Source organism: Perna viridis, chromosome 9 (assembly GCF_037379345.1).
Source record: "Perna viridis isolate PV_CMFRI_1.1 ecotype Kerala chromosome 9, ASM3737934v1, whole genome shotgun sequence".
Classification (NCBI taxonomy): domain Eukaryota; kingdom Metazoa; phylum Mollusca; class Bivalvia; order Mytilida; family Mytilidae; genus Perna; species Perna viridis.
In genome coordinates, this window is record NC_142453.1 from 18210395 (window position 1) to 18282483 (window position 72089).

Here is a 72089-nt window from a genome sequence, read left to right on the forward strand (position 1 = left end):
TGAGGAAATGAGATCTTTAAAATCACATCATTATGGATGTACATGTATTTGTGTTAAACTGGATTAAAATGCAGGGTAATTGTTGCAGACTGTATCTACAAAATGTTTATGAACATGTATTTCCCTTTAAAATGCATGTATCTAGTTAGGTAGACCAGATCTATGATAATGTCTAGAAAACCACAACCTAACATATAGCCTTTGCATACAAATACATGTCTATAGATGGAATTTTCTAGCTGAGAAGGCACTTTTCTTGTGAAAGCTTGTATTTTTAATGGCTGTAATAGATGAAAGTCAGAAGTAAATTTGGCCAATTGTTATGAGTACAAGGGTTTACCATTGTCATTAAAACTTAACAGTAGCCATATTAGTACATTTTTGTGTTTAATTCTTGCTATTCACATGTATATTGTCAAGTTCGTGTTAGACAGCTAAGGACTAAATTGCTTCTTTGTGTATTGAGTTATTGAAGCATCTGTGAAGCATATCAGAATACCAAATATACTGGTACTTCATGAAAATAGCTTGAGTTAATAGCGTGATTTGCTAAGATTGCCTTTAGGTTTTAAGTACTAGGCCATGTATAAAAGTTTAGAAATGCATTATTTTTGGTCCTTTTTATTTTATATATTTTTTGTATTTTGCTTTGTTTTGACCCCTGCCTTTAGAAATCAGGGCATGAAGTTTTGCCGCTAGCATACTGTTTATGAGAAAGATTTCAAGTTTTGTATGACTTTCATACATTCATTTCCTGTTTACCTTTTGGTTGGAGTGGCAGAGCATCTGTGTCCATCATCTGTTTATATAATTATCTTCATTTTGTCTTCATTTAAGGAGGTAGGCCTTAAGTAAGGGACACAACTCTTTAAAATCACAGGAATGTTTGTAATCAGGCTCTTTGTACCTATTCATGTAAGCATCAAAGTAACTTGGATTGATTTCATTCTGTTTCAAATGAAAGCTTGAAAGGCTTAGGTGAAATGGAATATGATACAAACATATCACTGATTTCAAGAGTTATGTCCCTTGCCCTTGGTCTACCTCCTTAAGGGTTGTTCTAACCTTTTTCTAGCTTTTCTTTCAGTGCCAGAACTTTCTATCATGTTGTACTTTATTTTTAACTTAAAATTTTTATAGACTTATGTTTATGTTTGGTTAGAGTTATGAAAAAATACCGCCTTCAAAGAGTACTTTGTTGCTTTTCATTTACATGTAAGTCTTCTCATTTTGAGTGAAAAAAAATCCTACTAAAAGTCCCAGGTACCCTTTCAATGTATCCTATCACAGATTTATGATGTATGGCTGTTTATATTAAATATTTTTCCCTTCTCAATTACCATATGATTTTTTAATAGAATAACTGGTCATTGTAAAGAAATTTTTCATTTAACTGTAAATTTTCTTATACAAGATTTGGCTACGGAACATTAATTTTTATAGTAATTTGTTTTGAACTAGGAAGGTGTATAATTATATGATAAGTGGTACATGCCCGGGGGACTACATAATAACATCAGTACTGTTCTAGTCTAATTAGTTATTAGTGGTCTTTAATTCCATAAAACCATTCACCCCTTACACTGCGTTTATGGTGCAGTAATATATTAAGAATTTTAACATTAGGAAAGAATTTTCTATCTGAGGAGTTCAAAGATACATGTTTAGTTAATCACCTTAAGTAAACACTTGTGATGCAATATATTTAGACTTTAATAGAACTATATCATTAGTATTCATGTGTTTAAATTTGATGATAATTTGGGTCGCATTTAAAAATGATAGGCGAAGACGTTGATTTAAACATTTTGTTGATCTATGTGATGATGTTCCTATTTCTTTGTAAAAGTTTATGATAGATGAGCTGGAGACAATTTTTGGACTAAAAAGGTTTTTCTGGTCGGCTGAGCTTTATGAACACTTGATATAAATTGATGAATTTTTTTGGACTTAGTGTGAAGTAACTTGTAAGTGGTTTGGAGTTGCAGTTTATCTTGTATCTTAGTGTTAGATACATCTTATTCTCACGTACAACTGTTTCAGTTTTCCAAATTTCAATCTTCAAGTAATTTGCATTTTAACAAATAGTGGAGATCATCATCATAAACATTTGAAAAGCAAAGATTCCGAACCTGTATTAGTATAGACTACAATGGTTAAAATTGGCTTAAGTTTCAGCCAAATACAGATTGGAGTACTAGATACTGGTTTATTTTAACTTCCGTGTGACATTGACAAGCAAGTTTTTGTTGGCTATCAGCTGGATTAATGGTTCAAGTGTAGTTTCTAAACTGGATATTTTACTGTATAATTAAATATTTCTCCCCAGGAAAGTTATGAAAACAAGTGTCTAGGACTGTTTTGGAGAATTTATGCCCTACTAGGAGTGTTCCCATCTCGGTTTCAGCTAAGTCATAAATGTTTTGTTCTGAAAGGAAAATAAGCACTTGAAATTTTTATGTCTCTGTCATTTTAAAAACACAATCCTCCATCAACAACTTTAATGTTTTATGATAGTTAAAAAAAATTTACAGTACTTTTTATTAGATCTTAAAATTCATATTGAAGAAGTTAGGGCTATTAATAGTTTGATATTGGACTGAAAAGGACGTACATTTCAGTATTAGATTATTGACAGAGAGTGTACATTTCGAAAGGTTTGAAGGGGGTGTGACTGATCAGATTTCAATTAAACTTGTGTACCCGATATTTAATTTGGATTTGTGAAATTTATCTCCACCTGATTTAAAGTGATATGAGGTCTGTTGGATTTTATTTTACATTATTTATATTTTAATTTATTTATGACTACCACAACAGTTTTGAGTGGAAATTTGAAGTTTCAGACCATTTTCCTGCTGTTTTAGATAAGAGTACTTTTTCAGTAGGTATTTAAGCTTATGAATTTAGGATTTTGAGAAAGATTGTTAAGCACAGGTTGAAATTCAAGATTCTGAATCTTACTGAGTGGGAACACAGTTACATGAGCTTGGTGGTCCCGGCTTAACATAATAGACGTGGAGTTTCATTTTGGTGTTGTTGATAATATCTTCAGGATTAAATATTTTTCTATTCTCTGATCTGTTTTTGCAATTATTCATGTCTTGGGAGAACAATATAAAGAAATCGAAAAGTGTAGATGATCTGTGAAATCCATTTATTCCAACTGGAGGAAAAACTTTGTTCATCAATTTCATATATAAATTGTAACTTAATTGGAAAATAGGAAGTTTGTAAACTATCTATCAGAGTCAGTTTCTGGTTATGACAAGGTGGTTAGTTACCAGCATTTATTGACCGAGTACTATAATTAAAAGTATCGATACATTAACTTAATAATATAAAACTGGATGAGAGGAAACGATCAAGGATTAGTTTATTACAGTATCAGGAAGTTGAAGACATTTTAAAAACATGGGGGACACAACGATTGAGAATGACAGTTTAAGACTAAGTTTGAAAAAGTTGAGGAAAGTGTCACTGAACGGTACAGGGGATTTACATGATTCGTCGAGTAGTGCGAGAAAAAAGGCAGAATCTGAGGAGTTAAGTCGGAAGTTATCTAATAATTGTAAAACTCATGTTTCACAAGTGGAGGTGAAAAATATTCTATCGATGAACAACAACGATGTCAAGCCATTGTCACAGTGTTCAAAAGTGCCTGCAATACTAAATAATTCTGTGGACTCTGATGAAGAGCATACAGGGTCTGAAGTTTCAGAGGTCTCGCTTCTCATTGAGGAGCCAGATGATCTCACGAATTCTCAAAGTAACAGTGTCTCTCATGATCTCAGTGATGTAAATGAACAACATTCAAAGAGTGATAGTGAGAGTCCTAAACCAAAAGCTAAGAAAAATTGTAAACTTCATAAATCGGAATCATTTGGACCTATCAGGCTTCGAAAAACCGGCGGAGAAATTCTCTTATCCAGATATCACAAGGTAGGGTTTGATTTGGGTGTCCTTTTGAAATATTGTATTGTCATAAAGATTTGTAAGTTCTAGCCTCCCTGTAACATAATATCTCGGTGACCAATTTCAGTGAAGAGTTATATTTCTAACTATAAACAAAACTATTTGATAAGGAAATTGTTCAGATGCAATATGGAAAATTATTTTATTAATGATTGATTTCTATCTTCATTGCAAAACAGACACCCAATTGTCCTTCGGGAATTAAGAAAGAAGATTATCAGGATTTGTTGAGATAACTTTTTGCAACTTCCATGTCTGATTATACAGGTGCATACTGATATGTGTTTAACACATTTATGCATCAAAGCTGTCAAGCGTTTTTAATGCCATTTTAGAATGCCATTTAGTTTGATGGAGATACGAAGAAATTTCAACACTTGTGATAAGAATGTGATTAAATTGTTTTGAATACCAGTAACTGCAAGTGTGCTGTTCCAGGCCATGTAAAGCTCATAAGGCCAAATAAAAATATGTGGTTCTTGATACCTCATAGAACTAAACATGGGTTGTTAGGTAGGGATATATATATATATTTTTAAATTTGTTTTAAGTTAACTCCACTTGTTAGGGTTTACCACAGTAGCTCCAAAAGGGCGGCCTGTCCTTCTAAAAATAATCTGAGGGAATCCTACATGTTGAAGTTGTCATTTTCTTTATAATTAATACCTCCTTTCATTTCATTAACTCTTTTAGAGTCATTTTCTAATGGACGTTTTCTCAATAGATATGTTTGTATAATTAGGTCTTACATACAGAATGTAGTTATCTGTTATGTTTCTGTAGAGTTTGAACACCTCAGTTTAAAAGTTTCACCTTAGCTTTCAAGAGCAATACTGAGATAGTACTTTAATTTGTGGATACCAGTTTTTGTAGATTAGGGAAGAAATGCAAGTTCATGGATTCTTGAAGTCGTGGTTTTGAGGTTTTCAGTATACACATCAATGAGATTCTCCTTTTCGTTTGGAACCTAATTTTGTGGAATGACCTACCCACGAAATCAAGGAAAATTGGTAGCCCATGAACAATTGTACTTTCACAGTAGGTTCAAAACTCCTTCAAATTTCAAATAAAAACCCTTTTGAAAGATCCTAAATAGTATCATTGTGGAAGAATTGAGGTCCAGGATTAAAATTGAAAATAATGTAAAGGTCCAGTTTCAGAAATTCAGGATCACTTTGCTTTTGTTTACCCATTTTTGCGGATAGTAAGGCTACTGGTTTTTAAGCGGCAGTGTTGATTTCGAGGGTAATTTTTGCTTTATATTATTATTTTACATACATGTACATATACTTAAGTCGTACAGTCGTATTAAGGATTTTTTTTTTAATTCACCTTGAACTTAAAAAATTACCTCATGCATACAATGTAGGTGAAGTTGGTACAGTATTTAGCTCTTAAGTTCATGTAACAAAGTTCTATGTTCAGTACTCTTTGAATAAGTAGTTTCCAAGCAGAACTCTTGAATTGAATTATATTGAAGGTGTCATTATCAAAGATATGAGCTTTGTGAAGTTTAACCCTTGACCTTGAATAAAGGTCACATCAGGGGACTTGTAATCTCTACTTTGTTGTACAGGATACTAGTACTTGACTGGGTGATCCATTTTCTGTTTCACAATAGAAACTCATAGTTATTTTTGTGTGTAAAAGCTGTTTTATAGATTTGTTTAATGCATTTGATCTTTTTTCTATTGATCAATATTTTAGATCAAGATTACAATGTGTATCACTGAGTTTCAACATTGAGCAATTCGTAAAATTTCTGCCTATTCACAGGAAAGTACAAATGTATGGCATGAAAATTAAAATTTTTAATTTTCCCTGAACTACTTTCAGTAGCCAGATGAATATGACTAGGACCAGCTTAAAACAAACCCACATATAATTACATCTTGATACTAAATCTGGAAATGGGTCAAATTAGTCATGTACTAACTGCAAGTGTGCTATACTGTGGCCAGTATTAGTAGACTTATACTCAACATTGTATATTCCTGGAAGGGACAGATGGTCCAATATGTTATATATAAACCTCTGGCTGGTTTTCTTCAGTTACATGTGTAAATATAAAAATAGAAGAAGTGGTATGATTGCAAATAAGACAGTCATCCACCAAAAGCCAAGCAACGACAAATTGAACTTCTACAGGTCACCACAAGGTCTTTAATGATGGGCAAAACCCATACCAAGTCCTTTGAAAGTGTTGGTTGGACCAAGAAACTTTTACTGTAAATATGTTGGTCTGTAAGGAATTCATTGCGTATTTAACTTATTCTTTTACAAAAATCAATAGTGTTCTTAAGAAGATATTGTTCCTGGGGTCCATTTCTGTTTGCCCTGGCTTGCACCTGGCTAAATAGCAAGAAAGTGTATGAACTTAAGCCATTAGACATTTCTAAGGGATATTACAAAAACTGTAACTGTTTGTTAAAAAAATCATTTTATTTGCATAGTCCCTTACCTATATAATACTTGTCTATTGTCTTGCACTTTCAATGGCTATTTTGTAATGTTAAAGCCAACGGTAGTAGTTGTTCCAATAGACCAGAGAAAGCAAACATATCGGTCAGTTTATAAATGTAAATTTTTAAACAACTAGTTCATAAATGGCTACTTGACATTTCATATGAAATCCTGAACAAATTGAAGCTATTTATCTGGCCTACAAAAGCTAATGTGTGAACATATAGATTAAAATTTTAACTGTTCCATGAAGCCAAATATCCTTGTCAGGCCAATCTTGGTCTGTAAACAAAGCCTATAAATCTCAGAAAGGGAAACTTTACGATGTGTTTGTCTTCATCTCTCAGTGTATGATAAATACAAACATTGATAGGCAACCAAGAATTGAAAAGGAATGAATTTGCTCTATCTTGTGTTAATTCGCTGGACAAATTTGATTTAAACTTGTTGGAATGACTTGGAAAATTAGATTTAATCAGAATATCAACATAGATTCTAAAGATTTACTGACTGTCCTTTCTCATAGGCTAATTGAATCTTACACATTGACTTGAAAGGTTGATTTGTACCAATTTTTCATGTTTTTACCAAATGGCATACCGAGAATTAAAAGAGTAAATAAGAGTAAATAAAAGCAAGCTTAATTTTATCTCAGATTTTTCTTTATTAAAAGTTTAAGGAATGTGTGGCCTTTGTATGTAAGTTCAAAGAGATTCATTATTGTACTTTGTTACATGGCCAAGGGTCAGTTTAACAGGGGTATATTCAGTTCTGATGTTGTCAAAACCTACGTAAATACAGGTTGGAGATCTAATGACTGATATTGTATAATGTTGACCTCACATCAATCTTTGTTGATGGGATTCTATTGAATTTTTTTAATTGAAAGTCGAATTCTTTTAAGTATTTTTATAAACCGTTTATTTTTCTTTGATGGGAATGAATCTTACAATATGATTTTGCCAGATATGAAAAGCTTTGATGTATGTGCCTGTCTGAAGGCTATGTTTTGTTGTACATGTAGGTGTGTCTGTGGATCATGTTTTGTCTGTAAGTGTGAACCTTCAGTTCATCTGTATAGCAGGATGATAGCAGTATGAACTTGATTGTTTTTTTTTTATAGAAATTTACTATTTTGAATGTTGAGCTCGTAAGTATGGTACATCATATACCATACGAAAGTATCTTTTCTGCATAAGCAGTCAGACAAAAGATTATTGGACCAATTGTATTCTCATAGGTTTTGTGGATTAATCCTGCAGAAATACCTGTTGATTGTTGACTGAACAGAAAGGAATTCAATGATTACCCTTACAGAGCACTTGGTCATCTAAAAATTTTAGTGTGATTTGTGCTGTTCATTACTCTGTTTATACTTTTTAGTTATGTTGTATTGTGTTCATTGTTTTTTTTGTTGATCCTGGCATTGTTTTGTTCACAGATTTCCCAATGTTTGTACCTTTTGATGTTGTTTCTTAAAGTTGGCATTGCAATTTCTTTACAATATGGTATAATGCTCAGGATAAACTCAAATAGATTCTCCCATGTAGCAAGATTTTCTGAAATATCTTCACAGACATTATCTAGTACTCTATAGTCAATAATACAGAGAATATGATAGAGTTGAAGGCAAATAATAGATTGGATGATTCAGTCCCCTGCAGGATTCTTCCCAAACACCTGATATTGTTGTAACTTATTTCTATAAGTTTGACTCTGACTTCTTCAAATTTCTTGCAGTTGTTCTTTATGATGACTTACACAATATTCATTGTCACATGTACATGTACCTCGTTAAAAGAAATGAAGAATTATACAAGACTACACTTTGACACTCTCGTATCATCTGTCTGTTTACTAAGGAATAAACCTTCATGTATGTTGGGTGTTTAATTTCACCCTTAGTTTGAAATTTCACCATTACACATTAATGAAATAATAAAGTTTGTTTTTGCATGTCAAAATGAAATGAGTTTTCGCAGCAGGCAGGTTACATTGTCCCTATTACGTTAAATCACTCATGTCGGGTCATTCATTCATATATTTTGTTACTGGTATGTGTACAAAGTTTACCAAACACTGGGTTTGAATTTCAAATAAATATAGCCTTTAATGGCAGTTATGTGTTGCTAACATGCCTGTTTGGCTTTATAACAGGCTAATTTGTTTCTTGAACAAGAATTTTGCTTGTAATAGTGTTGATTTTATACTTGTAATGGGAAAAATCAACTCTTTTTTTTCTTTCAAGTGCATGTACTTTAACCAAGAAGTGAGATCTAAATAGGTGTTAAAAGTGGCCCTGTACTTAGAGATATTAGTCTGCTGTTAATGTGGTCTTCATTTCTTGTCTATAATAAATTATCTTGATGGTCCATACCAGGAAATAATTAAGCTTTTTTGAAGCTTCTGCATAAATGCAAATTTGATAGGAAACTAAGAGTAAATTGCATGAATTTTCATTGGACCTTATTATGATGAAAAATGTTTATGGTAGGCAAGGAACAATGGGGTAGATTTGTTTGCAGGAAACAGACATAATATTTTTTTTTGGCCTGAGAATGTTCCATGATTACTGAATATTGTCAAATGAGAATAAACTTTCCAATGCAACCTGTGCAACTGCTTATTTAGTTTTTTTTTTTTCATCAACAAAGTTAGAATTAGTGTTTTCATCTCCATGACATTTGGATTTGGTTACTTATAAATAAATGGAAAAAAATGACCATCTGAAATTTCAGACATGTATATTCTAGAAATAACTTACAAGAATTTATGCATTATATTGCTCAAATTGCAATTCAGATATGCAGTAAAATACATTCTTTTCCTTAATTTATGAGTGTCATATTATATTCAGCCATGATAAAATATCCCCATACAACCCCAAACAATTGCAGTTGTTCAATGGTATGGCGCTGTGTGCTTTGTTGTTCCTGTCAATGTCACTTTGTTTCCATAGTAATATATGTTTTTATTATTTTGATCTATGTGTTTGGTTCATACTTGTTGTGCATGTGCATTGTGATCTTTCAAATTAGATACTTTTACAATGTGTGAATTTAGGTTACACACCACCAATTATGGAACATATGCAAAAATAGTCCTTCACAGAAATTACCTACTGTTCCTCATAGTGCTGTGAAATAAGTTCTCATTAATAGTGTTTTGCACATTTTATAAATGCATTTGTCTTCTTGTTCTGTATAGAATTATATCCATAATGATTTCTTAATATACCCCTATCTTGTGAAAACACTTGGATTGTCCTGTGCTTTTTATAGACCCTTCACTTCTGGTGACCAGTACTGCACTGCAAGTCTGCTAACCCCACATGCCATTCTGAGGACAGTGAGCTGACACATGTAGAAATATGCTGATGTAGTCTTCTGTAGGCTGAAGTTAAGGTACATGCCAATAAGGCTTTTATCCACAAAATACCAAGTAAGGAACAATTGAAGTACTACAGGTCACCATACGGTCTTCAATGATGGGCAAAACCCATACCATTAAATGAGCTATAAAATGCCTCAGAACAAAGTGAAACTATTCATGAAAGATGGAAATTGACCAAATCTGTAGAAAAACCGCTTGCTTTCAAGTCCATTTCTGTACATTGCCTTTACCCAATAAGACACCCTTCTGTTGATTGAGCATTATAAGCAAAATTAAGATAATTTCATTATAACATTGTATGTATACATGTAAATGTGTATGTATTTTTTTTTGTTTAAAAGCAGCCATGTCTTTGATGAAAATGTTTATTGGTGGAATCTATATCTGTTGAACTGCTTGATGAATTGCTTTTACATGTTTTTAGGATTGAGCCCATGTTTTGGCTTGAATTTTTCTTAAAACAAATTTTGATGCCTAATTGGTAAACAAAGATTTGTATTAGTAATAAACCAATTATGCAATTATACATGTATCTAATTGTATCAGGAAGTCTAGGTTTTGGTGACCTTTTATAAAGTTATTTTATTACGATTTAATTTGATTTGTAACAGTCTTTCTGATTGGTTGATTCTTTTTGAGTAAACCAGGTTATTTTGTTTAATCTGGCTTGGTATCATAAAAGTTGAATGGTCTGCACTTTGCGATTCAAATAATCTCAATTGATATAATGTTTTGATTATGAATCAGTGCTTAATATTTAGAAATTAAATTATACCGAATGTTTCTAATTTTTTATTAGGTTATACTCAATAACCTGGTTTGGACCTTTACACTTTTTTAAAACTGCAAAGCAGTTTATTAATGTAAACTGCCGCAAAACAGGTTATTTCATATAGCCTGTTAAAAAATAACACATTCTAGATTTATACTTTTTAAATAAAAGGATAGAAAATGAAAATTGAAATGATTTTTTTGGGACTCAAATTTTTTTGTCATTCAGAATAGAATCATTTGCATGAGGAGATAGTACTATGAGCCATCTTTTAGGGTGTCATGGTACATAAATTTTGTTAGAATATTATACATGCTGAAATTTTCTTTTTAACTACTTGATATTTATATTTTTTAATTATTCGTAAGTTTCAGCATAAAATGTGATATTGATCTAAATGTACTTCTAGGCCACTATTTACATGTTAAGCTAATGAGGAAATTATTGCTAGAGTTATTCTAGCATCTTGGGTATCACTCCCTCAAGATCAAAGTGATGAATTATTCAATTGATAAGAAAAGAATGTCTCTGTTCCTTGAAAGCAATTTGAAAAGGTTAAGATAATTCCTTGTAACAGCAGGAGTTCAAATTAGTGATGGTCTTTAGTATTATGAATATGAATATCCAACCTAAGACCTTTGAAAGTTTTATTAATTGACATACATCATTTTTGTACCAGTTTAGACTTTAGATTTTAAGTGAACCATTGATTTGAAACTTGGAACAGTCCAGTACCTTCCACACTTGAAGGCTATCGTAATTGGAACTCTTTGTAAATGTACAAAAGTACATGGACAAATTAATACTGCATGTACATTGTACATACTGTAAAAGTATTATTGTTTGTGGGGTACCAGCGTTTGTGGTTTTTGTGGGTTTGATGAACCATGAAAGTTGATTCCCAATAAAAAAGAAACATCCTGTTCATTTTTGTGATAGAATTGTCAAATTCACAAATTCAAGAATCTACATCTCATAAACCACAAAAATTGGAACCTACAAATAAAAGTTATTATACATTATTGATATCTACATATATATGTCCTATCATCTAGAATAATTTTTAGTTTCTGGGTGATATTGAAAAAGGTAGACTTCGCTTATCCTACCGGTGCACCTGGTCCATGCTCCCAGTTTTTAGTGGAGTACGAGTTGCTCATTTGCTTTTGTTACTTTGTATGTATGATTTTAGTTACTTTATGTTCTTTGTTGTGTATGTCTATTTTCCATGTCTGGTCTTTGTCCCTGGATTACATTCTTTTGATTACCGCTATAACCTAAGTTCCCTTGATTACTCTTCCAAGTCTAATCAAAGTTAAAACAATGTTGAAGATGACAGTCTAAATATGGTAAATATCAGAATTCTTTTTCAGGTAATCAGGAGCTACATGTGTATAATCCTTTCTCATTTTGAAAATTAGGAAGTGGAATTGTTTGAAATTATTTAATAACTCTGCAGTTCTGGCTGAGAAAGTTGATGAATATTGTGGTCATTGCATCCTATAAATATACATGTATGTTCCTGACTACTACATGTATTTCCTTTAATCCCTAAGACATTACTCATGTCATACATGAACATGTACCCACTTTTTACTGTACTTGGTCTTCCCTTTTAGGATATGACAACTCCATCTACATGTATTTTAACCAATTTTCAAACAGAAATATTGATAAAAAATATAGTTTGTCTCAGCAAGGAAAATCTTATCTTAGGGCTGTGAGTTTGTCTGACTGTGACTCACTGTCAGTGCGGATTTTATGGTTTGGCCAAAAGCTTAAATAATCTGTTCTTTAAATTCAGTACATGCAAACATTGTGGTAGACAACATACATGTAGCATTGAAACTCGACTCAGAGGACAGTGGTTATGGTTGTTAGTGACTCACTCTGTGTCTTTTTATTCAGTACAGCCACAATTGCTTGGTCAGTGTAATCTAGGAGGTAAAAATTCTTCCAAACTTTAGTAATAATTTAACCTTTTGTTCAATTCAACAAATACCATTGAAATATGATCTGGACAGTTTGGTCACAGGGTAGAATTCTACCAATACTTGTGGTCAGGCTTCTTTTTTGATATGCATATGACTCAAGGCTTTAAGTCCTACATGTACTATTAATGAAGCTCATGGAATTGGATCAGCATTTGACAAACAGCCTTGTGGTGAGGTTAGTCTATGGATATGTATATGACTCAGGGCTGAGTCCTACATGTGCCTGTTTATGAAGTATATGGAATTGGATCAGCATTGGGCATAAAGCCTTGTGGTCAGAGTTGTCTATGGATATGTATATGACTCAGGACTGAGTCCTACATGTACTTGTAATATAATAAAGTATATGGAATGTGATATGCATTGGACAAGGAAATTTGTGGTCAGAGTAGTCCATTGATAAGTTTATGACTCAGGGCTAAGCCCTACAAATGTACATTTATCTGTATTATGATGAGGTTTCAGGAATCTGATCTGTGTTAGAAAATGAGCTTTGTAATCATATACATGTATGGTTATCTATGGATTGGATATGCATATGACTCAGTGCTAAGTAATACACATTTATCTGTTATATACATGTAATGTGTATAGCATCTGATCAGAATTGGACAAAAATTATTGTGGTTAGAGTTTGAAGCCTATTCAGTTGTAAAGATATTTTGGAAGATTTATTGCCAGTTGGTCCAGCAAGGAGGCATTTTATTGGGGGTTGTGGTTAGCTTTGAATGTCTTACTCAGTCCTAAAGATGATCGGCTGGTTCATTGTCAACTTGTCAAGCAGATTAGCATTTACCCCAGGGTTGTGGTTAGCAGTTAAAGGCTTACTCTGTCTTTAAATATTGTGGCAGATTTATTGCAAAATTTGCCAACCAGAGAAACATCTAGTGAATGTTCTGGTCAGGACTGAACAGCTTACTTAGTCCTAATGATATGTTCAAGATTGATTGTAAGTTGGTCCAGCAGGCATTTACTGGAGGTTTTGGTTAGAATTAGGATTGTATAAATAGCATTTTCTGTTCTACAGGTATTGTTGCAGATTCAATGTAAACATATCCTGGCAGGAACATTTTCCTGGAGCTGTCGATAGCATTGGATGGCTTACTCAGTCCAAGTGACATTGCAGCAGATTTGTTGAATTCGCCATTGGTACAGTTAGTGGAGTTTTTATTGAGGGTATTTAAGTTGATCAAGCATGGGATATTTTTTCAGGGTTATTGAGGGTTGTCCAACTCAATTAATTCATTCTTAATTAGCAGTCTGTCTAAAAATCAGACAGAAGGTGATTGATGGATGTCTAAAACTCACCAAATTCAATTTTATTTCTTGTTCAGAAACTGTTATAGATCACATAACCAGTCTTTTTTTTTCATTTGGGGCTTGCACTTTTGAGATAAAATTTATGTAGATTGGACATGTATGAAATTAGCAAGAGTTATGGTTCTTGATTTGTTTTTTTTTGGTTGAAATTAGTGGGAGGTTTAAATGTAATTATCTCAGAAGTACAGATCTAAATACAGAAAGGACTATTGTCACAGAAAACAATACCATATGTAGACTAGAAAAGAATAGTCTGATCCATGGGTTTTTCTACACCCTGGATCACCTAACCATAGGTAGTGTCTGAACTTTATATGGACTGATACTTAAGTAGATATTTTAGAAAACTTACTGTAGTTTGGTTCAGTTTGGGAGGTTTCACTGTAGTTTTTGTGGTTTTAGTTATGTAAAAGTAAGTCAAGTCCTGGTGCATGCATTAAATTGTTTACCAGTTTATATTTACACATGAATGATGAAAAGATAATTACTTAAGATTACTGGTAAAGCTTACATGTAATTAAGTACATGTATTTGAAAGACATATTGTTGTTTTTATTTTAATAACTAAATTACACTACAGCCATGGTGAAAATTACCAATATATTAACATTAATCTGTAGTTTGAAATCTTATTATTTCAGTTTTCTCCTTAAGTCACCTTCTTGGGACTGCTTTTCTAACTTTTGCTATGCCAGGTCAAGTGAAATACTAAATCTCTTGTAATCGATGGTTATCAGGCAAATGTACCATTATCCACCATGGAGAGTGGAGAAGAGAAAATCTACCAGAGCTGTACTGTACATGTACATGTCCAATACTCTTTAAAGAGTGGGACTTGAGATTGTAATTGATGTTAAGATCAAAGAAGTAATTTTCTGGACTAGGTTACACAATTATATTCAATTATGCCATTTAAGACGCATTTTTTTTAATTTTCTACTAGCTCTTATACATGTACCTGGTATTCTTATACCAATTTGAATGGAATATTAAAGTTTCTTTTTAAGCCTATCCTTTCTTTGAGTCTGGTTACATGTAATATTTCAAAAGATCCTTAATGAGATATAGAAAAAAAAAATCAGATCAAGCTTTTAGTTTTTTTAATTGAAATAGGCCTATGATTTCGTACATTCATTTTCTGGAAACTCATTTGACTTTCTACTGTTAACCCAGTTATTTTAGAAGTAATGTATTTTAAAAGTTTTGTAGAGTTGCAAAAGTTAGATGATCAGGAGGAAGTAAGCTTGAAGTTCCATAGTGCAAAATTGTTGAAACCATGTGCTTTGATATGTGGAGAACCGTGGCAATTTTATTTTATTTGTTTGGATTGAACCCTCAGAGGCCTCAGATTTTGAAATTCTAGTACTGGACTATCTTATAACATGCTCCTATATTGTATTTATATTGTAACTACGAGGTATTTAGGCAGCTGAAAAATCTTATATATAAGCAAGTGTCATTTTGTTGTGCCATTACAAATGGTATGTTGTTTTGAATTTGCCAGAATATCATCCTTTTTGATTTTGAATCATTGGTTTTTTTTTCAATAACTTAGATGTACATGTAGGAAAGAGTAATCAAGGGAACCAAGGTTATAGCGGTAATCAAAAGAATGTAATCCAGGGATAAAGATCCGACATGGAAAACAGACATACACAACAAAGAACATACAGTAACTAAAATCATACATACAAAGTAACAAAAGCAAATTAGTAACTCGGACTCCACTAAAAACTGGGAGCATGGAATTGGTGCACCGGTGGGGTAAGCATCCTCTTCTTTTCTAGAAACACCCACCGAGTTGCTCATAAAAAGTCAAGTCCGGGGTAGACAAACGAGGAACGGAAAACTGTGACCCGTTGAATAAATCAGTTTTCATGGTGCAGATGGATACACCATAACGATCCACGAGTTCATGATGACGACCATAGAACTTCTGTAGTGATGAGTTCAATCTTGTAACTACATAACCCTGTTCCAGAAGCCTATTTGTTAGAGTTCTAGTGCGATACAAAAAGTCTGCATAGTTTCGGCAAGCTCTGGCATAACGAATGAGTTGTGATATTAACACTCCATACGCAGGTGCTGAAGGGCTGTTGCCACAGATGAAAGGAAAGTTGACAATTCTGAATGAAAAGTCATCACGTTTGTCATAAAGTTTGGTCAGTAGTTTTCCTTTACCATCGATTTCTAAGTGTAGGTCAAGATAAGAGGCTGACTTCAAAGTGTCTGTAGTATCCTTTATCTCAAGTTCTTTTGGGTAGATGCGATGTATCAAACCCCCGAAATTAGGATTGTTTAAAGATAATATGTCATCTATATAGTGGAAACTGAGCCAAACAATATTCTTTCTTTCTGATCAGATCAGCTATAAAGTCAGCCTCATAAGAGTGAAGGAATGGGTCAGCAAGTAAAGGAGCACAATTTGTTCCCATTGGAATGCCGACTGTTTGTTGAAAAACAAGTCCACCACACTGGACAAATATGTTGTCGATTAAAAATTCCACCATTTTGTAAACATCTTCCTGTGTATATTTAGAAGATGATTTTGAATTATTTCTTACCAAGTATGAGGAAGATAGCTTAAACTAGTAAAACTGTATGGCACAGCCTTGTATTTTCCCATGGCACTAAGCCTTACCTCAAGCTACTAACTTGCCCAGAACTTAGATGTTGGAAGTTAGCTTTAACTAGTAGAACTGTTCGTCACAGCCTTGTATTCCCCATGAAACTAAGCCTTATTTGTAGATGTATATTAGTTATACATGTATGTCTAGTCAGTGCACTTTTATTGTCAATTTTCTAAGTGGATATATCATGAAATTATTTGTTTTTGTACATATAAATACATATAGGATTATTTCCTGTTTTCTGATCTTAGTGGACTTTACTTTCATTTACATGTATAATGATTTGGTTGTATTCACTAACTATATGTACATGTATGGAAACTTCAAATTATATGTTAATGCGTTTTTTTGTCTGCATAGTGGTGCATGTGTTTATAACAATTTTTTTTTTTTGGATGGGGGTGGGGGTTCTGTTATAGACCTTACTATACAGACTAGTGACAGAAGACAAGACTTTTGTAGAGACAAATTTAAAAAAAATAAAGTCCTGGCTTTGATCTTTAGTTCACATAATGGCCAATAAAAGTCATTAAGTCCTGTCTCCTATAGACTGCCACTTAATCAGACTTGATGGCACTGTCATTGTGTTGTGGTCAAAGGTAGGTTTGTTTATTTGTGGTTAAGACTCTCCCCTATACTTAGTGGTATATACATTGTTACTAAGTTGAGTGTTTAGACATGCAGTATAAACTGTTTATCATATTTGAGGAAGTACAAATGTTGTAGATATCTTAGATTGGAGTGTAAGATATCTTGCTTACAACAGTTTTAGATTGTTTTTGTTCTAGGAGGGGGTTACTTGTACTAAGATTGGCCTTCTTGATTACGTAACAATGTGAAGTACATGTATATGTCAGCATGTTTAGATTAAAGGCGTAGAATGCATACATGAACTTCCCAGCACGTTTGGTGTGAAATTATTGAAAAAGGTACATTCATTGTGAAGTAAATGTATATGTATATTGAAAATTTTCTCATATAGTGTACATATATATATGTAAATTATGTATTATTTTTTTGATAATGTCACTTAACGTTTTTTCACTTGCATTTTTCTTTTGTCTTTAAAGCTCTATAGTTGGGGTATTGTCTCTTTTATGTATGCTCTTGGCACAAATTTGTTGGAAGTACTGCTTTCAAAAGTATGCATGAGTTGGCAATTTTCACCTGCTGCATCTTAATTTTGCCACCAACTTTTCCAGTTTTTGCATTGAGGTATATAGGGAGAGAACCAGCTACCTCAGGATTCTGGAAATTCTGAAAGCCCAAAATGGCCAAAAGGTGTAAGGAAACCCAGTCTGTATATCTGTGCAATGTTTAAGAACTTTCATTTCTGTCACCCTTAGAAATTACACTGATTTTGACCCAGGGAAAGATTAATTTCACTGGTTTTAGCATTCATTTGTATTGTGGGAATGTGATTTTTTTTTAATATGATTCAGGGAAAGTGAAAACTCACAGAAATCCTAGAAAAACTGATTGAGTCTTTTTGTCCAACGTTTTGCTTCAAGTTTAAATTTTTATATAGGGTGTAATAAAAATATCCTTTGTTTTATGGGTCAGCCCTTTTAGAGGATTTAGAATTGGCCAGGCATTTATTTATTGCTGTTAAATGTTGTTGTTCCTTTATGCTTTCTAGTGATTTCTGATTTTTATTAATAGGATTTCTCAATATTAGTATGTTTACATATTAATTGTCTGTAAATAAGGGTAAAGCAGTTTGCACACAACAGGTAATAAGAAAAAAATAAAGAAAAAAGAAAAAGAAATATTACTCCAGAAGTACTTAAACTATTAACATTTAATTTATGCCCTGTAATTGCAATTACTATGCAGTTAGATGAAATGAAAGAAGACAATTTCTCTCATGCATGCTGAACATTAGGTAATTATTTAGTTTCTCATGTTCTTAGGTGCATATCATTCAATGTGCTTCAAAGTGAACATGCTATTATTTAAACCTTGTCATCCAAGCAATGAGCTACTGTGATGGAAAAATTAAAAGTTATTTAACTTTCAAATTTTCTTCATGAAGAGTCAGAGAATTTTTGAGGTCCCATTATCCTGATCTTATGACAACATCTAATACTATGTTTGTTTGAAAGACATGTACCTTCTCTCCCTTTTCCGCTCCGCTTCATTTTATGTCATATAAGCTGCAATTTTATGCAGTCAGTGTTACCACACTTGAGTTAGCTTTAGGGCTGAAATAAGAATCTTTATACATTAATTATATACCCTTAAGCTCTTGCTGAAAAAGGCCAATGAAAAATGAAATGGGATTTTGTTATTTCTTTGTAACTTAATATACACTTTTATGCCATAAATTTGTAATTTTATGACACGGAACCTGCTTCTGCTTGAGTGTATTGTCATTCCTAAATATGACAGATAAAGATGGTTTCTTATTCATTAAAGGTTGTGTTAAATCTTCGCAAATGTTTGTTCTATATATTTTTTTTCTTTGGTAACATGAGAAGTGCATAGTGATTCAATTTGAAAAGAATATCAGATATGGCTTTCGGTGACTTAGGCAATATGATATCTGATAATATTAATAATAATGTCTTGCTGAAAATTTGCACCATCATACATGTATATATTAACGCAGCTTAAAACTTGACTAGATAAAGTAAGAAATGGCAACTTGATAAGTGATTACCTAGAGGTTATATCATATATAGAACGTAGTAAAAAAAAATAAAATACTTGGTGGTAGTTAGACTTTAATTTTCATTTGTAGAATTTCATTTTTAATGAACCCTCCCCCCCCATATTTCTTTTATCCCATGTTAGAATCTTATGTATTTCTATTTCTGCCCTCCCCACCATTAACTGCTACATCCACAATCAGTGTTGGACATCTTGAATAATAGGATAGTTAATTGGAGAGAGTGAATAACCAAAATGTGATTATGAGTGCCAAAGAAAGCCTAGATTTATCTAGTGGAGAGCATGGAACTATTTCAATGCTGGAGGAAACCTACATGTACAAGAGTTCTCTGCAGCAGTAATTGTTGTCTGTTCACAATAACCAATTGCTTATCCCATTTATTATATAGCTTCTCTCAATGATTTATTGCTGTTTTCAACATAGATTTAAAATTTTGTGATCAGCAGATTCATATTTGTGTTGTTATGTTTTTGGGAGGGAATGTCCGAGTATGAAATTTCAGGATTTATTTCACATTTCATACTTCTTACACAGGGAACATTTGATTAATCACTGTTATCCACAGCCATGCAATAATGTTCTGTCCTGACTTCCATGGTTTAGTGCCCATGTTCTATATCTTATCCAAAATGTGATAAAGGGGAAATTCTTATTTTATCAAACTAGTATTGTTAATGGTACATTATCTTTATGTCTTTCTTGATGTTACAAATGTATTTTCTATAAATGTCTGTTACATAAAGTCTCATGATGGTTAAAACAGTTTGTTTACCTTTTAAACAGGATAAGTAGTTTCATATCTTGGTTTTCAAGTGACAGAGCAAAAATTTTTGCACTTAGACTGAGAAGTGAGTTAGAGTTATTTCCCTTTGGTTGTAAAACTAAAATATGTTGCGTTCATGCTTTTGTATCAAGTTCAGTTTTTAGGATCCTTATCCTATAGGGCAAGTTAATGGAAAATGATCCTTGCTAAAATTGAAAATGAGGTTGCCCTTTTGTTAATATTTCATGATAAGAAATACATGAAATGAAGTTGTTCTATAAGCAAGGTATAATTTATCATTTACTTGTCCAAATGGTAATTTTACTTGTCCTAGGCAATAGGTCAACCTTAAACATAAAATCCTGAAGTTCTTTTGGAATAAGATGAAAAAAAAAAAATGTTTTGGCTGGCAGTGTCCATACATATACTTAGTAATGCTTTTTCAAACAGTAAATTTTCAACTTTTCCTCAACTTCATAGTTTTCACTGGCTAGACATCAGAGTGAACCGTTGTACATGTATATTCCAATATGTGGTTGGGGTAGAAACATTTGAGCTTGTGAAGTTATTTTAAGGGTCATCTTGCCTATCACTCCCACACTATCTTATGTTACATGTATGTCTTACATTGAAAAAAGTAGCAAGGCAATGGCCCTTTGTCCTCTTCTAAAATGTTCTCTTGTTTGGATGTGATTTTGTGTGTGCTAAAATAAGAACAAAAAACTGCTTCAATGTTTGGTGTTTGTAAACTTATTTGCAAAATTTGGCTCAGATAATTTGACATATTATTAGGGCATATATAGTACTAAAATGATATGGGAATCAATGAGGGCAAAAATACCCCCGTCTTGGCAAGTACATGTACATGTACTTGTACAGTACATACAAGTACATGTATGTATCATCTACATGTATAATTTTGAGAAACCTTTGACCTATAAGTCTGAAGGTAATTATCAAGTCATAATTTTGCCAACTTTCCTATTAATGTAAATGTATTAATTATAATGACTAGCATTGGTTTGAGTTGGGGTGACTGGGTATATTGTGTTCTGTAGTAAAAAAAAAATTGGCAGGAAATATTTTTCGATAGAATTCAAATTAAATGTTTTGAGTAATTTTATTACTTCACTAGTTTAGATAAGATGTTATCATTTTTAGATAAGACGTTATCATATATCATGTAAATATGTTATGAATTTAAGCATTTTTAAAAAGTTTTTTTTTTGATGCAACTTTTTCATTATATGCATGATTTTTTTTTAGGATGAACTTGTATTTAATTAAATTCATTTTTGTCAGTCAGGATCAAAGATTGGAATGGACACAGCAGTCACCAAGGCCGAGAGATTTATATAATCTGTTGGCATTTTCTACACAAAATTGCTCTTGTGACATTCACAATTTCTAGTTATTAAAGTCTACAGCATTTATGTCATTTTTGTTCAATCTTTCAAACCAGAAATGTATATAGGTAACTTCATGTTTTGAGACCTACATATGTTATTACATAAAATGTACCTATATGGACTTGAATATGTGCCTATTTGTTTTTCTGCCATTCTAAACAGGGTCCTGATTTTCTTTATACAGATCTGACTTCAACATACATAAATCACTGATAAAATTTCCCTATAAATTGCATAACCAGGGTGTGAAAAAATGAATGCTTTGGACAGTCTACGGCATATGACAAGTCCTATTTCTAACTGTCACCTTAGTAGCATTTTCATCATAGCTATTCCTTATTGAAATGTTATTGTGAGATTAAAACATAATTGTTATGTACTTCTCGAAATTATTTGACTAAGTACATGAGTACTTTGATTATCTTTTTCTGTTGCCATCTCCTATTAGTTGTGTTTTTACCAAAAGTTAGATGTTTTAATTTACATACCATATGTTAAATGCTGTATAATTTGGTATTTTGACATCTTGGTTTTATCAACATGTATATTATATGGTGTATGGCAGGACTGGAGTTTTGTGAATGAATGCAATTTAGTGCATTCCTTCATGCTTCAGTATTAACCTTATCAGTGTAATTGTACAAAGAATTTGACGTTAATCTGTGAAAAATAATGGGGAGAAGATGGAAATTAGAATGTCAATTTAATGTCAGGCCATAAATGGGAAAATTCGTTTTTTTTATTGAAATGTCAAAAATTAATAGATAGAGAAAAGGGTGACAGCTGAGAAGATAAAAAAAATCTCCTATTTGAAAGTGACTAAAGAATTTGTAAATCAACATGAGATAATTGAGGCCAGTTTAAGGGAAAAGTCCCTTAAATGGTAATTAATTTGAACTTGTATCTTATACATACTGATAAAATTTACGAGTTACTTAATACACCATTTTGAATTTTAAATGCTGGAAAAATGTACCTCTTTGTATGAACTGCATCAGTATATATTTTAAAAACCTATACTGACCTGGGGCAACTTTTAAACTTGACTTGAATTTCGAACTCAGGAAATTGTATAAAACTTGATACCTGTACATTGTAAAAGTGTAATCTCTAGTATCGAGCTTATAGCAGTATATGGATTAAATGATGTTAAGGTCAGTATTTGATGTTACAACAATATTAACTTTTATACCTCTCGTATCGACAACCAAAGTGGCGGCATCTTAAGGGAATTCTCTAAAGCAACACCTGTATCAAGTATCGGCAGTAACTGTGTGGCTTTACACATTCAGGTGTGTTATATTACTCATCAACGACAATTTAGACCTCGTCACAACTTTTTTGGACTGTAATTTATTGGAACATAAGGTTTGTCAACCTGCTACAAGTGGTATTTACAATTTGTCAAAGTCAGAATATCTAATGAATTATATCATGTTTACCTAATTTGGGAAATTTTGGAAATGTCTGAAGTGTTCTTGTTCATTACCTGATGTGGATAATTAAAAGGCTTTAATTTGTCATACTGTTGATATACATGTAGTGTGTAATATTTTTATTCCATCATGAATTCAAGATCATCTAGAACTAGTGGAAGTACTTTTAGGTCAGGATCTGGTATAACATCTCGAACACCAAAGTCTCCGACATCACCCTCTTCATCTCAGCCCTTTAGGGCTCCATTGACTAAAACTTCAGTGAGAGATACAGCTAAGACTAGGAAACTTTCAGATGACAAGTCCAGTTCTGGTGGATCTGTTCGTTCATCAACCAGTTCTATGGAAAACACAGATCTTTACATATCTGAGGACAAGACAAATGTTTTACGGAATAAGAGTAGTTTTCGTGAATTTGAACAAAAAGCAAAAGATCCTGAAGATAAATCTTCATCATTTTTAATTAAAAAGAGAAATAGCTTACGGAAAACTGATAGCTCTGAACGTTCTCACATTCCAAGGAAATCCAATAGTTTCCGAGCAGAAGAATTAGGTGGTGCTGCAGAAAAATTCAAAAGTGCTCCTCAAATAAGGAAAACAAGCACTGAAGGTAATGCAAAAGGTCAGTCAAATATTCAGACTACAGCGCATAAGGCTAACAGTGAAATGGCACCAAAAACACAACCAGATATTCTGGCCAATGTTCGGAAAACAGGCAATGAAACTGCACCAAAAATAAAGTCAGATATTCTAACCAATGTTTTAAAAACTGGCAATGAAACTGCACCAAAAGCACAGTCAGATATTGTAACCAATGTTCAGAAAACTGGTTATGAAACTGCACAAAAATTACAATCAGATATTCTAACCAATGTGCGGAAAACTGGTAATGATCAAACTGCAATAAAAGCACAACTAGATGTTCCAATGACCATTCTGAAAAACAGCAATGAAAATGTCACAGAAACCCAACCTGATACTGATGCTTCCAGCAGGAAAATTGTCAATGGAACTTCTGATGAGAGGAAATCAGCTAATTCACGTGTGAGTCATGCTTCTTCTAACGATATTAAGAGTGATGAAACTGCATCTGTTAATTCTTCTGAGTCACAAAGATCAGTCAATATGAATGGGAAAAATAGCATTGATCTATCTGGGAATACAGATTCTTCTAATAATTTGCCGTCACCTCTTGAGGCTACGGGAATACATTCATGTCTACATGATAGACCTAAGGTTTTTACACAGGTTTGTTTACATTCAGATTTTTTTGCTTGTTTGTTGATTTTTTCCACACTTTCTTGAGTTAGCATTGATTTTTGTCTGTATTTCTAGACAAAGGGAAGATTAAAATGTTATGTTTCTTCCTGTGTAGTTTCAAAGGTTAGGAATCCTAAATCAGCTCTTTATGTTAGATTAACTCTCTTATTTTGGTTTTCGAGTCTTAGAAATGTTCATGATTCCATAAACTGTTCCTGGTTGAGGACTGAATGACAAGTTGACAACATCGTGTTATTATTTAGTCATATGTGATTTTTATATGTATTCAAAAATGTTGCTGTTTTATCATGTTTTTGGACTGAGCTCCCATAATTCAAAATGATGAAAAATAATGAAGTGTTTATATGCCAGTATTGACATTTGTACTAATACTTCAGATTGTAGTTAAAATGAGTACAAGACAGGTGTTTTAAAATTTGTAACCTTGATCCCAAAATGAGATAAATGTTGTTGCATGAAAAGGGGGGGGGCACTCCTTGCAAGTAGTAGATCCAGAGGGAGGATTCTTGTTTTTTTGTGGGGGTTGTTAATTTTGTGTAAAATTTGGATGTTACTTAGTGACTTACAGTCTGGAACCCCTCTTTAAACATCTTGATTGGACCCCCCCTCCCCTTTTTTATAAATTTCTGTATCTGCCTCTAATGACGGTATGTTTACATTCTCAGGGTAGTAAATCAGTAACATTATACCGTTTCCCATTTAGTCACCACTGAAAGTATTAGTACATATTTCATCTAAACTTGTTTGGTTCTATTCAAATAAACTACTGTCTAATTGATGGCAGCATATCATGTTTCAATGAAATAAGTGGGTTGAGTAGATTACATTGTAAGATGGTACTGTTAGAACTCTCAAATAAGGAGAAGATTGCCTTTAAATTACCAACTGTAACATTCCTTTCCTGTTTTAATTGTCCTTAAACTCAATGCTTTAGTTCGAGGGCGACACCTGTTTGTTTACTGTGCTAATTGGGTCTTTAGTATGTATCAATTACTGGTGCACCTTGTCTCAATTCACTGATCTAATTTTGAGTCTACAGCATTTGTCAATTACATGTGCACCTTGCTCATGACCTGGGCTAATTGTGTCTTCAGCATGTTTCATTGGGCATGTGTGCCTTGTCCATGCACGGAGCTGATTGTGTCTTCTGTATGCGTTAAGGGACACCTTGACCATTCACTGATCTAATTTTGTGTCTTCAGCATTTGTTAATGTACAATGTACATGTGAGCCTTGTCTATGCTCTAGGCTTATTGTGTCTTCAGCATGTGTCAATTACAGGTGCACCTTGTTCATGCTTTAGGCTTATTGTGTCTTCAGCATGTGTCATTTTATTACTGGTGCATCTTGTCTATGCTTCAGGCTTTGGGTTGAGTCTTTGTTGCTGATTGTACAAGTATTTTGATATAAGTTTTATTTACTGCTTACTTTTAGTTATATTCGGGGTATGTATATCCCCTGTAAATAGTTTAGCAGTTATATAGGTTTCAGTCTGTCAGTCTGTCAGTCTGTTGGTTTCTCTTCCGTCCGAAGTAATGTTGTCCTTATCTCCTCCTATATTACTTGCTGGATTCATAGGAATCTTTTTAGGGTGTTACTACATCAATTTAAGACAGGCACTAAGGTGTGGACAAGTTACATTGAATTTGGATATGGTTCCCATCTTTTTCCAGCTTGCAGTCCACAATTTCATATACATGTACATTTGTATACCAGTGGCTTATTTTTTCTTGCAATTTTATCCACGTTAGTGTATGGAGATAACTACATGTTTTTGATAATTTAGGTTACTAAAAGTTTGGTCAGATATGGCTATGAACCTTGTCTTTTTTTAGCCTGCTATTTTACATGATGTTGTCCACAACACTGTCTAGAATATCAATTTTAGAACACTATTATATAAAGATGTGCGTATTGTTAAGTATTTCAGTTTTGACTAGTTTTTTTTATAAGAAACAGTTTTTATATGCCTGTCTGAGACGGGACGTATTATGGTAATGTTTGTCCGTGTTATGAATTTTTATACTTAAAAAAGGGGATTTTCAAGTTTTTGCACAATTAATCAAAAACACTTTCACTAACTTTTATGAAACTGTTGAATTTTTCATATCTATTGAAGTAAGCTCTCTTCCGATTTGTATAAATGTCAAATTTTACGTTTTCGTTTTATGATGTTTTACTCTTTTAAAAAAGGCGGAAACGGCCAAGGAAATTTTATTCATAGGAAATGGACCATTTGTTATGATGATTGACTAATGGAAATAAAAGGTACTTGGTAAAATTGTCAGAAAAGTGTGTTTTGAACAAGATAGAAATATATGGATGAAAAATCGAGACAATAAACTTAGTAAAACTTGAGGTAGCCTTGATAGTGCAAAATCTTTTTCATGCATTTTTTATTTACCCTTTTTTTGGGGGAGGGTATTTGACAGGTCTCACAGTATTGTTAGTTGATCATATAAATTTATTAAAAGCATAAGGACAAGTTAAAAGGGCAACGGGCATATCATGCACTTAAAGCGCAGCTCTTTAATAACTACTATTGCATCACTAATGCTGCAGGGGATGGAAAAAGGGGACTTAAGTGGGAAGGGCAGGCCTTTATGAGCAATGTTGCCTTTTATTTCAGGCTAAAAAAACATCAACAAAAGCCCTCTCTTAAATGTATTGTATGTTGAAGTCCAAATTTATATTATACCTTGTGTTCCATATATTAATCTCATGTATCCATTAGGTCATATTTACATTTTTAGGCCATTGAGGGGTGAGGTGTTTTTACCTTTAAAGATCTTTTCTAAATGTATTTTTCTGACCTTTTGACATTGCTAAATTAGTTACAAAAGATTATGATTTCTATGGTAAGGTTAAAGGCTTAAAATTCATTATCTCGGCCTTAACACCTTGGGCAGTTCATACAAAGCCCTAGATTCAGTATAAATTATCACATTAAAAGATGACTTTCATCTGGCAGTATATATACTTTGGTATTTTCCCTGATAGTTTCTCTTGTTTAGAATGTGTGATGACTAAACCTTCAGTTGACAAGTAACACGACCATATTCCTGTAAACTTGTCAGGTATTAGTGTAAACTTTCATGTGTAGAATATGTGGTGTAAATTGCACCTTTCAGTGCAGATCTAATTATATAATGATTTCACCTGAAATGCACCTGTAGCTTCCCACCTGGTGAAAGATACATGTATTTGTGTGGTCCTTTTGTCTCTGGTGCACATCTGATATGGCATTTCACAATGCAGGTCTTTTGTCTAATATGATACTTGTTATCAATGGAAGGTTAAGATGTTGCTGTAATAAGAGTATCTGAAGTTCATCATGCACAAATCAAATTATGTTAACATTTTATTAAGTTTACTTCCCATATTTCAGTTCTTTATTATTTTCATTTCATTTTCACAGTCTTGTCATGGTATTGTCAAGGTTTCCCATTGGTAAATTTATAGATGGGAAATTCAGTTATCAGACTCAACCTGGAAATCAGAGATGTACTTCTACAGTTTTACAAACACCTAAAGATGTCAATTTGGATCAGGTCACTGTTAAAAATCAAACAACCAATCCTATTCAAAATTTTAGAGGTATGCATTTGGAAATGTATGTCCCCAAAAGACTATTTCTTAAATTTTAGCAAGCCTTCTTTTATATGGGCTCCCCCTTTTTTTGTAGGTGAATAACCTTCAGTAGCAGATTCAAAGGGGTGCAGGAGGTTGGTATCCCCCCTTTTTCTTGGAAAATTTGTCATTTTCGTATATAAAATTGACGTAAAATGGCAAATTATGGCTTACCACCCCCTTCCCCTTTTTTTATGGAACCTCTACTGCAGCCCCTACTTTTTAAAGAGTCTGTATCCACTCCTGCCTTAGCTCTTACAGTACCAAAGCGAGAGTTAAATTGTGAAAAAGGCTGTATGTTTTATGGGTGACAGTAAATGTTTATTGCTGACATTAAGGACTGGGTTATGACACTTAGACTCAAGTCCTGTGACAACTGCTTCCAAATTAAATTGGTATAGCATCATAAATTTCACTTATGAAAACTTAATTCATGAAAATTGCATACAGATTTTGAAGAGAGGGATTACTGATAAAGTAACAGGGGTGATGGGCAGATTAAAAAGGCCTTCCTCAGGTGATAAGATGTCCTGAATGTTGTCTGTATTGAAAACCATTGTGGCCTTAAGTATCAGTCTTTATAACAGTCAGACAGCAGGTGATTCATTCATGTGACTTTTATTTCTCGTTCTTAAACATATGTAGATCAAAAAAGACTTCGGTGGGATTTTCTACACAATGAAACTTCTACCATTGGCAGTGTCTGTATTTTGTATGGACTGGTACATGATTTATGAGTTTTGTTTTTGATATAGTCATTCTGATGGTTAATGACACTATTTTATGAAACCCAATTTGTTGATTTAGTTTATGTTTATCCTTAGGCCACTGTAATACTGGTAGCTTCTTTGTTGAAAGCTTTAATATATGTCTTTGAATTTTAATCTATTGAGGTGCTTACTTAAATGAACAATTTGGACCTTTCTGTTTCTTGGTTTTTAATTGAAAACACAGACTAGTACTATGTTAATGCTTTCTTGGCCTTCTCCCTAAATTTTCTTTCAACTAGCACACTAGGATTGATTTAATAAAAATTCTACTTCTATTTTTTTTTGTCCAGACCTCAGCTTGCCAGAGTTTTGAATTTGATTAATGTCGGTTTCACTGGATTAAGATTTGTGTACATGTAATGAATGTACCACTTAATATTTGGTGAATCATAAAGAAATTGTGTTTACTTGATCTTCAAGCCAGTTTATATTTAATACTGTAACAAAGGAATAGTGGCTACATATCAAATAAAATGTAGTTAAAAAATATAGACACTGCTATTATTATTCTATCAGTTACTAAGGTGATTTGATGAACATCAAGAATTATAATTTTGTCAATTTTACTAGTAGTACTAGCACATTTCACATTTTACTAGTAATACTAGTACATTTGACTAGTACTAGAACATTTTACAAGTAGTATTAGTACTGTTGTTTGATCCTTAACATTTTTGAACAATATTTACTGGAATGATATCAGAATTAGCAGATTATCCCCAAGAAACAGCTACTAATCCTGGATATCTTTACAGATGCAATAAATAACATACGACCATCATATTTAGGGATTTGAATTATCCTTCATTGTCCCATCTCCTTTGCATTAATTTACAAAACTTCCAAAGACAGTCAGTCTTGTACTGTGAAAGTACTTATTCTTGTGTACCATTTTTCATGGTTTAGTGAAAGGCATCAGGTAGTTGATATTGATTTCGTGAATTTGACAACTTTATCATACAAATAAATCAGTTATATCCTTTTTTGTGGGTAACTTAATTTCATGATTAACCAAATCCATAAAAAAAAACACAAAGACATGACTTCATTTATGTATCTTTAATTCCAAAAAAATTCCCTGTAGGACCTTTACTCAGGCAATTGTCAAGTTTTCCTTTTTCACTCACGTGAAATCCATAAGCATTTTTTGATGGTACATGTAGACCAACTTTAAGTCTCTTCTTTTGAACCTATTACTGGTGTCTAGGAGCATCAATATGTCTTCTGACAGACATAAGATATTTCTCACCTTTACCGTTTTTACAAGCTTTTAGATTATACAAGGTGACCCCCATCACCTTGTAATTTTTGTGATATTGTTGAAATTTTACACAATATAAATATAAAAAACACATGCTGTTTCTTTGTAATCTAAGAAGTATTTTTTATGTACCCAAAACTGATGAATGACCATATTTCAAAGATGTGACACTGCTCTGTCATCTAACCTCCAGCCAGCTGTTGATGGAATGTAGATATCTTTCTCAAGTTTTTTACAGTTCATGTTGGCACTTTAGAGATATGAACAGCATCAAAATTATTTATGTGTAGATTGGTTTCTTCCTTGTTGTAGTGAAAGGGTGTGGACTTTGAGAATTTTTGTATGATGTGCTGATTTGCTAAGTTTTTTTTGCTCTTCCGTTCCCAGGATTTATGGTTTTTCACTGGTTTCTGCTGTATGGGATATTAATTAAGTATTAAGTGATATTTTGTGTATTGGGGTGTGTTGTGTATTGATATGGAAGAGTTGGTAAGCTTAATAGATATTTTTGCGCATGTAATGATTTTTATGAGAAGATAAAACAGCATGTTTTTGCTCCTCAGATTTGCATCATTTATCGTATGAAGATTTCACAAGTTATACAAGACTTCAGATTGAATTTTGATGATTTGGCAAATCTGCATGTTTTAGAACTTATTTTTTGCTTCAGATATCATAAATCAAAATTCAAATTTGAAATGGATGAGTAGGCATTAATGCATGTTTTGTTCCATATTATATCAGGTTTAAAAAAGGAAAGAACTTTTGAAGTTTTTTTTGGCAGATGTTTTTTATGTATACATGTTCAATTTATATAGTAGTTGTTTTTGTTCATAGGGCTTTTGGTAAAGGAACTAAAGGTAGAGCTGGGCTATGGTTTAGGACTAGGTTCAGCTGGGATGGGCTTTGGGGCTAGAATGTTTTACAACATTTTTTCATGTATCATAGGGATTGTTCTGTTTCCAAACTCTGCTAACACTGGCATTGCATATTTTATGGAGTGGAACATTAGAATGGGATCATGGAATCATGTTGGAATAAAAACATTGTAAGGAGCAGACTTATTTTATGAATAGAATAAGTATGTACTTAAATGATAAGTCTGCCGTTAAAAATCGATTTCTTATTAAAACAAAAAGGTAATATTCTCATGTAAGTAATAGTTAAAAATGACCTAATACCCCCTATTTTAAGTCCTTGATTGAGCAGTTCCTGCCATATGCAATTGACATGCAATTAGTGCACTTGTTTTACCTGTAAATGTTGTAACAACCAGCAAAAACATGCACACTTCACATCCACAACAATCAATTACTTTAATTTACAGTGCGGGAGGCTATGATTATTTTTTTCAAAAGAATGATGCATTATGCATTGCTCATTATTGTTTCAAAGTTGAAATGCAGGTGTGTTTGAAATCAGGTGCGTTTGATAAGAACTACGGCACTGTCTTGCCACCTGGAAGAGGGATACAAAATTGAAGTTTTTATGGAAAATTTTTACAACCTTGACTCAGTTTGAATTAATATACTCTCAAGTTGATAATTCAGGGGAGAATCAGTAAGACTGATGTTATTGCAATGTTGGATTGCTGTCTGAAATATCCCTAGCTCATAATTCTTGCCGATTCTTGCAAGTGAATATTTTCCAAGGTATCTACGTAATAAAAAATTGTTTATACATTGTTAAATATTAGTTTGGTTGGTATTACTTTTCTCATTATTCAGAAAATAGCAAAGATTTGTACACTGCGAAAATGTATTTGTTTACAGTAGCCCGTAGAAAACACTGAAGAAGTCTTCACAGTATTATCAGTGTGACAAAACCTTTTAAGTGGGCATTTAGTTGTACATGTAGGTATGTAAACAATGTAAAGACATCACAATAGAAAATTACATTGTTGCATTACTTTAACATATCAATTTTACCCTTTCGACTTCATTTCTGATACTGACTGGTTTCTTATCCGAGGCTTATATCAAAAGGCTGAACAGTTACATGAGTATCAATGTCTTATTTGCACTAAATACATACTTGTACATGTATAGATTTTGCTAGAGTTTAAAAAATCCAGAAAACTTTTTTAAGTACTGGTACTTGTACATGTATTAGAAGTGGGATGTTATGATTAGTTTAGCTGCTCTGTTGGTACTATTTTTATCTTAAGTACTGACATGTTATTCTTTCTTTGATATAATCACATAAATCTAGTGCCGGAAAAATTATAAACTATTGAGGGTGTGAGATAAACGGGGAGATAAGAACAAAATGGACGGGGAGGCTGAAGAAGAGGTTAGTTAATTTTAGGGGAATGGTAATAAATAGGGGTGTTACCTGTGTAGAAAACATGTAGTTGATGAGGAAATTTTACTGAAGTAGTTAGAACTAGATGAAGTAATTGAGTAGTTTACTGTTTGAAAATTGGTAGTTGCATGACCTTCAAGCCCATTTTCCTGCATGAGCCTCATTTTGAAATATACATGTACATGTATGTGACTTGTACATGTAGTAGTGCATTTGTACAAAATTTGTTTCAGAGTGGTACAATGTGCTACTTTAAATCACTGTCATCTCAGATTGTAAGCCTGTTACATAACTTCATGTCTTCATGAATTTCAGAAAGTATTGGAATGTTGCATTTTGTTTTCAATTTTTGTGATTGTGCATCAAAATTCAGACAGTTGATTTTGAAACAAAGTCAGAACGTGGGTATACATAGAAGACCCAGACAATTAATGGCACATTTTCAAAAAATAAAAAAATAAAATGAAATAAAAAAATTCATATGTAAGAGATTACTAACTCATGTTTTTTTAAACATGAATGTTAGTTTGTTATTTGATGAAATGATAAGCATAAAGTAAATTACATAGGAAGCCAAAGAAACTTTTTAAATGAAGGGAAATAACTCTTTGTCTGTCTAAGGTCTCACTAACCACTTCCGGGACAAATAGCCACCCTCTATGTAGTACCAAAACTCTGCATTGTAAGTGCATTAATTGCGTGTATTCTTGTCAAATATAGTCGAAATGGAGCTGAGAAACCATATTTGTAATTTACTACAAAAGTGTATGAATATTGTTCACGTGCGTGAGTAATTTGCCTCCATGCTGTCTGTCAACAGAAAAGCTAAAAATGTGGATTCTCAGTATTATTTATTCAAGTAAATTTTGTGAAGAATTTCTACCATTATCATACCATTAGCATAATGATTTTGAAAGCTCTATTTTCCAAGCTTCGCAACAGTATGCAACTTAAAGATGTCATTTGTCCTGGGAATTCACAGTGAAACTTTGAAAATTACTTGTTTAACATGTAAAGTAATGGAAACATTGGAAGTGATTAGTGAGACCTATAATGTAGTTGATTTGTTATGAAACCTTTGATAGGGGAAAATCCGTGTTCTCTCTTACATCATAATGAGTTTATCATGTACATAATATTGGAACAAAAAAAATCAGTGGGATGAAATTTACTCTGTGCTGCCCAGATCATAGGATCTGCCTGGTTTCTATATGGACAGTCTTAATAAACTTAAGAAAGAACCAATGTCAGTTTTCACTGGCAAAGTTTTATAATATAGTATTCATCTAATGCTAACTGTATGGGAGGCATTGTCTGGTAGCAATCTGCAACTAACGAAAATGAAAGCATGGTTATTATACACAAAGAAAGAATGTTCTGCTTGGAAGGTATTTGACCAATTTTCAAATACACAATAAATCCATTTTTCCCCCAATCAGGCTCATATGTCAAATACTCATAGCAGCTGTTAGAAAAAGGCAGAAAGATATTACAGAATCTAAGATAGAAGATTTGGAGTCAAATCCTGCTGTTTAGATTTCTTTTGATTGTTATATAATCTTCTAATTTGATCTCAGGGTTGTAAAGTTGAAAAAAGATCAAAATGAGTTGTTTTTTGAGAATGTGTCATGTTATTTTGTCTATAGATTGTGATGTATATTTCTAATGAGGTTCTAGTTTTGAGTAGGTTTGCAAAAAAGTTCTAAGAATGAAATGAAAAATAGCACTGACAATCAAAGGAAATATGTTGTAGTTTCCACAAAACTTTTGTTTAGAGAGTTTTCTTGCAACTTGTGTAAGTCTCGCACAACTTCAGGGGTTACTTTTTTTTTACAATGCAGGTACCTTTGGTTTTGTAGGAGGTACTTTTTGTCATTTTGTTTAATAAAAATGTATGAAATTTCTGGAGGTACCTTTCAGTAGTTTAGAATGGTAAAAGTACCTGGTACCACCTCTTAATGAAAGGCCTGCAACTTGTGTTTACTTATCGCCCACAACTTGTGTAAGAAATTTTTTCCATTACAATTTTGATAGTTGTGCTGACCTCGGGGTTCTACTTAAAAAAAAGACCTGTTATCTACTCTAAAACTTTAAAGATTTAATCTGCCTGTTAAGTATTATTTGTATATAATGTTTTATTAATTAGTAATAAATATTCTTTCATATACAGCAGTAGCCCTCTTCTCAAATTCAAAAGTAACTTTCTTTTTACCCTCAACTGTTGCATTTACTGGTCTTCCGCAGCATGTTTTGACTCCATATAAGACGTGCATGGCAAGATGTAAGTTGAAATGTGATCATACAAAAAACACCTGTTTTTTCACCTGTCTGTCACCTATGACCCTGTTTTTATCATGTAATATTCAATTTAGTCCCTGTGTTTTTAGTGTTGTACCTACATGAGACTGATGGTCAATGACCAGACTTGTAAACTTATTACCTAATTAGTCTGTCGCTTGGGACTGTTTATGTTGCTAATTTGGTGGGGTTTGTTTAGTAACAGTCTGTAACATACGGAGAAGTAATTTGTTTTTGCTACAATAAAGGTCTTTGCTGGATGGAGATGTAATTTAGTACATATATTCACACATTGTGTGGTATTCATAATAGCTTTTTGTGCTCTAGGGTCATCTGGACCATTGACCTGTTCTGACAATCAAATTTTTATATGTTTTTAATTAAATTGTGGGCAATACAATAATGCTGAAGTTGGCTAATAATTATGCTTGTTTCTATTGAAAACAAGTACTATGTTTTAAGACAATAACACATTGCATGCAATTTCAAATTTTCGATACAGTTTTTTCAAACGCAATTTCAAATTTTCGATGTAGTTTTTTCAAATGCCACTTAGTAAGCAGTATTTGGCCAATTGGGAAACAGAATTGTGATTAGGTGACTTGCATTTCCATAGAAGAGGGTCCTTAAGGTCAACAGAAATATGTGATAGTTTCAAATACCAGTGTAGTCTTTGTCCATTTATACTTACTTTTATATGTATCTAGTAGTTCTTCACATAAGCTATTAAGTTGCATATACCAAATTTTGATAAACATGCCTACTTTACAAAAGTTCTATTTAGGTAGGAAGAATAACTGATTAAGAGTGTAGTATGTATGTTCTAGTCAGACTGAAGTTAATAAATTATTTTTTTCTCTTTTCAGTTTACTTGCCCAGAACAGCCTGGCTATGTGGGCTTTGCCAATTTACCCAACCAAGTACACAGAAAGTCAGTCAAGAAAGGGTTCGAGTTCACCCTTATGGTGGTCGGTATGTATTTGGCTTGGTTTAGTACGGGTTTACCTAAGAGTCATTCTGTGAAAGAAAAATCCAATAAATAAAAAATAATTTTTGTACTAGTTTTTCACTTTTGGTCACTTTATGACCACTCATTTTTTCCTACTCTTTCCTTACCTTCTTTATTCTTGAATCCCTTGTAAAAAGTGTGTTCCTATGGCATAATGACTTATTATAAACAACAGGAGAACCGACTCCGCCGTCTTAATTTCAATCATTATTTTAATTATTCTTAAGGAAGTAGACATAGGGTAAGGGACACAACTCTTAAAAATCATTGGAACATTTGTATTCAGCATTTAACATCAATCTCATGTAAGCATTAAAGTAACTTGGATTGATTTCATTCTGTTTCAAATGAAAGTTTGATAGGCATTGGTAAAATTGAATATGATACAAACATATCACTGATTTCAAGAGTTGTTTCCCTTACCCTAGGTCTACCTCCTTAAGGAATATTTCTGAATTTTTTAACAGGTTATATGAAATAAAGTTTGCAACAGTTTGCCCTTATGAAGCCATTCTGGGCCAAACCATGATTTTTGTGTAATTTAATTTCCAATGGTTTAAATCTAAATAAAACGAATTTGTTTATCAAACTTTTATTTTGAATCATGTAGTGTGGATTAATTGATGATAATGATGTCAGTTATACAAAATAAATTGGTTTGTTCCAAGAGATCCAACCAATCAGAAAGCTTGTTATGAATCAAATTAGATTAATTTTCAAGAGAAATCAGATCCATGCATTTACATGTACACTACGTGTATATACATGTATAATGTTGACGCACAATATATACTTATCACCCTCTGGGTGATACTTACGCGAATCTATACATAGAGTTCTAAATCAAAAAAAAAATTTATATGTAGAGCAAAGCCTGTTATAAGTGCACGCCGTAATTTTTCCTGTTGTGAGGCTTTAGTTTAAAAACAATGTCTGTTCCTGGTCTGAAGTGATCCATTGTTCTAATATGACGTCTTCATATCGTCAAACAGTATATGTTGGTACAACTCCACCTTTAGCACCTGTGCATGGTCTCTTTTTTTTTCGCTGTCGCTTCGAGACAAAACACTCATTTAAAAACGTTTACGCGATGATTTAATGGCTGAGAGGTTATCTAATACCATAAAGATACTGATACTGAAACTTATTCAATAGATGGTTTATTTCTTAATTAATCCAACTTCCATACAGGGGGAGTTTAAACGGAACAGCCGTTATTTTGGCTACGCCTAGGGAATTTTTTTGTCACAGATGTCGCTGTCGCTCGGTGTTAAATAATGGAATATAAATGCTGTACCTATGTTAAAATGCGTACAAATCTACCCCCTCCATGAATTGTTTCTTAAATAATAGATGAAAAATGAATATGTTAAGAAAATTACCATGAAAACACAGCCCTTATACCACTTAAGAGACACAACAAAAATCAAAGGTTAATGTTTGCTCTCTAATGTGGAGGTCGAAAGTGAACAAAAATTTACATAATAACCTATTTCTTAATAGAGACAATATAATTTATAAAGCATGAAGACACAATAAAAGACAAAACTACCATTCAACTCATTCTAGACCTAACGCAGGTGCATTAAATGTGTTTGGTTTGTTTTTTATGCATTTTGCATAAACAGTAGACAACAATGCAAAGCTATTTGCATGTATATAATGGGAACAGTTTCTTATTTTAACAAAATTCCTTTGTGAACATGTTGTTAAGTTAGGACTTTTATATAAACACAGCATCCATCTCTCATATTTTAGAGTTCTAACACAATAGGTTTGTGTATAGTTGTTATAAGAAATAGAACACTAAAGTTTTAAAAGAACGAAAATATCAATGTAATGTAAATATTATTAATTTCGGTATGCCCATGTGCACTGAACACATGTTTCAAGGAGTAACCTCTCACCAACAGCAATTAACACCAAATAGGTAGGAAGATCAAAATTAAAAAAAAAAACTAGTCTACACATAACCATACTAATCCAAATAGGAACTCAGCACCAAGAATTTATGCCCTGTTTAATTATAATTGGAACAAAGCCTTGGTATTTTAGGGATTTCAAATTTTATGATGCTGCGTGTTGAGCAATTTTCAATCAGAACACATAAATGGACATTTTTCCTTGCAACAAAAAATAAACAAAAGAAAAAACAAAAGAGTGTACTGTAAATATATTAATTTTCACTGTGTTCTAATTTTCACTGCGTTCTAATTTTCACTGCATTCTAATTTTTGCTGTGTTCTCATTTTCACTGCATTCTAATTTTCACTGCGGTCTAATTCTTGCTGCGTTCTACTTTTCACTGTGTTCTAATTTTTACTGCATTCTAATTTTCACTGTGTTCTAATTTTTGCTATTTTAATGGTGGACTGCAAAGCGCAACAAATAGTACCTGTGAAATTGATTTGTAACACAAAATTAATTTTTAACACTATGTATTACTAATCATTGTTCTAAACCACGAAAATTGATATCAGCAAATATGCCCATCTGATAGAATCCATGGAAATTAGTAACTGTGAAAATTAATAGGAGAATTAATAGTTTACAGTACTTTCAAATGTATTAAGTCGGACATGTTGTTTTTTTTTTGTTTTCTACAAAATGTACATGTACTACATCTAATTGTGATGAAACATCACTCATGGAGTTTTATTTAAGCTAAATAATGCATTGTTTCAACAAATGTTATACTTGTACTTGCAACAGTTTTTCACTTTTAACAATTGATTGCAGCAATGGTTTATATTTCCAACAAAATTTAAAACTAAACAAGCTCTTTTTTTAAGTGAACCCTCATAACTCAGTGTTTTTCATAAACACTTGTATAAAAGCTTTATATTTCATTAGATGTGTATAGTTTCTGTACATGTACTTTATATCGTTACAGGGACCCTTATTCACATTTGTACTTTTCTAACAGTAAATAATAAAAGGAAGTCATTTTTCTCACTTCTAACAATCTACCCTTGTCAATTTTTTCTGTATTTATGTACATATACATACCCTGAGTGACATTGACACTTACTTCACAATGTAGTCTTAAACAGCTTGCTAAAATGCAGAGATGTTAAAGTTTTTCACATCAACAAGCAGATCTCATTCACTTTTCAAACAGTAGACAAAATTGCCATATACATTGTACATTGTTATGCATAGTCTATCTCACTCTAGACAAGCAGCCATTGTCATTATTTAGTTGAGAATGTTCTACATGTATTAAATGTGAACATCATTTTACTTTGTGATATTCATTCTCAGCCATTTTAAGCATCTTTGGGGATCATACAAAACAACAGTCATTGATTAGAGACATTGAACTATTTGACCTCACTGTTTCTTGTAAAAACAGTATGCATTTTTTGCACTTTTAAAATTTAAACAGTAGACAAGAACACGTAACCATTTACACTGGCCATACTTTTAACAGGCAGCCCTTGTTGACATCTTGTAAAGTTGAGTCTTTGTATAAACATACCCTCCACCAAAAAGTGTTTGTCTAGGACAAATGTTTTATTAATACTTAAACTTCATTTAAAACTTAATACCATTAAATCTGTACTTGAATTTAAATGAAAAGTACATAAAATTGAGATTTGATCTTAATCTTAAATTTTATGCTGTAATTTTAAGTATTTCTGCACACAGATAATCTTCTCAGACAGAAATTTTTGTAACTCTAATGGCGCCTTGGTCAGGATTTATTACCTAATAGAATTACCTATTATGACAATCAGTGTCAGTGGCTGATTTATTTAAGGTGGTAGACCTAAGGGTAAGGGACATAACTCTTGAAATTGATTATATGTTTGTATCATATTCACTTTCACCAAAGCCTGTCAAGCTTTCATTTGAAACAGAATGAAATCAATCCAAGTTACTTTGGTGTTTAAGAAGAGATTGATGTAAAATGCTGAATACAAACGTTCCAATGATTTTTAAGAGTTGTATCCCTTACCTTAAGCAAATGAGAACTTGACTCTATGGTATTACTAAATCTTGGAAGATACAATTAGGAAAACATCTCATTGCTGTTTTTGAAGTCAGACATAAGTTTGGTGGCTTAGGTCATTAAAATTATGGTCAGACTCCTGAAAAATTGTCTAATTTTTGAAGATTCAAGCAGGTGTTATGTAATGAAAAACTGTAAACTTAATTTATAAGATTGTTAGTCACAAAGTTTGGGAAATATGCTGTTGTATTTCTAAAGATGAGATGAAATATGTTTTTGAACAAAAATTATGTTTTAGTATTGATAACATGACCCAGCATTTTAATAAGTTTTCTGCTAAATTTATAATGAATCGTCACATAATAATTTTTTTTCGAAATATTGTGTGTATTAATATTTTTTTTTCATATTGGCCAAGTAACATGCTGGTACTTATAACGGCCAAGAGTTGCTGTAATAATTTCAAGGCAACACTGAGGGACATTACAGCAATTAGGGGCCATAATTTGATTAACACAAAAGGCATGTCTCAAGGCCAATATGAAAAGGCCATACAGTATATAAGTAATTTTATCAATTGACTTTATTCAAGGTCCATTGATAGTAGACTCAAAACAAATATTACAGGCACTTTACAGGCCTTTCATTAGGAGGCAGTACCAGGTACTTTTACCCTTCTAAACTACTGAAAGGTACCTCCAGAATTTTAAAATTACTTACATTTTTATTAAACAAAATGATGAAAAGTACCTCCTACAAAACCAAAGGTACCTGCATTACAAAAAAATAATGAAACCCCTGCTTTTAGAGCAAAGTGAAGTGTACAGTTTAGCACTAGTAATGCATCGCTGTGATTGAACAGCTGTAGAAACTCCCGGCTTGTGGTGGCTTCTTGTCAAAATTTTTTGTTCATAAATGATGATTATTTGTATGTATATTGTAGTAAGTTGGTTAATAAATGTAAGTAAAAATATTTTTCTCTTTGTTTTTCAGGAGAATCCGGCTTAGGGAAATCAACACTAGTCAACAGTCTTTTCTTAACAGATCTTTACCCAGAAAGAATTATACCAGCTGCAGCAGGTAATACTTTCATTCCCCTTCCCTTCCCCCCCCCCTAAAAAAAACCAAAAAAAAACGAAACAAAAATGTACAAGACTCTACAAAACAAAAACCATTGCAATGTATGCTTAAGATATTGTTACCTCTTAATTGAGAAGGAAACACTTAAATTTGTTTGATACCTGAAGCTTACATATATTACATGTAATGTAGTCTGGTAAAATTTTGAAAATTGTCATTAGGGCTATGGTACTTAGAATATTAGTTTCACACACTGCTACATGTAACAGTCTTGTTTTCACTATTTTGTAAATTATTTGCAGAATATGCATGATCATGTGTGCATACATTAGCACAAACTTTTTAGTGTAATATAAGCTTAACACTTTTAGTTTCTGAAAATCTTTATCTTGGGTATGCACTGGTAAACATCCAGTTTCTGTCAAAATTGAAATATGGTTGCCTTGGATATCTATGAACAATAAATATTTTGTTGAGAAAACGAATTATAATGACTTTTCAAAAGATGCAGCTGTGTTTTTCATATGATGAAGAGTTGTTGACTTTTGTATGGCATATCAAATGTCTCCTCAACATTCTTTATTATCTGCAGACTCTGAAATTGATATTGTTAAAATCAATCTGCTGCAAGAATATCTGGAAAATTGTTTGGTTTTAATCAATAGATACTTGAACTTTGAACTGCAGCTTGTAATGCTAGTCCTTGAGCCAGTTGTCTAGAAATTGTTCATAACAATAAACAAAACTTTGGGACTGTAAATATTCAGGGTATTCTTTATGAAAATTAGTCTAAATAATCAATTTCTAGGATTTAAACATCAAATATGTTTTAAGAGGGAGAAATTGTTTTACAACAGACAAACAGCCTGTACTGGTAGATTGTTAGGTGGATAGGTTCACTGTCAACTTTTGACCATTTTACCAAATGAGACAACATTTAAATCCATGGCTAAATCTAGCTAGAAATCATATCATTAAAGGACAATTGCTATTCTTCTGAAGCATATATTGCCTTCGGAGTAACAAGGTCTTTAGATCTAAAAAAATTTGGTATACCTTGGATTTTTATGGTTTCAATAAAAGAGATTCCAAATATTGAAGTCTCACATTTAAATTCCTGAGGTCATAACCAGCTACAAAATGTTGTTCAATTTGACACAGTAAGCTTTGACAGCTCCAAAGTTCAAGAATTTCTGTTTCCTCCTTAGAAAATGTAACCCAGTTCTGTATTTACAAATATCCTGTCCAGATGTTTATGAATTTATATGCCATTCCTAAAGGTCAGTTGGCCTCTATATATACAGTGATTGATGTTTATTTAGATATTGTTAGTCCGTGTAAATCATAAAATGTATATTATCTGTTCTTAGCAAACACTTATATCCCTGCATCTGTTTGTAGTAGATTTAACCTGGTTTTATCTGGAAAAATGTTAAAATTACATATGCTATTTGAAGATTTTTGATAAACTAATAACTGGTTTTGGACAGGATATGCCATTATCTTTATATCATGTGCCAGTGAAAAATCCCTTTTGTGCCCTTGAATTACATCAGTGAAGAAAGGGAAGCATTGTTTTTTTCTGTGGAATCACAGATTTCCACTCTTTCAATCCATATTTATTATTATTTTTTATATTACTGCATATTTCTTCGATATTGCCAATTTTTGCTTGCCAGTTGTTCCTTCTACCTCCTCCCTATAGCATGTATGCTTATGTTTTTGAACAACTTTTCAACTTTCCCTGTTTTTTTTTATCAACAGAGAAGGTAAAACAGACAGTGAAGATAGATGCCTCCACAGTAGAAATAGAGGAACGAGGAGTCAAACTGAGGCTGACAGTTGTTGACACCCCTGGTTTCGGTGATTCTCTCAACTCAATTGACTGGTATGTAACCTAACTTTATTTGATACTGTTTATTCTTACTAGGAAGGCTTTCCTCCTTTAAAAAAAAATATTTATAATCTTACACTGCTAAGAGTGCAAGACACAGAAGTCTTAAACATCCAAGAGAAAGACAATGGCATCCTTATGTTAGTGAAGATTGAAATCTTATCCAAGGGTGTCTGAGATAACCTATTATTGAAAGCAGTGTCCCAGTGTAAAAAATTTCAATAATTCACACTAAAATAAATTCGGTACTTTCACTCTCGGACTTTTTCCCGCCAAAACGTCACAATACAAATATCAATCCACTCTTCACAAAATCTAAAATTCATGTGGAAAAAAATAATGAATAATGGAGGAAATCTATATAATAAATAGGGTAATCAGTTGGTTATAGTGAATATCCAAAATGTGATCACTCTTGTCAAGAAAGCATAAAGATTGAACTCTGCACACTCTCTAATCTAGGTGTTCTTCAGCACTTGTGATCATATTTTTGATATTTGCTCTTTTCAATTTATCATCCTATTAGTCTTTCACTTTCTGGCATTGTTTGATTCTTATCAATTTTGTGGTTAGTACGCCAGTTCAGGATGCCACAATACCTTTGTATTTACAAGACATCATACCAGGATTTATTTGTGACGTCACAAAAATCATGACATGACTGAAAACAGAAATATTGAGAAAATATGATTTTTTTTTATAATATGAAACACATACAATAGAGAAATAGGATTTTCTATGAAGATATATATTGAGAGTTTAAAATTATTTATTTTATTTTATTTTCAGCTTTAAACCAATCATACAGTATGTAGATGACCAATTTGAGAGATATCTACAGGATGAGAGTGGACTGAATCGTAGACACATTATTGACAATCGAGTCCATTGTTGTTTTTACTTCATCAATCCATCAGGCCATGGGTAAGGTTAAAAAGGGTAGCTTCCTATGAATATCTTGGATTTCAGTTATGTTGAAGATCTGTTTCCTTGAGTCATAATGACTTTGGTATAGAATATGAAAATTTGTTGGTCTGAATAGGATAGCTTTTTGCATCCGCTTGTGAGAGAAATTCATTGACTTTTGGCTTGTTTTGATATACTTTATTTAGGAGAGGCTTTTTTTTAAAGAAATTCCAAATCTTGTTGAGTATTCGGAAAAAAAATACTTCAGTACTGCACAGTCGTAGCTTGTACCAACATAAGGAGGGAAAACTCTTGAGATGTGTATTTTACTATTAAAATTCATTTATGTAAAGAAACTTGCATCTGCATTATGAAGCTACATGCATGCCTGTCTAAAAAGCTACATGCATTTCTGTGTAAAAAAAAGTACAACTTATACACAACTGAAGTGATCATTACAATGATTCCATTGTTACAAAGTCTACACAATGTACTTGTGTATCTCATTGTCAATTTCTTTGAATCGATCACTGTACTTATACATTATAATGTATCACAAATCCTTGTAAAGGTACACTAAGTACAAAATCATCATGTCATTGAAAATGATTGACAGTTACACCTTTGAAATGTACATGTATGTGATTGATGGGTTTGTAATGATTTTAGGGGTGATAGAGTTACTTCCCTTTGATATATTTTTTTTCGAATTTCCTATTATGAAATAATATAGATACAAAAAACAAAAACAAACTAAGTTTGGGTTTTTATTATTGAAAATAAAAGACAATTTAATGCTAGTATTCATAATAAGCCCATAAGTTATTTTGCAGAAATTTATTAGAAAGATGAAAAATGAGAGATTGAACTTATGTCCAATTTTACTGTATGAGACCTGAAAGAGTTAAAACCCTGAGAATTAAATGAATTGCATATGTAAAATTCAACAATTGATTTTTCAAGTATTTGTAAGAATTAGATTTGAAGAATTCCACTGTGACCTTTAAACTGTCATGACACAGCATTGTGATGTCAGCCTATAAATCTGAAAACTAAGATTATACTGTGACTTTCAGTACTCACTATTTATGAAGTCTGTAATAATTAAGTGACATCATTTTTGCAGATTAAGACCATTAGATGTAGCATTTATGAAAGCAGTTCACCATAAAGTCAACATAGTACCTGTAATAGCTAAAGCAGATACTCTTACAAAACAGGAAGTTCAAAGGTTGAAAAAACGGGTAGGTATAGATGTTGTTAAATGACTACTAAAATATTATAGAAATGTATTGTAAAGTTAGGTTTTTATGTAAATAATATGGCTTTAGGGTTCATTTTAGTTATTTTACCCCACCCCGTAGAAGAAGGGAATATATACTGAATTTTGCATGTCAAAATCTGTATTACATGAGGTATCAACCCAAGACTCCTAAATCATCCCAAGGGCCATCAGCCCACGAGTTGATAAAGGTTGAGGGTTGATACCATATTTGATACTGATTTTGACATGTCATGTGCATTATATATTTTGACTATACGTATGGTTTGTTGAAGGGGTGTGAAATAAGGTATGTGGTATAGGTCTATGGGTGTAATATAGGGTATATGATATAGGTTAAATGATATCATGGCTTAAACAAAACACTTATAATGCATATACATATATATTTTAATCTAAATATATGATATATACTGAATATTACTTGTCAAAAACTTGTATCACATGCTGTTTCAACTCGAGACTCCTTTATCACCCCAAGGGCCATCAGCCCACAGGATGATATAGGTTAAAGTTTGACATAGGGATGCTGTATCATGGGATGCTGTTTCGTACTCATATGATATAAACTTGTTGCAGAATAAAAAAAGAATTTTTCTTATATCATGATGGAAAGAAGGCATGTCACTATTGAGTCATTGACACAGATTTCTTGTTTATCTAAAATTACTTCTTTTCAAGTGTATTCTGATTTGTTTTACTTTATTGTGATGGTTTAAAAGTCAATTTTTTTTGTAATTTATAAGGACAACTTATTGATGATTGTTAGATTGCTCACCAATGGCGTAATCTTTTTCAGATAATGGACCAAATAGATGAGTATGGAATCACTATTTATCCTTTACCTGACTGTGACTCAGATGAAGATGAAGACTACAGGGAACAATGTCGCCAGCTCAAGGTATAATTTCAGATGCTTAAAAACTGGGTGAGGTGCTCAGCTTATTTCTCATAATGTAACCACTTTAGGTACAATGTCCAGTGTGTGAACAAATTGGAAAGCTTCAGCTTGTGTTGCCAGCTCGTGATGCAATGTTTGATGTTTAAAAAAAGGGGGAGGGGTTCAGCTTATAGGTGACATTTTCATATTCTCAAGGCAGTATGTCTAATGTTTGATAAGGATGAAGTGGAAGGGGTTCAGTTAATGTATCATGATATTTCCCACCCATGGTATGCTACAGTTCACAAAAGGGAGATTATTTAGATGTTTTTTATAACAAAATTGTTAACACTTATGGCACAAAAATCAGGATATTTTCTGTGAGAATGTTTTTATTTTCATTATTTAAACTTGACATGTACTTTATTACAGGAAGCAGTGCCTTTTGCAGTCATTGGAGCTAACACCGTGATAGAGGTTAAAGGTCGTAAGGTTAGAGGTAGAATGTACCCCTGGGGTGTTGTTGAGGTTGAAAATCCAGAACACTGTGACTTCATCAAACTTAGGACCATGCTCATGTAAGTTCAGGGGTAAAAAATTAAACTGGACCTCACAATGTCAATTATTTGCTCTTCCTCTTTGAGAGAGAGCATTAATATCAATACAGGCAGACAAAACTTATGGTACTAAAAGGTTACTTATTAACAAAATATAAAATATTTGTTTTCTTTATATTTTTCAAGAAGAATAGAAAAGCAAAGCTGCTAAGATTTCATAAATTCACCATTTAAAAAATTATTTTATTATCATCAAATTTCAAAGTTAGATATTGCTACCTTTTCTTTTTTATTAGGCTGATTTTTCTTACTACATATTTGAAATTATTTCACATTGACCTTAAAATCCCATTTGTTCCAATAAAACATTTATTTGGCATTTTACAGAACCCACATGCAAGACTTACAAGAAGTGACTCAGGAAGTACATTATGAGAACTTCAGAGCTGACAAACTTGCCAGTGGTGCTGCAGTCAAGAAAGTCAGGTATGTAATTCGTCACATATTTTTTAGCTTCATATACCTAATGTTGCTGATGGTATATACTCCTTTCAAAAGGCTATTGCCTTTAAATCTCTGTTTTTGTTTTTCACAATTGTGCTTCTCTGGCAGTTGATGTATTTTATGGTCAGCTATATTTTGTTTTTTCCAACCTTTGTTTGTTATGACCTGTGTTTCAAGAGACTTTAGTTTGTGAGTATCAATAGTGATATATTGACAGAACTGCTAACCCTAACTATTTTAGCATTAATCTTCCAATTTTTCCATTAGAATATGTCGTAAATTTTTTTTCATGGTCATGAGTGTTTCAGGTTTTTAAATAAGTAAAATAAGCCTTGCGGTCTTTTCAGTGTTTGCCAGTTATGTATTTTCCATTTCCAAATGAACCTTATGGTTTTTGATTGAACTGGCGTGCGTAAAACACAAATGTTTGCTCCTCACAAAAACTTCTAACAGACCCCTGGCCTTTCTATATATCTTAATTTGAGGTTGGCAGCTCTGTATTGAAATTAAGTTAGTGCAGTTTTATATTATCATTATAAATTGAACCCTATTATTTTTGAACGATTTTATTTAACCCTACACAATGAAGGAGGTTACGAATTTTTTCTTTAATGGATTGTCTGTCATTCTGTTGGCAAATACCAAAACTTCAATTTACAAATTTGGTTTGTTACCAGTGACTATGCTCTGCACAGTTTCACATTTTCTGACTATTCTAAGCTTCATCTGTAAATCTGTTTATTTCAAGACGGCACACTGTTACTATCTGTGTTTGTCCTTTTGATTACAGTGTTTTCATTACAATGTATTTGCTTTTAAACGTAATAATACTTCACAATTTGCAGAAGAAACCGTGGTGAAGAGGTTGTCGAGGAGTAGGTCTCATTTAAATATTATGCATATTCATTATATCATTTCATGCATGAATGCATTCATTTGTTGTAGAGATAGGATCATATTCTTTTAGATCTTATAGAATGAGAACCAGTTTAACAAGCAAACAGGAACCCAGGTCTGCATGGGAATCACTGAGTTGTCCCCATTTAACTAAGCCAAAAAACATTGCATGTTTGAAACCTTAAAAAAAACACAGATTTTATTTGTCTCCCCATGAACACAAAATAAACTGCACACTTTAACCCTTCTAGTGTTGGCTTATAACTTTTAACAAAGTACAGTATATTTCATGTGTGTTTGAAGGTTACACTTAATAGCTTAAAGCAAAAAAGGGAAGCAACTTTTGGGCTAATTCGCACTAATACAAGACAGTATTAAGCTGTATTGCAATCATGGTGTGTTTTGAATTTATCTTCTGTTAAATACTTTGATAAGAAACTGAAATCAAGGTAGCGACTATTTTTAGAATGCCAGCAAAATACCAGTAGCCTACAGTGAAAATTTCTGTTTTGTCTCCGGTAGAGTTTTTTATTTATAGTTTAGTAATGCTTGCATCTTATTCATACATTGTATAAATTAATTCATTTTAAATCATTTTCAGAGTTTACTTTGTAGTTTTATAAATTTCTGTGTCTGAATGAAATATAACAAGTAGAAGTAGACTTAATGATTGCAAAAATAGTATTAATTTATTATGCATTTTGGTATATTTTTATTCCATTTTCACGAGACTTATGTGTTGTTTTTTTTTTTCTTTCTTTTCTCTCTCTTCATTGTGTCCCCATGTGTGAATGTGGTACTGTATTTATTTATGGTAAGCATCCTGTGACTTTGTAGTGTGTAGATGTATTGTTTACTTTCTCTGTCTTTTCTAGTCAGCTGATCAATGTAAAAATCACATGATCTTGTAGATCACATGACTTTTGATAGATGTGTTAGAAAGATCACTCATGCATTTTTAGATGTCAACTAAAGTCACTATAAATTTTTAGTTGTATGTGTCTGTGCTAATTATTCATAGCTACCATAAAAACTATTCTCACCTTTTGTGCAAACACTAAATATTATTTTAGCTAAGGTAAATTGAAAAAGGGTAGGACTATGATACATTTGTGCTATTTTGTCATGTATCAGTTTTTGATGCCTCATACCTGTTGATCTTAGGAATAGTCCATTTGGGATAACCATCATTTGTCGTGTACTATATCTTTTTAAGGGGGAATAACTTTTGTTTTACCTTGACCAGCTGTTTAATATTTTTGTTATCATATTTTATAAAACTGTTATTATTTCTTTGACTTGATTTAACCATTTTTGAAATCTTTGTGTATTCATATAGAATTAATACCATACTAAACAGAATTAATTTTTTTATAAGTGTGTGAGTGTGGCAATATTTTACCCATTATAACATAATCCTCTCTTTCTCTTTGATTTTCAGCTGCATTATAGAAAAATATTCTAGGCAATGAATTTTTTTTAATTAACAAAGATAAAATATTTTAGGAATTTGATCTGCTTCAGTATAGTGTAGCTTAATAAAATTGATAGCCAATTTCATGATCATTCACAAAGTGGTATATTCAAAACAGAATAAAAACAGAAAACAACACATGCAGAGCGACCTTCTTGAATCCCGACCACAGATGTACTAGACTTGCTTATAATCCAAATCACTCTAGAAACTTTATATTTAGTTTGAAGTAATTGGCATTTATACTTAACTGAAAGCCAGGTCTTGTACATATGAATTGCAATGCAGGTGTTTATATTCATTGTACGTTTTAATACTTATAGTTATGGAATAATACATTTAGGACTTGTAAAAATATGTGAGGTTGTGTGTTGAAAAAGAAACATCAAAGCAATTTTTTGTTCTAAAATTATATGCTTTTCATTTGAGAAAGCATATGGAACATATGTTCTATTAATTCACCTTTTTCATGAATTATTTTGTTAGCCCTAAACATTTATTTACAAAAACATTTGGTATGTTGCAATTTATCCTGTGTAGGGATTAAGTTTTACCAGAATCACTGATTTTTCGCCGATTTCACATAGTGAAATTCTGGGTATAGTATGGTGAATGTCTGGCGGGTGGGCAGTGGGTGGGGAAATTATTGTCATAAAACTATTTTCAACAACTGCTTATCACAGTCTCTTGATATTTGGTATTCAGCATTAGGTAGAGGTCCCATATTGTGGGATGAATCAGGCTTCTTGGACATCTACTTCCAGTTTAAAGAAATTCAGCCATTTCTGTTTTTGACCGATTTTTACTGAAGAATGGCTAGTTACCTCAGTATTTACAATTAGATGTGATTTGTATTTGAGTTTCAGTTTGTCAATGTGCATGGTCTTTAGTATTTCGTGACACCTATAATATCAATCATTGACCAGAATTTCTAAGCATTCTTTAGTTACCTCACATGCTACAGCATATTTTTTAAAGACCCATTTTAGTGCATGAGATATTGCTCAACTTAATTTATTTTTCTTTACATAAAAATAGATATTTTACCATTTCTTACTTATTTTGATTGTGTGTGCCTATGAGTTTTATGATTTTCTGTTTTGGTTTTAATAGATGTAGTCAAGTTTGACCTTTCAAAAAATGATGAATTGTATCATGAAACTTGAATGATTTTTTAATAAATATTTCCATATTTTTCAGTAAAAATCGTCGCCCTGAAAGTATTGTTGGTGATGACAAAGAGAAACAGCTGGCTGAGAAGGATGCTGAGGTGTGTACAATTTCAGTATATGACTCTTCTCTTTTTTTGAAGAATTAAGCTTGGGCTAAATTTGGTTTTCTGTCCTTCCATCCAAGATTTGTTTCTAGTGGTGCATAACTTCAAATTTTTATCTTCAAGTATTGAAGAAATTTGCAGAAGCTTAACTCTATGCAAGAAAGTAGAAAGACTCCAAATTTTGAAAGTCAGCAGGTCAAATGTCATGGTCAATATTACTAAAATAGAGAAGAAAGGTGAAATTAATAATGTGTCAAAGAGACAACAACTTTTTCTACTGGAATATGGAAAAATATCTGAAGGCAGTCTATGGGCTTCCAATATACTAAAAGTATGTTGTGATACAAAAAGATTTCAGTACTTTGTAAAAAAGGGAAAGATACATTAGAGTTAACTACATTTTCTATATATAACAAAAGGAATGTGGATAATGCATAAAGAAGCATCCAGATGTAAACATTAAAATTGTATCTGAAATTTAGAGCAATATGGGACAGATGTAAATCATACCATGATCTAGTTTCTATTGTTTAGTTTGCATCACATTTTTTTCTTTATCTCCACAGCTGAGGAAGATGCAGGAAATGTTAGCACGAATGCAGGCTGAAATGGAGGCTCAGAAACGTATGGCAGGAACACCAGGAAAACAAAATGGTGGCATCAATACAGCTAATGTTTAAAAGTAAGTCAGGCAGTCGGGATGGCAATAATCCACTATGATGGGATGTTTTATTGATATCTGCACAAAGGGAGATAAGTGCATTAAATATTGCTCAACTAACTTTATTTTCCTTTACAACTAAGTTTATTACAAATACATTGTATAGAGAACATGCTAGTTACAAAATGTTTCATAATGCTAGTTACAAAATGTTTCATAATCTAATGAAAAATATTACAAAAAAGCTCTTAAAGGCTCCTATACTAAACATTGTGGTACAAAACTCTCCACTCTTTGGCAGATGTATTGATATCTATATTACTTCTGTTTATCATGTTATATGTGATTTTTTGCCCCATTCAACAAGTATGTTGTGTATTTGAATCATCCTGTTCATTTTAGCATTCATCAGAATTATGTCCAAATAAATTATTATCTCGGTTCCCAATGGATGGTATGATTTCGAAAGTGTAGTGCATTACGCTATGAATATGTCCTATAAATATCCACTTTGTTGTAATAACATAGAAATTGTTTATAACATAGCTAAATATATGAATACAAGGAGAAAAAAATTTTGTGGCATATTGTTATTGTTATGAAGTCATAACAGTTAATTATACATCATTTAACACAAACAGCTAAGAATTGTAAATTTTGTTGTTTTTCTTACTTACTTACATCGAAAAAACTATGTCGACACCCAAGAAACATTATATTTTCACATATGATTAACTATGTAATAATGAATGTATTCAGTAAATATGAAATTGTATCTTGGGTGTGGACACCATTTTGCCAAAAAAGTGACCAAAAAGTACAAAATTGACAGAATATCAAAATATTGGTTAACTTATAGCAATTTGTCCACTCATATCAAATTCTTGATATTTTCTCATTTTTGATGGATTCAAATCTCCAAATTTAAAATTGAATCTTTCAACACATTACGATTAATTGTAAGTAATATTTGGGGCCAATAAGAGCTTCTCCTTTGGTATATTGATTTTTATGGATAGGGCATCTGTTTTTAGTATTTCAGTTGCTATGCAGTGCCAGCTTCTTGTTTCCCTCACAGAATTGCGGTATAAAGGAGGTATATCTCAAAGATCTGGATGTGTATACTGGTTGAGTTAATGGTAAATGGCTTTACGAATAGATATTTCGTAATTCTCTCAAAATTTTAAAATTTTCTTTTTATTTTTTAATTTTGTAGGATATTTCCAGTAATGAGGAATGAACTTGAGAGACAAGGTCTAACAGCTGACATTATGGTGCTTCCAGGCTACAGTATAGAAAACTAACATTAATTTTCGAGTTGGAATGGCAGTTTTATTATTGCTAACAAGTTTTTCCACCTGACTAAATATTGCAACAGTTAATAAATTTTGTATTCATTCCTGTACAAAGTAAATATAAAATGCCATTTGTCAAAAATTTATATTTATTGTAAACAGTTGCAATGTAATTTTTTTATTGTGTTTTTTGTTGCTGTTTGCTTTTGCATTTTTTTATTTGTTGATGATATGGGTTTTGTGTACTAAGGGAGATAACTGCAATGTAAGCAAAAAAAAAAAAACATTGTATGGATATAATGCCTTATCATGGCTGGTAGATTTAAAATATTGTTTTTGACAAAAGATCTCGCGCTTACTCCAAATTCTATTGCAATTTCACATGATCTAGTCAAATTAACTTGCCCATTACAAGCTTGTGAATGACAAATCTAATGAGGTTTTATTATAACTGGTGGAATTTTCAATTGTTGTTTCAGGTAAATCATTTAAATGAATTTATGTAGTATTTGATCAATATTGGTTTTAATAATTGAAGATTTATGAAGGACCAAATATATTTTTAGGAAGAAATATTTTTATTAAGGTACATTGTGTTACTAGTTTCAATTAAGTACCATTCTGTGCAAGAATCAGGCAATGGGAGGCACATCATAATTCTGAATTTGGTCTTTTTCTCCTATATATTCAATACATCTAGAAAAAAACTTAAAAGCATTTTAAATTTATCCTAAAGTGTCTGTGACGTAGATATTTTTTGACCGCTTATATAAGGAAAAGTTTGGGAGAATTTTCCCACCATTTTTCCATAGTGCATTTAAGCTAAAACTAAATTTGTCCTGTCATTATTTTAAAAAGGCAAACTTTACTAACATTTTGATAGTTATTTCTGGAGGTTATCAAGTATAAATACTTGGTTAATGCAGTAAAATCTCAAGGTTTTTCCCTTCATTTGCCACACTGTACACATTTTGCCTGATTCTTAGACGGAGAAGTACTTAAAGCTGGGTCCATGTAACTTAAGCACATCAATCAAATACATTTAGTCTTATTTACAAGTATTCATATTTTAAGTATTAGTAGAACATGTATAGATTCATTGTATGGTGTAGTTTTTTTTTCTCTCATGGACGACTGTAGTTTTATTTTCTAACTTCATTCAGTTGGTATTGTGATAAAACTATTCTATTCTCATAGTTATGACTTCCTTTTTTTTTCATCAGATTCCACTATGGATGTTTGATGAATCATATAGAACACTTTGCCTTTAAAATGAAGTAAATTTTAATTCTGTCAATAGCTGAAATACTCTGAAGGTATCTTTATTCGTAGGTAATGCTTTTGATGAATTAGAGTAAAAACATCAGTTTGTAGATTCTTGAATTTTGATTTGTAAACTCCTTACAAGTGAAAGGGAAATCTTTTCTCGTTGGGAACAAAATTTCATGGTTTGCCAAACCCATGAAACATTAAAATTGGTAACCCTGGAACTATATTACTGTCAGAGATGGAACTTTTTGGTAATAGGGTTTTTTTCTTGTTCCTTGATGTAAAGTTGCTGCTTTGCATTAGCACATCCTTATGAAAATTTGGTGAGATAAGTTGTTACTTTAATAGCTTCATGCTCCCAACCAAATATAATATTAGACATTGATGAATTTGCTGCTGTAAACATATTTAGATGCCATAGTAGACATTCCCTCTGTGTAGTATGTTTCTGTAATGTTTTGTTTTTGCATCTCTTGTCATATCTATTTTTAGGCTACCGTAATATAGTATTTTACTTTGCTTAATGATAGGGATACTTCATTTTAAGTGCATTTTCAATTCTTTTAGAAACTCAAGATTTCAAGACTATCTAATTACTTTGAAATAAAAACTTGTATTTAGTTTTTTTCATTGTTATTTGGTTCATGGAAAATGATGATGAGGTCTGCTATTTTCTGGCTCATTACCTTTGAAAGTCAGAGATTTTTTGTATCAAAACTTTCAATATTATTTACTGATCTCTGAAAAAATAACCACCTGACTTATCCCTGTATTTTTCTATAGAATCTCATTTATGCGCAATAATTTTTATATCATATTTGTAATTATTCCATGTGTAAAGTGTTTATTTATAAGTGTCCTTGTGTAGAAATTATGTATGTAGTCAATGTCATAAGTACACTGTTACACACTTATAGTGTGCAAATTTTTGCTGGTCTTGTGCTAATTATGATTTTTTAGCAAGGAAATTTTATAAGGTTTTTCATTTTTTTGCTAACTTAAAAGGTTTGACAAGAGGATTACACATGTCAAAAACATGTTTTTTTTTGGTAAGAATGTAAATCCACCATTTTAAACCTATTGCATTATGGGTAAATGAAACATGCACCTGTATTATCTAAGTCAGTTTTTGGTTTACCAAAACAGTTAGTACAATCATGGTAACTGTGGCTCTTGTTTACTTTTACAACAAATCATACCTTTCAATTTTAAAACCTATTAGTGCGGCTGCTGACTTTGATATTGCAATCAAGCATTTTATGTATATTTTCAATGGAAAATTATGAATATATTTGAATTTTAAGCTCAATCTATGCACAATGATGCACCTTTCAGTTTAGTAAGCAGGGAACCATATTTTTTTAGGCAGATTTTTTTTAGTGACCAATTTAATGGTAAAAATCTGTATATATGACAAAAAAATCTGTCAAACCAATTCTTTGTTCCACCTTTGACCAGACCAGAATGTTATTAACTTGCTTTTATATCGTGAAACAAACAATCAGTTATATTGATTTATACATACATACATTTGAAAATAAAATAATTACATTATTACAAGTGTTCCAGTGTTTTATAGTCCTGCTGAACAAGTTTTGGAACTCATTAGCCTGAGAAACACTCTTTTGATTTGAATCATCTTGATGGCCTCTCTGGAGCTGGGTCGCCTTGAGTGCAGGAGGTCGTGGGTTTATTGCCCAGCTGAGTGATGCCAAAAACCTTAAAAATAGCTGTCACTGCTTTTCTGCTAAGTACACTGCATATTGGAGATAGGGTGAAGACTGGTTGGCTCAAGAGTCAGCATAATAGGTTCTTGCATGAGTGAAGATTAAAGATCGGGTTATCTTTCAAGAGTTTGAGAAATAAAAGTCTTTTTGGTGAGTAGAGCGTAGTGGGACGAGTAAAAAAAAAATCAAGAATTTCTCTAATGATTGAAATATAACCCAATCTTGGATCTTCAGCAAGTGTAAGTACTTTTTTCTTCCATGAAAACATTTATATTTTTTTCACTTTTCCTACAGAGGGCCGCCATTTCTTAAACCATTTTATATAGTGTCATTAAAATTTCTTTTGCCTTTGTTTTGAAAACTCTTTGATGCTGCCACTTTTAAGACATTTCATTGGTTAAGAGAATGAGGTAAGACACACATACTTTACCTCGTCTTACAAGGGTAGTCTCAACTTGTAAAGGGACATTTATGGAAGAATAATGTGTCTGAGTTGTTATTTCTGTGAGCTAGCACAAAAAAAAATATTAGAGAAACTATCTTAAAAGTTTGTCTATAGGTTTTCTTGTGTTGAGATGACTTCATAACATTTTGTTACTTGAAACAGTTATTGTTTCACGAAAATGCAAGTAGCATTATTTTCTTTTGTTTATGTGTGAATATCAGCTACAAGTTAAGAGAAATACTACGTTTTTCTTTGGAAAATATACATCACAGCCACTTGACAATATACTGCATGAAAAAAGATTATTGTTTGATGCTTTTAAAGGGAGATCATCAAATGTTCACATAGAGAGCTGTGTATCGTTTTATCAGCTTTTGGCTATTCTCTGTCAACAAATGTGGAAGGATTTTAGAACTTTCCATCACACCTTTGAAAAAATTTTTAAATACCATTTTCAGGTCAGATCATCAAAAAATGTAGAACACATTTACATCATGAAATAAACTTCATTCATATGTTTTACTGTGTGTTGCAGATGGTTGACTTCCAAGTTTAGAATATGTTTTGTGTAACCTTTCTCACACTGCTCATGTCTGATAAAAATGGTACTGAATACATAAGAAGCTCAGGTACTCAAGCATATATGGTGTTGGATTCAGTAATTTTTATGTGAATGTAAGGCAAATGGAATATGTTTTCTGATACATGAGTATGATAATTATAAACAGCAGTTTCCTGAATAAATAAAATGTGTTCATATTTTTTTTTAAAATTTGAGCTTCATGCAAAATTTCACTTTCTCATATTAGTTTTTTATGTGTGCATTAAAAGAATTGAGAAAAAATTACTTCATTTTTTTCCCATTATTATAAATAAGAAGGTATGCAATTTTGCAACTGTGGAAATTTTGCAGAAAATGAGATCTTGAGTTTTGTGAAAAATCCTACAATAATAGTATTAAAAATTCCATGATGCAAGTTTTTTTTCTTATTGTGAATCCATTTTCAGTTAGTCATATTGTTTGCAATAAAGTGAAGATATTGCAATAATATTAGAATTGATAGTAGTTTAAAAATATGTTAAAAACAAACAGTTTCTTAGATCTTTCAATTTTTATAATGGAGATATTAAGTAGTACTCCAGATAAGAATCATGCAAAATGTGATTCATGGTTGGAAAATTTTTTATTTTATTTTTGATAATTTATTTAAAATGCATAAGTAAACAGAAAATATTATATGGCTTTTCATAGAACACTTGTTCATAAGAGTTAAAAATTATATAGAATGCACTGTAGAATTCAAAGTTAAGGGAAATAACTCTGTACAGTCCTTGAACCGATCCGCACGATGATTTGATGGATCGATGATCATTGACTGATTGATCGCTGATGGATCAATGACCAATGACCGGTGACCGATCTGATCGCAGTTTTGTTATGTAAAATGACGCAAGATCTGTTTTAAATTAAAGAAATGTAAAATAAAAGTATAAATTAATGTTTATATCTATTACATGATGTAAATATGTGTAAAATTAATAAAGAAAACAACAAAAAATAGTAAAATACATTGAACGCTATGTGGTCATGTGATGCGATCACCAGTTAAATGAATCGGTTTGACGGATCGATGACTGACCGGAAACTGATTGGTGATCGATGATCGTTTTGCACGGATCGGTTCAGGTACTGTAAATGAAACTAAAATACAATAGAAAGTGTTAGATTTTCACTGTAAATTATCTCCTAAGAACAGACAGATTGGAATGAATGGTTATACATCTCATTATATAGACCCTTAAAACAACTTTATAACAATAATAAAAATGTGCAGCCTTTTTTTTCAGGTGAATCACATATTACAGAATTTGCATGATTCTTACAAAGACTGTTACTTAAGTTTACATACAAAATTAATGGTCATATCCCATAGAATGTTAGCTTTTATGTTATAAACATACTAACTTTTTTTCCCAGATTTCAACTTAAAAAAACTTGCCAAGTAATATTTTGGACAAAACAGTGAAATAAAAGATTTGCATTTCTTTACTTTAAAACAGGAAATTTTAGTTTTGTTTGCTTTTTTTAAAAGTTAAGATTTATATTTAAAAGCTTAATTTTAATTTTGATATAACAAGGAAATAGATATTAAAACAGTTCAATCATGATTTTGCCCACAGGAAATTGACTCTCATATTGCAATAAGAAAAACAGGAAGATTAGAAAAGGTTTAATGAGCCGAATGTAGTGAATTCTGACTGTCCAAAGGTTGCTGAAGGTAAGATTGTAACTTAAAGAATAGATTTTTTTTTTGTTAGTTTGGTCCATTATGGAGTTTAGTAGGTCTTGCAGTAGATCTTTATTCATTCATGGATACTGAGTAAATCCAATATTTCAGGTTTAGCAGAGGTGAATTCTTGGGTAGAACCAAAATGTTAGATTTAGCAGGGGTGAGAGTAGAGCAAAGTGCATATTTAATACCTCTACTCAAGGAGTGAGTTGTATGTTGAAATCGCTTTGATTGTCAATCCCACCCTCCTTCAAAATTTTGTACAATAATTTGGTTCAGAATTGTTAGGTTTATTTCAAATTTGGTTGGTGTATATGGAAAGGGCATATGTTGTAAACCAATAGGTTAAAATAATGCAACTATGTCTCATCGGTATTCAGCCATATCTTTATCCCAACATGCAGCCCAGTGGAAAATGCAGAAACGTTCACGATTGGTGGATAATAAAAAAGATATTTTCATGAAAAAATTGTACGAACAGTAAGGAACCAAAAGTATCGAATTTGAAAGCTAGCAGCCCATATATGTGTATTTTATGGAGCACTTGTGGCTTAGGGTGGCTACTGAAAAAATGATGTTTGAAAAAGTATCCCCCTTTTTGAAACTTAATTTACGGGCAGAAACGCTGCATGACATGGTGGTTTTTATATCAAAATTTAAAAGCTATATGGGTGTATTTTAGCAGCATTGCGTTAGATTAGAGAAATTTCACCCAGATCTATTTTAGAGTTTAGTGGAAATAATGACCACCCCATTCAGAAATTGCATTGTGAATAATTGTGCTCTTGTAAGCCAATATGTTTGCTGGTGTATATCAACTTCCTGTTCTAGTGGGGGTATATCTAGCATGACAGTGTGTGCAACTTCAAGTTTTTTTAAAAGTCGTGGAGAGCAAACAAATACTACATGCACAAATTTACATTTATCTTCTAATTTGGAGAAGGAGGTCAAGGATCCCAAACTAGCTCTAAATCATAAAATGTCATCTTGTTTTATGTAGATATAGGTTGCAGCTTAAAGCTATGAACTATGAGAAGAGCTTATCATTACTCCTTTTTCTAAACCTGGAAAATTTATTTTTTGTGTAAAAAATAATGTGCACCTGCAAGTTTTTTTATGAGCCACTGCCATTCCACCTGAAATCCTGGATCATCCCCTGCTGTTTTATGCGAGGTCACATTTCTTCAAGAATTCAGTCCATCAATTTCAATGCTATCTTTGATTCCAGGTGAATACCTGCATTTGCCATCCCCACCCCGCCAACCACTCCCCTCCCCCATGTACAGGAACATAGCCCAAATCTAAACATAATCTGAAGTTCTGTTGCACTTGTATTGGTTTCAATGTATACCCCAAAAATGCTCAGATGGGGGATTACTATTATTTTTTTGTACCTACTTTAATCTGAAATCCTTGATACAGTGTTCCTTGGATGAAGTTCTTCAAGCTTTTCAAGCCTTTCATAATATTAGCTATCTTTGATAAACAAGATCCAGGGAAATGTAAAACCTATGTTCGACAAACCCTGCATAGACAGGGACTTAATGAAAACTAAACATCCTCAAACGTCCTTTTATATCGGTGACAATGTCAGGTGTGGATCCGAGGAAATGCAGGCTAGGAGAACACAGCCCCCTAAAAAAAATTGGGAAAAATCCTGAATTCACCCCTGCATTACTTTCAAAATTTGGGGAATGCAAATTACTTTGGAAACTAGATAACTTATTTAGTCACTAAGTTTATAGGCATGTTTTTCTTTGTATGAATTTTACAATTCTTGTTTGCTTTTTAGGTGTTTCACATGTGAAGTCTCAGCTTTTCTTGTACTGCACATGTTTTGTTTGTATTAGGAAAATACTTCTTTCTTTTGTTAACAAGGAGAAAGAGGGCTGTTGAAATGTAGAATGCGAAGTTATGTAATTTGCATTTTGTTTTCAATCAATCTACTCTGTGCAGTTTTCAATTCACCATTGTCAACAAAATTGTATTGTAATAATCTTTTAAGAAAATTTTTTGAAGAAGTTGCAAGTTTAACCAGGAGAATAGTGAAATAAAATTGTCATGAAAGTTTTATGTTTACCATGCTTATTTCTTTAAACTCCAAGGAATAATACCGTTTTTTTTGCCAAACAAATTGCAGGAAGAAATTGGGTCTTCTAATTTTGAGGCCTGGTAAGGGCATACTGAATGGTACCAACTGAACCAATTCCTTTTGGTGATAGCTCATTTCAAAATAATCAAGTATAAGTGTATGATAAATCAGTGAATAATTGAGGAAATTATATCTCATGATTAGTTTATCTGATTACTGACGTGTTTTTCATGATTTAGAATTCAGGCCCAAAAAAATTGCTGGAAGAAATTGGGTCTTCTAATTTTGAGGCCTGGTAAGGGCATACTTAGAAAGATACCAACTGAACCAATTCCTTTTTGGTGATAGCTCATTTCAAAGTTATCAAATATAAGTGTATGATAAATCGGTGAATAATTGAGGAAATTATATCTCATGATTAGTTTATATGACCTCTAAATTTCAAGCCAAATATTTCCTTCTTCCTCTTGGATGAGTATACTGGTGCATGTGAATTTATGGTACATGCTTCACAATATTCTCATACAGGCACTTAAAACCAGAAATTATAAAACAATGATTTTATCCGTTTTATTATATAATATGGTGTTCTGCCACAACATAACTAAACACACTTCTTTCCAGTCATTTTTCTACCTTTCTAAATGATGCCGGTGCCTTTTCACGTGGGAAAAAAATGCAACGAACCAAAATTTGGGACGTTTGACTTTGTCACTGTCAGTTTAAATTTTCACGATTTCATCAAAGTGCTGTTTAAGTCCATATTTTTATGACGATTTTTTCCATAAGAGAAAACATTTTTTCCATTACTACTATGGAAGATTGAATGATACACAGAAAATATTTTTTTTTTTTAAATATTTGGCATGTTTGTAGAGAATGTAGGGAAAAAACTTTAATTTTCAATTTTTGAAATGAATTTCAGTTGTAATTCATTCTTAAGGAAGAACATCATTTGCATGCAGATTGCTGCTCTTTTTCCCTGTGTCTGTTACGAGTATTTTCTGCATGCAACTTGACTGAGGTTTGCTATTATGTTTTGATATTCTGATATTTTTAAAAGGGAGATAACCAAACTTAACCATCACAAAAATATACTAGTTACTGTGTACCTTTTTGTCAAATTGCTTCCATTATTTTTAGTTTTGCTTACTCATTGTAAGAATCAAGCAGTGAATGTCACATCATTTTTCTCAATTTGGTCTTTTTGCCTAAAAAAATATTTAATACATCTAGAAAACAACTGAAAAGCTATTTAGATTTATCCTGAAGCATCTGTGACAGATGTTTTTGACTGATTTTATAGGGAACGATACAGGAAAATTTTCCCACCATGTTTTCCATAGTGCCACATCTTATACACATTTTGCCTGATTTTTAGATAGAGAAGTACTTAAAACTTCCGATTCGGGTGTTGTTGTACCTTTAACAAAATAACTGAATGCTGTGAAATAATCAAATTTTCAGGTTTAAGATGTGGTTAGTCCACAAATTCTAATTTAAAACTTAAGGTCAAATTTCCAAGAAAAACTGTGATAATTTACATAAACACACTTTTAAAAAAAAAACGACTAAATTAACACCCATTAAGATGTGCGTATAAATATTATTATATAGACAGCAGTGTTTTATCAAATGTTCCCAGTGTAATTAATTTTGATTATTCTTACTGTGAAATAAATTTGGTAACTTCACTCTCAGACTTACTCCTATCATAATTCCACATTTTGTATATCAATCCGCCAATCATAGAATTTAAAATTAATGTTGAAAATGTCGATAAATTATGAAGAAAATCTATATAATAAATAGGATAATCAATTGGTTATCATGAATAATCAAAATATAATCACTTGTGTCAAGAACGCTTGAGGATTTAACTTGTGTGTGGAACAAGTTCCGCACACTTGTTAAATCCAGGCATTCTTTGGCACTTGTGATAATATTTTGATTATTCGCTCTTTCCAATTAATTATCCTATTTGTATTATATCATGGCATCTTCAACACAGCTATACTGAGTAGTCTAGGGCACTGAAAGCCACTTTAATTCATAATTAATGAGATTTAATAACTACAAGAATGATGCTGCACACATGACCACCTCTCTGATATTGGTACTCTAAAAATGAGTTTTCTATTGAAAATTCAGTTTGATTGCCTATACACCTTAAGTGCTAGTTGTACCACTTGGCATCACTATGCAGCATGGTCATAATGGTAATTAGACATGACTACCTGAAATAAATATCATGATTATGACATCCATTTATTTCCTTGATCTGACTAGACCCCTCACTCAGGTAATGACTTTGGACAGTAAGGTGTGTTTGATAGCTGTGCTGTTTATATTATGATCAACCAGAATTCTCGCCCAGGAATGACTTGGGACATTTAGGTGTGTTTGATCGTTATACTATTAACTGTATACTGTATTTTTTAAGTGCCCCTTTTTATGGTTGTTCATGGTTTTACTACTTTACCACTTTCTCTGTCCAATTATTTAAGAATGCTTGATTGGACTTTGATAGTTTTTCAGTACAAAGATGGATTGAATGATTTCATTTTTTTTGTTTTCTGATCTTTTCTTAGAGTAAGGCACATGTAGGGGGTAGACAAATAATGTGCTTTAGCCCTGTTCTTTATTATATTAACCACACTTCAACATGTTCCTTTACTGTGGAAACTGCCCTAGTAGTCTGGCCAGCCAAAATTTCAAACTAAAAAAATGATTCCACCTGGATGTCGAAAATATCATTTCCTGTGGTAAAGGAAAATGGTTATAAATGTCAGTGAGGCTTATTTAAGGTTATGGAATCGCTTTGGAATGTATATAAAAAAATACCTGATGAAGAGCTGCCGTGCTACTAGGTATTATGTTGGGATACCCTTTAAGGCATGTAACTGTTAAATTGGTGTGGCCTTAACTTTAAGATATACCAATACAAATTAGTGTGGCCTTGACTGTAAGATAAACCACTACAAATTTTTGGTGTCCTTAACTGTAAGATATACCACTACAAATTGGTGTTGCCTTGACTGTAAGATATACCACTACAAATTGGTGTGGCCTTAACTGTAAGATATACCAATACAAATTGGTGTGGCCTTGTCTGTAAGATATACCACTACAAATGTTTTGGTCTGGCCTTGTCTGTAAGATATACCACTACAAATTTTTAGTGTGGCCTTGTCTGTAAGATATACCACTACAAATTGGTGTGGCCTTAACTGTAAGATATACCAATACAAATTGGTGTAGCCTTGTCTGTAAGATATACCACTACAAATTGGTGTGGCCTTAACTGTAAGATATACCACTACAAATTTTTGGTGTGGCCTTGTCTGTAAGATATACCACTACAAATTTTTGGTGTGGCCTTGTCTTTAAGATATATCACTAAGCTAATTTTGCTCAGATAAACTAAGAAGGTACATTGCCAAAGCCTTTGAGGCAGAATTTCAAATGTATGACATAAGAATGGTATTCAGTTTTTTTAAATTATCTTCAGTCTTTTTTCAAGGAATACAATTTACATGTATTGTATTGTAAAACACATAATTTCAAAATACTTTATGGAAAAAGCTATTGATGTAACCTATTCAACAATATGAAATATAGTTATTTAAATAAGGAAGGATTTTGTTTACCACAATCTTATATATTACTTAAAGCTGCTGCATTGATTTATGTATTGTAAAGATATGTCAAAATGTTAGTCTTGAGTTTTTGTCAGGGGTCATCCATGATGATCTAAACATTTGATTAAGGTATGATCACCTATTAACAAAGGTTTTTCAAAGTACAATGAAACCTGCTTTAACTAAACCAAGATACAGGAAATTTGTCAAGTTAAAACAGACATCTTGTAATTGTTCATTTTTGTTTGAACACTTAAGTGTAAGAATTTGTAAGAATCAGGCAAAACTGGAAAAAAATCAGAAACATGCATGTCAAAATCCCACTGATCTAACAATATTATTTCACTCAATGATGCTTTATCTAATTCAAAAGACCATTATTTGATCTCTGCATCACTGGATTTGCTCAGAAATTTTCAATAGAATGTTAGAAAAATAAGGTTTTTGACAGAGTTGTCTGCCCTTTAAATGTTCATTTTCAGTGCATTTCAATGAAATTATAACTCAATTTGCCTAAGTGGTATGGAAAATCTTGTCTTTTTTCCTTTGAATCTGATGTTTTAATAATTATATTACACTTCTAAAATGATGGTTTTTTCCATATCATGTTTCGCCCACTGCCTGATTCTTACAGAGACTGACACTTAAACACCTGTCTAAAGAGAACAAATCCATTAATACAAAAATAGAGTTTGGTTTAGACAGGTTTCACTGTAATAAAATTCAATGTTAATGAAATTACAATACCATTCTAGTTTCCATAATGCACCACCAGAACCATAAAGTAATATATGTGTGGCCTTAACTAACAAATCTACTGTAAATTTACCACCTGGCTTTCTGTAAGGGAAATGTTATATCTTAATTAGTGAATTACACCATTTCCCTTTCAGGTGAGTTGGCATTTTCTTATCATTTCTTATTTAAAAACTATTAATTTTGAAATAATTTGCCTGTTTTTTGGCCAAAAAGTCACTTCCAGCTGTGCTTGATTAAAAATGAATATTAAAGTTCAAGCATTTTTATTTACAAAACAAAAGAGTAGAGTTTTTAAGTGTTACTATAATTGTTGATTTATTTTCCTGGCCATATGTTCATGTTCAGCTATTAATGTTATGGTTTTAGGCAAGTTTGAAATCTGGATGTCCTGCAATGTAGAAATTTAGGATTCATAATGGGGAAAAGGTGACAGGTGAAGGTCAGTTGAACTCAGTGTAATATTATGACCTCACCGTCTTTTTCTTGATTAAGGTTTCCTCTATAAACGTAGAGATTATTTTTTACAGTTTTGACAATTTTTTTACCATGAGACCCATAAGAAACTTCAAATTGTCTTTCCTGTATGCTTTTAACTATAGTTTTTTATGTTTGCTTATGCTTCAGTATTTATTTTTTTTTATTGTGGTAATCCTCTGAACATGATGCATTTATAGTCTGGATAATATAAGCATTTAATTTTTCCACATTTCAGCTATTCAAGCTATTATAAGAAAATATTCAAAAGAATAACATTTGCCTGTAGACATACTCTGAAATTACCCCTTTTATCTTGAGAAGTGTTCTTGAGTTACTTCCCTTTGATATTTTGTGATACAAAAAGATAAATGAAGATCAGCTGTTTTGTACACATCCTGTAATACAAGGGCATGAAGTATTTATCTTATCTATGAAAATGTCAATAACTGTCAATCACTGCATGTTATACTGATACCTGCAATTAAATTCAAACCTATGACAAAGTTTCATATCTGTTCTTGAGGATTGCTATTTTGTTACATAATTGTATCATGAAAAAATGTGATTGAGTTGAAACAGCATCAATTAAAAAAAGTCTTCTTGAATTTTCAGCCTTTCTTCAGCAAGATTTTTCTAAAAAATGCAAAATTTAACTGCATTTCTATAGATGTATACAATAATTTCCGAAATAATGGTTATATTTCAAGGCTATCAGGAAGGAAATTTCGAAATTTAACTATAATTGAGACTTTATAAATTAAGAAGTCAATTTATGGTACAGAAATAATCTGTAATTCTCTGTTATGCTCCATTTTCTTATTGTTTCTTGCTTTGGAGAAAAAAAATGTTTTTCCTTTACTTGTATAGGATATGTAAGTCTCGTCATGTGACTCCGTGATTTTATGAGAATGGGTCCTCGTCTACCATTCAAATGCATGGAGATTCGTCATTAACACATCAATGGGTTCAATATTAAAAGCAATTTTTTTTTATGTGTAATAATACTCATAAAAAATGACAAATATCTAGTTCTACATAATAAAAATGTTAAGAAAAGCATAAAATAGAAGATTTTGCATTGTGATTGCAGCGTTTCGATTTCCCGGAAGTAAACAATAAAATGCAGATCGGTCTTCGGATTTCAATACATTCTACATCAGAAGGGAAACTGAAACCAGAATGAGACTTACAAACCGTATATGAATCAAAGTCTTGTTAGCTATGGCCAAAACCATTTGAAATGCTTCACAAATAAAAACTGCTAGTTTTACATGGAAAATGATGTACTACTATATTATTTATTGTACTACAGACAAATTTTTTCTTGTTTTAGTCTGCATTTAATTAACCTTGCCAATATTAACAATTCATGCTTAAAATTGTAAAATGGAGCATGACTCAGAAACCATTGATTTAGTGTTAATTGCCTTAGCACATGCAGAATAAAACATGCATTGAGGCATCCTAAAGGTATATTTTACATCCTGTCCTGTCTGGAAATTAGATTTTCATTTAAGTGGACTAGTACAATTATCTTCTAGAAAGGAGTATGATGGACACTTGAGAAAACTGGTAAGTGAATGCTTGTTTACCTATTTGGGAAAAATTGGGAGGGGATGTCGAAATGGTAAGACATTACTGGTAAGTAAATGCTTGTGTACCTAATGAATTCGTGAATTTTGGAAAATATTTTGGGGGGTAGGGGGTGAAATCGTAAGAAAACAAGAAAATTGGTAAGTGTATCATTAATATATTAACCTAATGAATTTGATTATTTTGGAAAAAAAGTGGTTGAAATGGTAGAAAACTGCTAAGTGAATGAGTGTATACTGAATGAATTTGATAACTTGGAAAAATAGAGGGGGGGGAGGGTGTTCAATTCATACACAGTTTTGTGTCTATTCGGGAAAAGATGGGATGATACATTATCCATTAGGAATACTGTAAACATATTTATTTTTGTGGTTTATCATTTTCGCACATTCTGTCAAGTGAACATATTCAAGGATATCAATTTTCGCAGTTTCATTAGCGCTATACAGTGTTAAAAATCAATTTCGCATGTACTATTTGTCATGGTTTTCTTTCCACTGCGAAAATAGCAAAAATTAGTACACCGCAAAAATCAGTACGTTTACAGTATTTACGTAGTTATCACTGAATAAAGAAAATGGATTGATGCTAATACAGCTAGTAAAACGATACGCTTCAGGGGATAGATGTGTTCTTCTTTTGATATTTAACTAAATGACCATTACTGGACAATTACAAGACAATTTAACTTTGATATTAGTCAATAGGTATTTAAATTTACTTTTAATCTTATTGCCCTATATTCCAAGTTTCAAGTTAATTTTCGTAAAAAATTTAAAAGTACATTTTTCAACATTAAACCCCAACAAACAAACAAACAAAACATTTTTCAAAGATGTTCTCCTTATTGTCTTTTACCAGTATATTTTCTTTCAGAATTCCATTCGCACATTTAAATTTTTAATTATAATACCATTGATAGTAAAGGTTATTTCACAAGTCTTTGGTAGCTATTCAAACTATCACATTTCTCCTTTTGTCGTTAATTCTTTGTAATTTGAGTAAACTAAAACATGTTGTTTTAAACTCCTGAACAGATTCCAACAACAAATTGATCCAACACAGTAATATTCCAGATCCCTGTATCGGCAGTTACTTTTCAGTTCTCTTGTCTTTTCAATGAAAAACAACTGGTCCTTGGTCCCTCTTTTAGCACAAATCATGATCATACACAATCATTTAAAAACCCATGAACAAACCAAACAAAAATATGGCCATTATTTCACAAGAGCCAGCTTTAGGTTCCCCTTTTTGAGTAAATGACAGTACTTGACTAAATATTTATTGCCCATTTCCTCCCATGTACTTCAACAAGTTTTGTGTAAATGTTTGGCAATTGAATTATTGCTCTATCAAACATGTTAGTTTTTCACTTCCATTTACATTTGCCTCTTAATAGTCTTTACATATTTGCCTCCTTTTACAATAAAAAAATCCTTCACAATCCAAATGGATGGCTTTCTCTTACAGACAAGTCACTTATAGACAAGTATTTGCTGATAATTTTAAATTACAAACCAAGAGCTTCCAGTTTTCAACTTCTGTGCATAGTACTAGTGTTTTCCAAAATATTCAACAATTTTGAACTCCTGTTTTGGCTCAACTGCTTCATTACTTGTCCTCTTATGTAGTCCTTGCTAAGATATCAGTGAGTCTTTGACTGTTATTTTGACACAACTCACTAAGTTGACTCAACTCTTCCTTCATGGTTAAAATCTGGTCTTGTTGTTGAGCTACAATGAATATCAGTACCACTGTTAATAATCCGGCCAAAAACTTAGGAATGTCATCAGCATTCTGGTAAAATATCAACGAAAATAATCCAAGTCCGAAAATCATATCCAGTGCCATTGTTAATGATAATTAACTTTTAAACACCAACCAGCACTTTGACTTCTAAATTTTAAATGTCATAAGCGCAGGTAATACCATATGTTAAAATCTGGTTCCATATGTCAAAAACTTTAGATATATTTTAAATTCTGGTTCCATATGAGTTAACCAAAGTTTGTTTAACAAGGGTTGTCTATAGAGACAGAATACACAAAACTTATTACATCCAGCCTGATGAGAGTTTTGACATGTAGAAATGATTAAAATTCTTTTTATGGATATTTTGTGCTATGGGCCCTACATTGGTCCTATAGATTTAATGCATTTCTTTTCATTAAACAAATAATCCCATGTAATGATTTAAAAAAGATTTTTAATATTTGGAGGAAAAGTTATATGTTTATTCCCTTTAAAATTTTTGTTATAAAGCTGTTTTCATTCCTATTGGAAATTAATGATTTTATGGTGTAATAAATCATTATAAAGGCTTCACTTTATAAGGCAGGGTGCCTTTGAGTCTGTTATTTCAGGTTGTCTGTATGTTTAATTTTTGTGAACTTTAAAATACTTTTTTATGTTAAGCTTAATATTCTCCTCAAGAATGTTATCTTTTTTTTCTGAAGTGACAGCTTCGTCAAAGCTTTAGTAAACATTCTTTTCTTCATAGCTGTTAACCTTTTGAACAGTTCATGTGGATGACTCTCCCCCACTGACTCTCTCTCATGAGGGAGATTTTTACATAAAAGCATCTTTTTTTTGTGTAAAAATTCAGCTATTTGGTATTTTTCACTGAAATTTTTGTAATTTTAACCTAAAACATCCCACAAAACTATCATTTTTTATATGTGAGATTTTAATTTTTCATTGATTTTGTAGGAGTTTCCACCTAATGTTGGTATGGTTAACAAGTTATATGACATTTTATTTTAATTGAAGCTTTGACTCAGAGATTTAAAATGCCAAGACGTGAACTCATTGTGAAAAAAATCAGAGACTAGCAATTTGTCCTAACAGGACCATACAGTAAAACCTGACCAGTGACATTCCAAGGAAGAGCAAAATTGTGGTCCCCTAAAGGGTATTAGACAGATGGTATTTATATACTGTGAAAGTACTTTAATTCGTGGATACCAATTGTCGGGATTAGGGACGAAACACAAGTTCATTGATTCTTGAATTCATGGTTTTGAGGTTTTCATTATACACATCAATGGAAATCTTATCATTTGGAACCAAATTTCATAGTTTGGTCTTCCCTTGAAAAGAAAAATTTTGTTCCCATATTTCCTGGTTTCTTGGATTATCCTTATTCCTTTCCAGGCAACACAAACAACATATTAGTTTCTTCAATTTGAGTTGGTTTTAGGGTTGGGTCAATATTTGAATAGATTGCCAATATTACCAGTGCACTTCAAAAAATTAGGAATTAGTCTTATGTGAAGGCCATGCAAAAATTCAAAATAGATTTTTCCCTGACAGGATCTAATCTTGTTCTGCATGTATTGTAATTGTTCCAGTTAGTTAGCAATAATCGGTATAACAAGATCAACGCCACCTATTGTTTAACTTCCTATTTGTTGTTGTTTATGGTTCGTTATTTTGTAAGTTACGGTGACTTACCATAAAACAATCATGTTACGTAACACCCTAGATGATAAGATTATCACCATTGTATGGTATTTTGGGTTTTCTGATTTTTTATGCATTTAAAGGGAGATAACTTAAAGATTTAGTAGCTTTTTTGTCTTATATAGTTTTAGGTATACTAGCATCTTTAGTTCTTGTCTATTATTTTGTATATGTGTCCTTCTGCTTGTCTGTTTACTTGAATGTATTTCTGTCTGTCTGTGTGTCTGTCTATCTGTCTTGTGTGTATGCAAATGTCCTGTAAGTACACCTTCTCCTAAACCACTAAATAGATTATGACAATTTCTAACTATGTTAGATATCACATTTAGATGATGAAAGAACCCTTTGGGTTAGAAATTTTGTATGTGGTCTTAGGTTGATTAAACAGTCACAATGTTGCACTGATATCTATGACAGTTAATTTTGAAAAAAAAACAAAGAACAAAATAAAAACAAAAGCTATTAGACTTATATTTGAATTTCAGGTTTAATGCAGTTGTCTCCCTTTAGACTGAGTTATGTTTCCTGGACTGAAACCAACAACACTGGCTTCTCATGGCAGGAGAGATTTCAGGAGCAGAGGTAATTGGAAATATTAGGATATATTTTTATAGGAGAATGAAATCGAAGATAATTAAAAAAAAAAAAAAAAAAGAGATAGGAAATGTGAAAAATGAACTCATAGTAGGGTCCTCTTTGGGGGAATTTAAATGTATGTCTTATGTTTATTACCTTTTAAATGATATTAAAAACTGTAGTTAATCTTAAAAAAATGGGTTATAGTTCTTCTATTAAAAAGTAAGGGGTTTTTGCCACAGACTCTTTTGTGTTAAGCCGATGAGCATGTGTAACATTTACGGAACTTCTTGGATAAAATATTTTCCTAGTGGAAGAGTAATCAGGGGAACCAAGATACTAGCAGATATCAAAGAATGCAACCCAGGGACAAAGACCAGACATGGAAAACAGACAAACACAACAAGGAACATTAAATAACCAAAATAATACATAGAAAAGTAAATGAGGAACTCGGAAGTGTATATTGAACATGATCCATGCATACTCACAAACTATCCCACTGTTAATATCAAAGGGTCTATACTAATATAACATGGACAGAGTATCTTTAACTCAATTATACAATTAAAACATAAGACATACAGCCAATACAGAAAATAATACTTTATCCCTGTCTCTTAAAAGTGAATGTCATCAGAGTGTAAACTAAATTACATTGTTCCTGGATGTGGAAAAATTATTTCAAAAAGACACTTCTTCGATACTGTAAATGTACTAATTTTTGCGGTGTACTATTTTTCGCTATTTTCACCGAGAACAGAAAACTGCAAAAAATAGAACTCGCAAAATAATTTTTAATATTAACGCTAAACCTTTTATTAAATCGCGAAAATTGATACCCCCAAATATGTTAGCTTGACAGAATATGTGATCATTAGCAACTGCTAAAATTAATATGTTAATTTACAGTATTTGAGAGCAAAATATCAATGCAAGTGTGAAATTTAGTTTTTGCATCTCTGTCAAGTAAAAAGAAAGATAAATGAAGAACAAATGATTTTATCAAAAAATATTTTTAGATTGAATTATTTAGATATAAATACAAAAAAAACCAATCATTTATGTTGTAAATTCAAGTATGCTGTACATATAATTTAAGGTTGATTGATTGATTGTTCTGGTTTAATGCCCGAGCAGCAAAGGAGTATCCTGTCATATTAAAGCAGCATTAGAATCATATTAAGTAAGCATAGAATAAAGGACTCTTATTTGTAGTAGACAGTCTTTACTTGTTCTTATTGCAAACAGGTTCCACAATACATGGTGTGTTTACTACTATTTCTAAATTTGAGGATTAAAAAAAATTTTAACTGTTTCAAGGGAAATAACTATCTGTATTTCAAACAATTTCAGATTTGATTGAGAGAATCAAGGAAGAAACAGTGATGAATTGTGAAGATGTGAGTATTTCACTGCTATTAATATGGTTTAAAGGGATAAGACCATGACCAACACCATTTTCATTTTTTTGTGAAAATTTCAAATGAAAATCTCAAAAGCCCGTAATTCTCCTGGCATGCATTATAATGCTGGAGTGGTAAAAAACCTTGCCATTAATCAGATTTTTAGGAATTTGTAACTAAATGAGTACTGACATATTAAATATATAGACGTCCCATTAAGAAAGCATCTGCCTTTAAGCTATGAGAACATTGAGAACTACCAAGTCTTGTAAGCTACATTGTTAAAACATATATTCTCATTCTTCTGT

General features: G+C 32.0%; 1 protein-coding gene across 5 annotated transcripts; it reads left to right on the top strand.

The window, feature by feature from the left end:
• The first annotated feature begins 22414 nt into the window (after window positions 1-22414).
• On the top strand, window positions 22415-54872 carry LOC148607164 (septin-2B-like). 5 transcript variants are annotated; one of them, XM_088545459.1, is made up of 13 exons: window positions 22415-24077; window positions 35240-35345; window positions 40331-40417; window positions 42182-42305; window positions 43101-43235; window positions 44344-44461; window positions 45299-45400; window positions 45812-45957; window positions 46324-46422; window positions 47286-47315; window positions 50012-50081; window positions 50654-50769; window positions 51965-54872. In XM_088545459.1, exons 1-12 carry the CDS (start codon window positions 22959-22961, stop codon window positions 50765-50767), a joined length of 2250 nt encoding a protein of 749 aa, XP_088401585.1. In that variant the 5' UTR covers window positions 22415-22958; the 3' UTR covers window positions 50768-50769; window positions 51965-54872. The 5 variants fall into 5 exon arrangements, with proteins under 5 accessions (XP_088401585.1, XP_088401587.1, XP_088401589.1 ...); XM_088545461.1 differs by having other exon boundaries at window positions 22419-23873; window positions 50033-50081; XM_088545460.1 differs by having other exon boundaries at window positions 22424-23873.
• The last annotated feature ends 17217 nt before the right edge of the window (window positions 54873-72089 follow it).

Coding starts and splice junctions, on each gene's coding strand:
- LOC148607164 (XM_088545459.1), top strand. CDS start 22,959: ATGAATTCAAGATCATCTAGAACTAGTGGAAGTACTTTTAGGTCAGGA. Junction 46,423..47,285: donor GCTGCAGTCAAGAAAGTCAG/GTATGTAATTCG, acceptor CACAATTTGCAG/AAGAAACCGTGGTGAAGAGG. Junction 50,082..50,653: donor TGGCTGAGAAGGATGCTGAG/GTGTGTACAATT, acceptor TTATCTCCACAG/CTGAGGAAGATGCAGGAAAT.